We start from the raw sequence: 69,260 nt of genomic DNA, 5'->3' as shown, positions 1-69,260 counted from the left end.
GCTGCGATGAGGGCCAGTTGGGGCTGTTGATGGGAGCGTGTGTGGGGCTAGTGAGACGTCCCCGGCACGTGGAGGCTCTGAGGCCATCTCTTGGCTGGGCCCCCTGCAGCGCAGTCTCGCTGACACACAGCCCGGCCTGGCTAGCGCTTGCTCACGCTGACGCTGGCAGGAAGTGTGGGCACTGCCCTCTGCCAGCCAATGAGCCCCCCATGTGCCCTCCTCGCTGCTCAGTACGTGACGGGGGCCATGGCCCCACACATTGGAGACATCCTGTCAACACCTCTGTAGTAGGAACCCTCGCTGTGCTGAGCCTAGGGTTGGGCTGTTACTGTAGGCCTGTCACTCTAAAGCCTCACCAAGCAATCTGGCTCCCGGGCCAGGACCTTGGTGCCCAGCCTGGAGCTGAATAAACAGCCCCAGTGCTCTCCTTGAACAGGCAGTGCCCGCGGTGAAGAGGAGACCCCGCTCCTGCTGTGGCTGACGGCAACATGAGAGCCCTGATCCAGCCCCGGTGCCAGGCGCACAGCGCCGGGGAGGCACAGGGGGTGAAACCACACAGGTTTGCTATTGTTGGTGTCACTAGGCATCACCCTAGGTAACTCGGGAGGGTGGAAAACCACAAGTGTCAATGAAGCCTTCCTGCACTAGGCCTAAATGAACCAAACTCCTTCCATGTTTAAACTCTAATCGACCTCAAAAGCCAGGTGCAAAATGGAATGTGTAAGCAGCCAGTTATCACTTGCAACCCCGCCCTACCGGTATCAAGCGGTAATAATGAGGCCTGCATGTTTTTGGCTGAAGGGGAGATAATAAATCAAAGGGAAAAAGGACAAGATAACGGTTTAAAAGAGTTACTAACAAGCTGGACTTATAGCCGCAAAGATGACCTAACTGCTTAAATGTAATTGCTATTTGCTTAGTAACTATTACCAGGGAAGGGAGGGGTAGAGGGAGGAATGGGGGGGGGAAGAATGGGGGGAAAGAGGGAAGAAGGGAAAGGCTTGCTGCAAACTGTATAAAAGATAAAGGCTGCTTATGTTGGTGTGCTTGATTTGAGACGTGCCAGTCTCCTAGCACCGCTTTGGGATCCCAAATAAACTTTGATTGCTTCTCCACCCTGGTGTGTTTATTGGCGTGATGCACACCGGGCAACGAACCCCACTGTTGCTGTCCTCGGGCACTCTGTGCCGGCAACACTATCAATGGCCACTTCTCCAACCGCAGGGTCACTGCGGCGGCTCAGGGCTTGGGGTGGCCAGGGTACCTGGAAACAGGGAGTAGCTCAGTGGAAGCTACTTGGCTGGCTGCCATGGCAGCAGTTTGGCAGCAAGAGTGGGATGCGCTGGCTCCGTGTGTGTGACAGGGAGGGCCGGCTAGGGCCAGGGTATGGGGCCAGCTGCTTCTGTCCCGCATGGGTGGTGGTGTCTCACTTAGCTCACAGGCAGAGGCCTTAGGTGGTTCTGGAACTGACAGAGTTAGGGGTCGAACTGACGGAGCCGAGTGTGTGTATGTGTGTGTGTGCACACGCTGTACTCCTCTGCGTGTGTGTGTGCGTGTGCATGCACACATGTGGTATTCGTCTGTGTGTGTGTGTATGTGCGCATGCATGTGCGTGTAGTACTCCTCAGTGTGTGTCTGCATGCATACATCTGCAGTACCGCTGTGTGTGTGCATGCGCTTGCACGGTACTCCTCTGTGTGTGTGTGTCTGTGCGCACGCAAGTGTAGTACTCCTCTGTGTGTGTGTGTGCGCACGCATGCGGTACTCCTGTGTGTATGTGTGTGTGCGCACGTGTGGTATTCCTTTGTGTGTGTATGCATACATGCGTGTGCAGTACTCGTCTGTGTGTGTGTGTGAGTGCAGGTATGTGTGCACCAGTGTGATTGGGTGCATTTGTGGGGGGGTGGGGGTTCCCCTGAGCAGCTACAGGGAGCTGGGGTTCAGGAATTTTACCCTCATTGCCAATACACTATTATGCTTATAAGAAGCACACGGAATCTTTTTAAAGGGGGTAAGGCAACACGCCACATTTATTGAGAGTCCAATTTAAGCATTAAAATCAGCATATGCTTCCATTCACACACACCAAAAGGTTCTGCAGTTGGATCTTATAGTTACCAGTCCTTAGTGTTTCTCGGTCAGTTCCAGTGGCCAGCTGAAACTGCACACGAGGGAGGGGAGCTGGGCCTCTGTCAAACGCGTTTGAAGCTCCACTGTTGATGCAGAACGAACCCAAAATCCCATAGCAATACACCCTTCTTTTATAGTAATAAGTTCCCATACAAGCCTATGGACCTTGCTGTGTCACACTGCAGCTGTTAATCACGAGGTATTCAAGTTTCAGAGGGGTAGCTGTGTTAGTCTGTATCAGCAAAAACAATGAGGAGTCCTTGTGGCACCTTAGAGACTAACAAATTTATTTGGGCATAAGCTTTCGTGGGCTAAAGCCCACTTCATCAGATGCATGGAGTGGAAAATACAGTAGAGAAGTATAAACACACAGCATATGAAAAGATGTGAGTTGCCTTACCAAGTGGGGCGTCAGTGCTAACGAGCCAATTCAATTAAGGTGGAAGTGGGCTATTCTCAACAGTTGACAAGAAGGGGTGGAAATCACTTTTGTAGTGCTAATGAGGCCAATGTAATCAAGGTGGCCCATTTCAAACAGTTGACAAGAAGGTGTGACTATCAGCAGGTGGAAATTAGTTTTTGTAGTGACCCATCCATTCCCAATCTTTATTCAGGCCTAATTTGATGGTGTCAAGTTTGCAAATTAATTCCAGTTCTGCAGTTTCTCGTTGGATTCTGTTTTTGAAGTTTTTTTGTTGAAGAATTGCCACTTTTAAGTCTGTTATTGAGTGTCCAGGGAGATTGAAGTGTTCTCCTACTGGTTTTTGAATGTTATAATTCTTGATGTCAGATTTGTGTCCATTTATTCTTTTGCGTAGAGACTGTCCGGTCTGGCCAATGTACATGGCAGAGGGGCATTTCTGGCACATGATGGCATATATCACATTGGTAGATGTGCAGGTGAACGAGCCCCTGATGGTGTGGCTGATGTGGTTAGGTCCTTTGATGGTGTCCCTTGAATTAGGGTGACCAGACGTCCCAATTTTATCGGGACTGTCCCGATATTTGCTTGTTTGTCCCGCGTCCCGACCGATGTTCGGTTGGGACACTGGACAAACAAACAATTTTGCCCTCCACTCAGGCGCACAGGCGGAGCCCGGAGGGGCTCTCGCCCCCCCCCGACTCTGCCCCTTCCTTCCCCCATTGGATCCCTCCCCAAATCCCCGCCCCCAGCCCCGCCCCCTCACTGCCCCATTGGATCGCAAGCCGGGCCTGGGGAGGAGATGCCCCTGTGCAGCAGCCTGGGCACACGGGCCATGGCCGGCTGGGGCCGGGAGTGCTGCAGTGCAGCGCGGAGGCTGCTCCAGCCCTGCAGCCCACGGGGCAGCGCGGTGGGTCCAGGGGCAGAGCGGAGCGGGCAGGGCCCGGGTGGGCGGCGCGGCCCGGGAACGTGGGCCGCCCGCCGGAGACACGCGGCGGAGAGGGGTTGTGGGGGCGAGACTTGTCCCAGGTGGGGCGGCCGGCGGACAGGGGCGAGGAGCCGGCCGGGGTCCCCCGAACCGATAAACTTCCCCGCCGCTGCCGGGGAGCCCCATGCCTCTCCCACTCAGCTGCGCTCCAGCGGCTCGCCCCACCGGGAAGGAGCCGCTGGAGCACAGCTGAGCGGGAGAGGCGCGGGGCTCCCCGCTGGTGGCGGGACGCGCCACATGTGCCCGGGGCAGGCCGGGGGGTGGGAGGCTCCGCGGGGAAGGCAGCGCGCATGGTCGGGGCGCTGTGTGCGATCCAGCGGCGCGGCTGGGGCCTGCTAATGCCCCCGGCCCCTGCGAAACTGCTTTTTTTTTTTTGCTCCGCCCCCCCGCCCCCTCCCTCCCGCGTCCCGATATTTCATCCCTGTGATCTGGTCACCCTACCCTTGAATAGATATGCGGACAGAGTTGGCACCGGGGTTTGTTGCAGGGTTTGGTTCCTGTGTTAGTGTTTTTGTTGTGTGGTGTGTAGTTGCTGATGAGTATTTGCTTCAGGTTGTGGGGGCTGTCTGTAAGCGAGGACAGGCCTGTCTCCCAAGGTCTGTGAGAATGAGGGATCGTCTTTCAGGATAGGTTGTAGATCCTTGATGATGCGCTGGAGAGGTTTCAGTTGAGGGCTGTAGGTGGCGGCTAGTGGTGTTCTGTTACTTTCTTTGTTGGGCCTGTTCTGTAGTAGGTGACTTCTGGGTACCCCTCTGGCTCTGTCAGTCTGTTTCTTCACTTCACCAGGTGGGCATTGTAGTTTTAAGAACACTTGACAGAGATCCCTTAGGTGTTTGTCTCTGTCTGAGGGATTGGAGTAAATGCGGTTGTATGTTAGAGCTTGGCTGTAGACAATGGATCGTGTGATGTGGTCTGGATGAAAGCTAGAGGCATGTAAGTAAGTATAGCGGTCAGTAGGTTTCCAGTATAGGGTGGTGTTTATGTGAGCATCGCTTATTTGCACTGTAGTGTCTAGGAAGTGGATCTCTTGTGTGGACTGGTCCAGGCTGAGGTTGATGGTGGGGTGGAAATTGTTGAAATACTGGACCCTTCCCATGGGTCCAGGTGATGAAGATGTCATCAATGTAACGCAAGTAGAGTAGGGGCGTTAGGGGACGAGAGCTGAGGAAGCGTTGTTCTAAGTCAGCCATAAAAATGTTGGCATACTGTGGGGCCATGGGGTACCCAAAGCTGACTTAAAGGTATAAATTGTCCCCAAATCTGAAATAGTTGTGGGTGAGAACAAAGTCACAAAGTTCAGCCACCAGGTTTGCCATGACATTATCGGGAATACTGTTCCTGATGGCTTGTAGTCCATCTTTGTGTGGAATGTTGGTGTAGAGAGCTTCTACATCCATAGTGGTGAGGATGGTGTTTTCTGGAAGATCACCAAAGGATTGTAGTTTCCTCAGGAAGTCAGTGGTGTCTCGAAGATAGCTGGGAGTGCTGGTAGCATAGGGCCTGAGGAGAGAGTCTACATAGCCAGACAATCCTGCTGTCAGTGTGCCAGTGCCTGAGATGATGGGGTGTTCAGGATTCCCAGGTTTATTAATCTTGGGCAGCAGATAGAATACCCCTGGTCGGGGCTCTAGGGGTGTGTCTGTGTAGATTTGTTCCTGTGCTTCTTCAGGGAGTTTCTTGAGCAGATGGTGTCGTTTTTTTTGGTAACACTCAGTGGGATCAGAGGATAATGGCCTGTAGAATGTGGTGTCAGAGAGCTGTCTAGCAGCCTCTCGTTCATATTCCGACCTATTCATGATGATTACAGCACCTCCTTTGTCAGCCCTTTTGATTGTGATGTCAGAGTTGTTTCTGAGGCTATGGATGGCGTTGTGTTCTGCACGGCTGAGGTTATGGGGCAAGTGAAGGCAACTCCCATCTTTTCATATGCTGTGTATTTATACCTCCCTACTGTATTTTCCACTCCGTGCATCTGATGAAGTGGGTTTTAGCCCCCTAAAGCTTATGCCCAAATAAATGTGTTAGTCTCTAAGATGCCACAAGAACTCGTGGAGGTATTCAAAGTTGTTCTTAGTCAGCATTATTTTGAGTTGTTACCAGGAGCATCCGCAGCTGTTTTTTACCTCATCCCTCTGGCTCAACTCCTTATCTTATCCCTGGGGTGTATGCCTTTGCTTTAGGGTCATGGATTTGCCATCCAGGTGATTCTGATAAGAAAGTTGATGCCTCTTGACTCCTCCACTCCCCTCTTGACTATCTGGCCCAGCTGTCTCTTATCAGTTACTCACATATCAAATAGTAAATAAGGCAGTGATCACAGCCATAAAACTTTTATTCTTCTAAGAACAATCATTAACACAATCAGCAAAGAATAAACTCAGAACAATTTCTTCTTACTAATTCAAAGCTAGCAAAATGGAGTATAAAGCAAAATAAGCAAAATGGAGTACAATTTACTCGAGACAGTTTCTCCCCATTAGGCTTTTGGCCTATATTGTCCCCCTTTTGACCCTTTAATATCAATATATTAAATGGGTCACATCTTGTGTAATTGCTTTAAGGGAATGTATTGCAAAGCAATTTGGGTTTGTGGTTTTAATTTGAGGTACATTTTTTTCATCCAACAGCACATAAAGCACATTATGACAAACATTATTTCAATTAGTACAAAGAAAACAATTATGGGATGAATCATAATATTTAAAACTGATGTCCATGAAGGGGACCAGCCTCTAAAAAAATTTCATACCAATGGTGCACCATTATTTGTTGAGCTTGTGTGGATACTTTCAGAATTTTAATTCCCTGGTGCAAAATAGCCAGGCTTCATGTTTGTACTTTTATCCAGGTTAATTGACTAATTTGCTTATTCCCTGCTAGCCATTGGTATGAGGTGGTCCAATTAACCCCCAAAGAAAAATTAAAACTCAGGGCATTATTGGCATCTACTAGGTTAACATCCTTATTTTTATGAACCGGAAAATAGTAAGTGGCTGAGGGTTCGCAATATTGTCACATTGCACATACATTGTTGTACAGGTGGCCTTTGAGTATACTTTTTCTGCTACACAATTTTTTCCAATTCAATAATACAAACACAATTTTTTCCATCATAGTATACTTTGGTGGTGCTATTATCCAATTCATTGCAGTAGCATGTTGCTAAATCTTTGTTTTGCATGGAGCAAGGCTCCTCTAAAATTGGCAAGGTGGGGCATACCCACTGTCGGGTAGTTCATTTTTTTACACCCATGGTGATCAGTGAGTTCCTCTTTTTTATTTAAATACATTTCTGCCCATCGTGGGGCTCAAATATGCCTTCCATGTAGGGTTGGGAGTGCTAGGACAGACCATAGGGTGTACAGGTACCTGGCATGGCGAACCCGTATTACCTGTATAGCAACGTGTTAGGGTGTTTGTGTATACATATGATTGCATAGGCTTATACCATTCTGGCATAGTAAGCCCAAAATGTATGACTGATGCAGTCCCAAGTGTGCCACTGTAGATTTAACGTGTCCACCCCTGTCTGTACCAACTCAGTGATTTGGTGTTCTTGCCCTTGTGCTATTATGTGGTGGAAAGCTTCTACTGCACTGGCCTTAGTTTTTAATGCTTCCCATTTCACTGAATTTAATATTTCTGTTCCGGCTCCTATGCCTCCCAGTATAGTACTGACTAGATCTTTTTTTTCCCCATGAAGGGGAGAACATTTTTGTATCAAGGAGCCATACCAAGCATTGAATAAGGGGGTGCTGTATGGTTCATATTCGGGCCGTGTGATGGTTAAATTATTCTTTGTCCAATTAACTGTGATATGTAGCGTTGTTATTATGGGTGCCACGTATGCCTTAATGGGTGGTTGCTTTTTAAGTGACTGTGGGTAGGGTCTTTCCATGATTGGAGGACCATTTAACAGTAGCACTGTTATGTTGCCCACAAAAATCGTTCTGTTCACCCATACTTTAATCGTGCGCACCTCTAATGGTCCTGGCGTTAATGGTGGAAAGGTGCCATGGTAATCTGAGTTGCTCCTCAGCTGGTACCATTTTTTTCTGAAGATCTGAAAGACAAGAAAAACATTTTTCTACCCCCTTTGGGGGGGAGGGGGCAGGGCCGCAGATCATTGCTTAAAATACTTATTGTTTTACAAATTTTCTTGCTGATTGCAGGCAAAACAGAGGAATTATCCCCATACTTTCCTGTGTTTTAGTTCTATGGGTAGGCCATGTTTCAATGGCTTCTACCTTTTAAGGGTTTAGGGTGAATTATTCCACTGTGCAGTTATGAGGTGATGTACCTCAGTTTTCCTTTTTATACAGCAACATAGGTGCCGACTCTGTGGGTGCTCCGGGGCTGGATCACCCACGGGGAAAAATTAGTGGGTGCTCTGCACCCACTGGCAGCCAAGCTCCCTCACCCCCCGCCCCACCTCCTCCTCCTCCCCTGAGTGTGCTGTGTCCCTGCTCCTCCGCCTACCTCCCAGCGCTTCCCGCCCAGCCGCCGCCAAACAGCTGTTTGGCAGCGTTAGCACACTCTGGGAGAGAGGGGGAGGAATGGGAACATGGCGCGCTCAGGGGAGGAGGCAGGGAAGAGGTGGGGGCGGGGCAGGGACTTTGGGGAAGGGGTTAGAATGGGGGTGGGGCAGGGGTGGGAAGAGGCAGGGCAGGGGGAGGGCCTCATGGAAGGGGTGGAGTGGGGGCGGGGCTGGGGGGGGGTCAAGCACCCACAGAAAAGAGGGGAAGTCGGCGCCTATGTACAGCAGACCAGGTTTGTAGTAGTTTTTCCGCTGTGCTAAGCTTTTACGTTTATTTACAGGTAATAGCTGAGAAGTATTATTACTATAATGCCTTTTTTTTTTTTTTTTTTGGTGCTCACAGAGTTTTCATGTACTTTTATTAAAGTGACAGTGACAGTCTGATTACTTAGAGCCACCTTAAGGCTCAGCGTTTCTAATCTTGATTCTTTGTGCACCTTACCCCTGCTGTTGCTCCAGAGGGCACTGTCTTTTTCCTGTTTATTTGTACTGCAGCTCTTGGCTGCCCCTTATTACATCCATGACTTTGGTCTTTATTTACAAACATATTAAACTTTATAAAGCATTGTGGTACTTTAAGGGTTAAATGCTAAATACCAAAGCCAAACAACATTAATTACACTGCTCTACAGCCAAAATGCTTCTGAAATAAATGTAGTCAAACTTTACTAATTCTGGGTCACTGAGAACGAAAATGATGCTTAAAATTGTTGATTGGCTCTAGTTTTCAAGATATGCTATTGGGTCAGTATATACGACCCTTGACTTGGGACTGGCGGAGGATAAGTGAGTTATAAAGGGAAGGGATCTCAATTTAAACCAGAAATGACTAAAATACATCTTTGACTGGATCTATGAATAAATCTATGACTGGGTTTGGACAGTACTTACTTTTTAGGCAAAACAATGAATGATGCAATCTGAAGCTGGTATTGCGTCATACATGATATGAATTACATCATGTTATTCCTAGAAGTCATGGATGATGCAATCATAACGAAGCTTACATCACTCTGCTGAACAAATTGCCCTATATCAGCTCTAGAAATCATACAGTGTCGTGCTCTCTTATTTGTCAGTGTTTGATTTTGCAAAGGACACATTTCTGTTTAGCCAAAGTGAGCAGAGATGCCTCGTACTTGTGTGAACAGTGCAGATAACTTCTGCTATGTTTGTGGTGAAGTGACTTTTGCATCACAAAAGCGCAGTATAACCACTATGGTTAAGAAAGCCTATCACCTTTATTTTGGCTGCAAAATTGGAGATCAGGACAAGAGGTGGGCCCCACACATATGCTGCAACACTTGTGCAACAAATCTTCGCCAGTGGTTGAACAGGAAAAGGAAATCTATGCCTTTTGCAGTGCCAATGATTTGGAGAGAGCCAACAGATCATCCCAGCAATTGTTACTTCTGCATGGTGCCTCCAGTTGGGAAAGGTGTGTCAAAGAAGAAAAAGTGGACTGTGCATTATCCAAACATTCCATCAGCTATACGCCCAGTACCCCACGGAGAAGGACTGCCGGTTCCTGATGCACCAGAATCATTCTCACTTGAGTCAGACGAGGAAGAGGATGAAACTTCTGGTCCTGAACCATCAATGTCACAGGACCCACATTTTCTCCCATCCTCCTCCTCTGAACCACACCTCATAACACAAGGTGAACTGAATGACCTTGTCAGGGATTTGGAACTACCCAAGAGTAAGGCTGAGCTGTTGGGCTCCAGACTACAGCAGTGGAATCTCCTGGCAGGTGATGTTAGGGTTTCCATGTTCCGTGACCGTCAAAAGGATCTTGTCCCATTCTTCTTCATGGAAGGTGATCTTGTAGCCTGCAACAACATCGATGGTGTGATGGCAGCCCTCAACGTCGTTCACGATCCAGATGAGTGGAGACTGTTCATTGATTCATCGAAGACGAGTCTTAAAGCTGTTTTACTGCATAATGGCAATGTTTTGCCATCAATTCCAGTTGGTCATGCAGTCCATATGAAGGAAACCTATGACAACATGAAACAACTTTTGAGGTGCATAAACTATGACCAACATCACTGGCAGCTTTGTGACTATTTGAAGGTTGTTGCTTGGTCTGCAGACTGGATACACAAAGTACTGCTGTTTTCTCTGTGAATGGGATAGTCGTGCAAGAGATTCCCACTACATCAAGAAAGATTGGCCACTCCGACAGTCATTGGAGCCTGGGAGGAAAAGTGTTCAGCATCCACCACTTGTTGAATCAAGGAAGATTTTGTTACCACCCTTACACATCAAGCTGGGTCTGATGAAGAACTTTGTCAAGGCCATTGACAAAACACAAGCAGCTTTCAAGTACCTCCGTGGAAAATTTCCAAGGTTAAGTGAAGCTAAGATAAAGGAAGGTGTCTTTGTTGGTCCTCAGATTCGTGAACTTCTTCGAGATGGTGCATTTGACCATGAACTGCGTGGCAAGGAAAAGACGGCATGGAAAGCCTTCCAGTTAGTGGCAATAAATTTTCTCGGAAACAACAAGGCAGACAACTACAGGTTGTTGGTGGAAAACCTCCTCAAGGCATACAAAAGCCTTGGTTGCAACGTGTCACTAAAGATACATTTTTTGCACTCTCTTCTAGATTTTTTTCCACCGAACTGCGGAGCAGTGAGCGACTAGCACGGCGAGCGATTTCACCAGGACATTGCAACAATGGAGAAACGCTATCAGGGCAAATGGAGCCCATCAATGCTTGCAGACTATTGCTGGACAGTGACAAGAGATGCTCCATTTAATGAATACAAGAGACAAGCCAAGAAGCGCCGAGTAGACACTGAATAGGACTAAACTACGTACAGAATAGTTTTTTGCCTTTTGTTTCATAATAAATTTTATTTATATAACCCTTTTGCTGATTTTTAAAGTGTTACATAAACAGGACAGGTGAAATATTATCATGTAAAGCAACCATAAACACATGAAAAGACCTAGGTTTACAATTTATGATTAAAATTCTACTATTTACACAATATACATAGACATAAAATGTAAAAACTTAAATATCTTAGAAACAGTAGCCAATCAGTTGTTTTAATTGTCATATTTGAATTCAGCACATCAAAATACATAATAAATAGCACATTTTATCTCTGAAGCAGACGACTTCTCAAAAATTGTAGACCAGTGTTACCTGTGTCTGACAAAAAGTGTCTGTCAGTTTTGCAACTTTGAATGAAAGATTCAAATGGATTTTTAGTGGCATTATTTAAAAACCAAAACCAAACCAATTCATCTTAAACCTACAAAACAAGGTTTTACAAACCAGGAGTGTTGGTTTAGGTTCTTAAGATTATTTTTTTTAACATCAATTGCACTGTTTTAATGACTTTACACAGCTGTACAGAGATTACATTCCCTTTTATACACTTGGGTGCAGTTAAATTCGAATAGAAAACCCTTATGTTCCTTAGTAAATTATCACACATCAAACAGTAAAAAGGCAGTGATTACTGCCATAAAACTTTTATTCTTCTAAGAACAATCATTAACACAATCAGCAAAGAATAAACTCAGAACAATTTCTTCTTACTAATTCAAAGCTAGCAAAATGGAGTATGTCGGAGAAAAACTGAGTTCTCACTCTTTTGTTTGGGTACAGCAAGTCAGAAGCTTTATTCACTCTCACAGTGTGCAGAGGGAGAGAGCTAAGCAGGTCTCTCTCCCTGATACCTAATTACAACAAGCATTTATACCTTTCATTACAGAAAATAATGAGGGACAGCTGCATTTTGTTATACATAAGCCATCTTGATATCTTATTTCTTAATTGTTTTGACTCTTGCCAACATACAATATTTCCTATACCTTATCTACACAAGGTCTTCTACACCTTATCTATACAAGGTCACAATAACTTCTCACACAGTACTTTCTCACCCGCCTCACACAATCCTCGCTTCTACAAATCTCGCGTTATCAGGGCTACAGTTAGCCTGACTCTTGCTAACAAACTGTCATGCATTGCAGTTCTTTTCTGACAGTTCTTTTTCTGCTTCCACAAGTATAAAGCAAAATAAGCAAAATGGAGTACAATTTACTCGAGACAATTTCTCCCCATTTGGCTTTTGGCCTACAACAGGAGCCCACTAACCAGCCGATGCTGGCGTCAGACGCATCCACACTTCCCCTGTCCCTGGGGAGGCCCCATTTGCTGACAGAGGGCAAGTCATGGCATAATTATTAGCTCCTGTTTGCCCAGGGCCGGGAGACACTGGCTGCTCCAGTGACGCGAGGGTGGCAGGGCACTGGGCCAGGCTGGGGAGCTGTGCTCCGGGTGACAGTGTGTCGGGCTGGTTCCTGGGGCAGGTGATGGGGTCGGAAGGGGAGGGTCTGCATGCTCCTGGGCAGGGGTCTGGGTGAACCGCCCTAGCAATGCCAGGGCCCTTTGGGAAAAACAGACACTTGCCCTCTCCCTCTTAAGGATGGGCCCTTCTTGGAAGAGCAGCTCAGTCCTGGGCCCTGGCTGCTTTGCACTGCTGGGCTGCCCTGACAAGGTATGTGTGCACCTGTACGTGCACCAACGCACACATACCTATACACACATGCACACACTCACATCCACACGCACGCACACTCCCACCTGCACACACGCACGCATACATTCACACCTGCCAGCACACACACCCGCGTGCACACATTCACACCCACGCATACCCACTCACACCTGCATGCACACACAGCACACTCACGCCTGCATGCACACACTTGCATGTGCAAACTCACACCTGCATGCACACACTCACAGCTATATGCACACATCAGCGCACTCATGCCTGCATACACACACTCGCATGTGCACACTCACACTGCATGTGCATACTCACCCCAGCATGCACACACAGCTGCATACACACACTAGCACAGTCACACCTGCATGTGTACGGGGAGACTTTGGCAATCCAGTAAAGTACCTGAAACCACTATTACTTATTGCTAACAGTAGCCAAGTCAGCAGGGCGTACTGAACCACTATTGCTTGTTGCTAAAAGAAGCCAAGTCAGCAGGCCATAAATTGGTCATGCAGCGGCCTCAGCCTAACCAAGGCAGGAGGGGAGGAAGGGGTTTTGGGTGCCACAGACAGGGCAGCTTGACCCCACATCCTTCCTGCTAAGAATGTTGAAATTGCTGATATATGTATTTTAGAAAAACAGGAAGTCTGTCTATATGTGCCCCTGGGAATGTTTGTCAGGACCCCAAGCATAGGTGCTGACTTCTGCTCCTGCCGCGGGTGCTCGACCCCCCTCTGCCCCTGGCACCGTCCCCACTCCACCCCTTCCATGAGGCCCCGCTCCCTCTGTCACGTTATTGATTTGAACTGGGACCATATAGAGCAGGGGTCGGCAACGTTCGGCACGCGGCTCGCCAGGGTAAGCACCCTAGCGGGCCGGGCCAGTTTATTTACCTGCTGACGCGGCAGGTTCGGCCGATCGCGGCCCCCACTCGCCGCAGTTCGCCGTCCCGGGCCAATGGGGGCGGTGGGAAGCGGCGCGGGCCGAGGGATGTGCTGGGCGCGGCTTCCCGCCGCCCCCATTGGCCCGGGACGGCGAACCGCGGCCAGTGGGGGCCACAATCGGCCGAACCTGCCGCGTCAGCAGGTAAATAAACTGGCCCGGCCCGCTAGGGTGCTTACCCTGGCGAGCTGCGTGCCAAACGTTGCCGACCCCTGATATAGAGCATGGTTGCAACCAAAGTCCTGTAGTGGCACCAAATCTTGTATAAAGGGGGTCAAATGAGGTGTCTAAGACAAGGTTATGGTTTGCTGGTTATGATTATGCTGTCTATATGTGTGTATCAATTTTGTAGTTGAAGTTTTGAATATTGGCTCTATACTGTCTGTATTTCAAACTTACGCTATGCTTCTGAAAAACTTCCCAGACAAGTTGGTGTTAGCTCTGCCTAGCCTGCTTGATGGCCCATTAAGGACCATCAGCTATACAATTGACCCATTGAGAGAAGGCAAATACGCCTTGCAACTCAGCAAAGTATGCAGGAACTGGCCCATGTGACTCCAGACTCCATTTTGCTGTAATTTTCCACAGTAAGAACAAAGAGATGTTCTTACACCTGGAAAAGACTATAAAAGGCTGCTGCAGTTCCTCCATCTGGTCTTCAATCCTGCTTCTTACCTCTGGAGGGACTTTGCTACAAACAGAAGCTCTGAACGAAGGACTGATGACCCATCCCAGCTGGGGATGTACTCCAGAGACTTGATTTTGAACCTGCAGTTTCTATCACTGCTACAAGCCTGAACCAAGAACTCCCAGCCTTCTGTCCTGCACCTCCACACACCCCCAGCCCTCTGCCCTGACCTTGAGTTGCCCCCCAACACCCAGCCTTCTGCCCTGCACCCCCACCCCCCCAGCCCTCTGCCCTGACCTCCCCCCAACACCCAGCCTTCTGCCCTGCACCCCCACACACCCCCAGCTGTCTGCCCTGAACCCCCCCCACACCCAGCCTTTTGCCCTGCACCTCCACACACACCCCAGCCCTCTGCCCTGACCTCGAGTCCCCCCCAACACCCAGCCTTCTGCCCTGCACCTCCACACACACCCCAGCCCTCTGCCCTGACCTCGAGTCGCCCTGCTCAGCCCACTGCAGGCCTAGGTGAACAGAACCCCAGGCTGGCAGTGGGCTGAGCAGGCTGGTGGCGTAAGATCAGCATTTTAATTTAATTTTAAATGAAGCCTCTTAAACATTTTGAAAACCTTGTTTACTTTACATACAACAATAGTTTAGTTATATAATATAGACTTATAGAGAGAGACCTTCTAAAAAACGTTAACATGTATTACCGGCACGCGAAACCTTAAATTAAAGAGAATAAATGAAGACTCGGCACACCGCTTCTGAAAGGTTGCCTACCCCTGATGTATGTAATTGATTCCATTTAACCAATTCTAGCTCTCATCTGTATCTTTTTCCTTTTGTGAATAAACCTTTAGATTTTAGATTCTAAAGTGTGATTTGTGGGTAAGATCTAATTTGTATATTGACCTGGGTCTGGGGCTTGATCCTTTGGGATCAGGAGAACCCTTTTTCTTTTATTGGGGTATTGGTTTTCATAACCATTTGTTCCCATAACGAGTGGCACTGGTAGTGATACTGGAAAACTGGAGTGTCTAAGGGAATTGCTTGTGTGACTTGTGGTTAGCCAGTGGGGTGAGACCAAAGTCCTCTTAGTCTGGCTGGTTGGGTTTGCCTTAGAGGTGGAAAAACCCCAGCCTTGGGCTGTAACTGCCCTGTTTAAGCAATTTGTCCTGAATTGGCACTCTCAGTTGGGTCCTGCCAGAACCGCATCATTACAGTGGCGTAGTGGTGCTAGGATCCACAGAACCACGTCAATTAAGCTTTGGGTCAGAACCCCACGCTATCCAAATTTGAATTTTGGGATTGAGAGTTTATTGGTTAAAGATCAGTGACCATGAGCCAAAAAGCAACAGCAGAAGCAATGAAACTGCAAGCCCTGATGGAGAGCCTGCAATTTGAACATGAGCAAAAACTGGCAGAAATTCGAATGAAAGAGAAGCAAGCCTTGGCCCAGCTAAAGAAAGAAGCTGCTAAGAGAGAAGAAAAAGCACGTAAGGGGCGTCTGGAGCTTCTGGCTGCTGAGGAGAAAGCTCGACAGATGCAACAGGAGACAGCTAAACTCCAGCTCCAAGTCAAAAAAGCAATGGAAGAACAGCAGAAACTGTATCCTCTTGAAAATCCAGTTTATAACTATGTTGATATGTGGTATTACTCTGGGCAGTTTTCTGTGTTTAACCAGTTTTGCTATGGCCATGGAGAGGGGGATTCTAACCTGGGGGGGGGGGGGTAATAGCTGTTTGTCTGTGCAAGAAAGCAGTGTGTCTGTGAATGGAGTTTCTGAATGTCTGTCTAATGTCTCAGAAGTGAATCTGGAATTAGATCAAGCACAGAAAGATCTCATTAGTCAGGAAAATGTTTCTCTGGAGCAGATTAAAGTGGATGGTCAGGTTGAAGCCCTAACTGAGGAAGGAAAGGGTAGATTTTTGGTGGGTAATAGCTGTTTGTCTGTGCAAGAAAGCTGTGCCTCTGGTAAGGAAGAAGGTGTCTCCAGCTCTTCTTTATCTATGAAGCAGACAGAAGGTGCCTTTCAGCCTGTGATGGTTGAAAATAGTGTAGTTGTCTCAGAGTTGGTTCTGGATTCAACTAAAGCCCAGGAAGGGAATGGTCCTAAGTTTGTGTCTGCTGGGGAGAATGGCACTGTAACTAGGTTGCATCCAGTTAGTGTCTTAGCAGAATCCCAGAGACCAGACAATTCTGGTGCTTGTATTTTACCTGTTGCTAATGTGTGGTTGGAAAAGGGTGTAGCAACTCTGTCTGATCAGGGTGATATCCTAGCCAGGGCACAAGGAAGGCCGAAAGATTATTTAATTGTGTTACCTACTGATGGTGTGGAAACTTGTAGCAAGAAGGAAAAAATTCCTAAACTTGTGTGTGGCAAAGGAAAGGAGAATGCTTCTAACCTTTCATTTAGTGAGTCTATGGGTTTGCCTGAAAGGGGATTGTGTAGAAATCCGCCTGATGGGCCAAAGGTGATCCTAAATGTAAGTAAGACCCAGAAAAAGTTTGTTGCTGCTCAGGAAAGTGTTCCTTTAGAGCAAGCCCTAGGTGAAGAGGGTAAGGGCAGAATTTCTGTGAAGGGGGAACTGTTGCTTAGAAAAGCTCCTGGGAAAAGGAACCCTCATGGTAATCTGTGCAAGCAGTTTACTGCAACTGAAGGGTGTGAAAGTGATTTAATCAAGGAAGTTTCAGTTCCTAACCGCCAAAAATTTTCTGTTGTGAATGTGAATTTTCTGACTCCTTTTGAAAGATCCAGTGTGGGTAGCTTTGAAAAGGTTTCAGATGGAGTGAAAGCTATTAAGAAAGTTGAACAGTCCTATAACCAAGTGGCTGTGTTTGGCCAGCTTGTTGGGGAGACAAGGTTGTTGAGAGAGAAATGTCTCCATGCTGATTCTGTAAGTGAACAGACTGTATCTCAGGTTCAAAGGGAAAACTGGGTAGCTGAGTCTGCAGAGCAGAACAGCTGTGTAGTTAATCTCTGGAGATTGCAGGGGATGGTAGGTGCACTCTCATCTCTAGACACTTTGGATATGACTTGTGGTCTCTCAGTGAACTTAACATCTAATCCCTTGAAAGCAGAGGTTTCTAAGGGAAGTCACAGGGTAACCCTAAAAGGCCCAAACCCCAATGGTATTGAGCCAAAGGTGTGGCATGACAAACATGATTGTAGATGGACACTTGCAATAAATTTGTTATTGCTAATGGTAATTTTTGTAACTAATGTGTTGCTATTACCAAAAACTGTAAAAATGTATAATGTGCCTAATCTTTTGGAAAATCCCTTGAACATGTTAAAAGGAATACATGAGAACACACTTTATGTTAAAAGGCCTTGTTATACTGATGTTTCACAGTTAATGCCTGTAAACAGTATTGGAACTTTTCACAAGGAAAAAGACATTCCAGACCTAATGCGCTGTTTGAAAAGGGAAACTGAGGCACACTACCATAGTGCTTTCATGGCTAAATGCCAAAATTCCTATACTATGAACAACATTAATATCTACGTTGATTTAATGTTAGTTGGGTTCCAAACATTTGCCAGAGCTTGTATGGATAAAGGAGCTGTTTTCTTTAGCTCCTGGCAAGATCACATAAGACATACAGAAACCATGCTGCAAAAGCAGATCCAATCCACTATTGTTCTAACTAAGTTTTACCTTGAGTTTGTAAAGAAATTCAATCATGTTATTGAACATGACTTTGATGAACCATTTCTGTTATACACTGGTGCGGCTTCTAACCCAATACTAGCTGTAGTGAGACAGACCCAAGAATGGGGAGCTCTTGAGATGCAGTCAGTGATGTTTGTGTCATCCATTCCTGCATCAATTTTGCGTTGGGGGTGTCACGTTATTGATTTGAACTGGGACCATATAGAACATGGTTGCAACCAAAGTCCTGTAGTGGCACCAAATCTTGTATAAAGGGGGTCAAATGAGGTGTCTAAGACAAGGTTATGGTTTGCTGGTTATGATTATGCTGTCTATATGTGTGTATCAATTTTGTAGTTGAAGTTTTGAATATTGGCTCTATACTGTCTGTATTTCAAACTTATGCTATGCTTCTGGGAAACTGCCCAGACAAGTTGGTGTTAGCTCTGCCTAGCCTGCTTGATGGCCCATTAAGGACCATCAGCTATACAATTGACCCATTGAGAGAAGGCAAATACGCCTTGAGACTCAGCAAAGTATGCAGGAACTGGCCTATGTGACTCCAGACTCCATTTTGCTATAATTTTCCACAGTAAGGACAAAGAGATGTTCTTACACCTGGAAAAGACTATAAAAGGCTGCTGCAGCTCCTCCATCTGGTCTTCAGTCCTGCTTCTTACCTCTGGAGGGACTTTGCTACAAACAGAAGCTCTGAACAAAGGACTGATGACCCATCCCAGCCGGGGATGTACTCCGGAGACTTGATTTTGAACCTGCAGTTTCTATCACTGCTACAAGCCTGAACCAAGAACTTTGCCATTACTGTATGTAATTGATTCCATTTAACCAATTCTAGCTCTCATCTGTATCTTTTTCCTTTTATGAACAAACCTTTAGATTTTAGATTCTAAAGGATTGGCAACAGCGAGATTTGTGGGTAAGATCTAATTTGTATATTGACCTGGGTCTGAGGCTTGGTCCTTTGGGATCAGGAGAACCCTTTTTCTTTTATTGGGGTATTGGTTTTCATAACCATTTGTTCCCATAACGAGTGGCACTGGTAGTGATACTGGAAAACTGGAGTGTCTAAGGGAATTGCTTGTGTGACTTGTGGTTAGCCAGTGGGGTGAGACCAAAGTCCTCTTAGTCTGGCTGGTTGGGTTTGCCTTAGAGGTGGAAAAACCCCAGCCTTGGGCTGTAACTGCCCTGTTTAAGCAATTTGTCCTGAATTGGCACCCTCAGTTGGGTCCCGCCAGAACCGGATCATTACACCCTCCCACCCCTGCCCCGCCCCAACTCCACCCCCTTCCTGCCCCAAATCCTGCCCCAGCCCCACCTCTTCCCCGCCTCCTCCCCTGAGTGCGCCACATTTCCGCTTCTCCCCCTCCCTCCCAGCACGCCACCAAACTGCAGGAAGCGCTGGGAGGGAGGCGGAGGAGCGGAGACCGGGCGTGCTCAGGGAGGGAGTGCGGGGGGAGGTTGGCTGCCAGTGGGTGCAGAGCATCCACTAATTTTTCCCCGTGGGTGCTCCAGCCCCGGAGCACCCACGGAGTTGGCGCCTATGTCCCCAAGTCATGAACACTCTTTTTTTTTTTTTTTTTTTAAACGTATCTGGTTAAATTGATAATCAGAAGGAAACCTCTTGCTTGACCTTTAAAAACTGATTGCTAGGCAAGTTTTCTTTAAGGGATATGTCATTGTATTACTAATGTATGAATAAGGGGGAAAAGTTTGAGGTGGCGGGACTTCTCAGAAGGGGCTCTTCAGGGACGCTCCCTGTGGACGCATCTTGGGGTCCCCACCGGCAGACGGAAGTTTGGCCAGCAGAAGTCTGTCACTGTGCCACTCGAAGGCCACACTCAGCTTCGGTAATTATCAAGGGTTGGGGGTGTTTTATTAACCTGTTGCAAACGTGTGTAAGTGCTTGAGACTAAGTAAAGTTTAGCTTTAAGTGAAAGCACTCTTGTGTTGTCCTGTTTGTGCCAGCCATCTATGCGTCGGACAGCCGTGTCTCCCCACACTCTCACATGCATGCCCACCCACAGCTAGCGGTCATGTACTCCATCTCGCTGACCCAGCCCATCTGAGTGTGCAGTGCTCTTTCTGGGAAAGGCAGCCCCGTGGTTTCATTCCTAGCTGGGAAATCCCAGCAGTGAGTGGCTCTGTGCGGTGATATGTAGCTCAGCCATTTCCTCAGAAACAGCTCCATGGGAGAGCAAGACTAGATCCAGTTCTCAGCCCAGTCAGCAGGAAATGCTGGGTTTGCAATGTAGTTACTGGCTGGCTGGAGCCCGATCCAACAGAGAGGAGAGGAATCACCCTTAGACCAGGAGCTTCATCACCGTGACTGCAAACCCCACAAGCTCTTGAGCTGAGTTAGAGCGAGGGGGGCAGAGTACAGGTTGAGCCAGGATCCTGCTTCCTGTCTAGGCCTGACCCCGCCTTAGGCTTATGGGGGTTTTCTGCATTCAGGGTTCACACTGTGTTCAGCTCAGAGCCCTGCCTCGGCCTGCATGTGACGCGGTCCACAGGATTCCATCCAGGCATCTTGCCCCATTGCTCCCTCAGGGGCCCCTGGCCAGAGGGTCCCAGAGGCCAGGAACTGCCGGGGGGAGGGCAGGGTTACATTTCCCTCCAAAATTAGTTTTCAAACAGTGGCACCGGAACACTTTTACTAGTGGGGGAGCTGAAAGCCAGCCCTCTCACCTCTGTCCGCACCCCACCCCCGCCCCCGGAACAGGGCAGTGTCTACGGGAGGGGGGGACCTGGACAGGGGTAAGGGGGCCAGGGTGGACAGAGGTAAGAGGGCTGGCTTTCAGCCAGGGATCCTGGCCGTGGAGCTGGCAGCCGGGATCCCAGGCACGGGGCTGGGAGTGCAGCCCCGGGTATGGGGCAACAGGCAGGACCCCGCATGTGGGGCTGGGAGCGGAGCCCTGTGCTTGGAACCAGCAGCCTGGACCCCGCGCTGGGGGCCAGAAGCAGAGCCCCAGGCGTGGGGCTGGGAGCCCGTATGCGGGGCCAGGAGCAGAGCCCCTCATAAAACCTGGGGGTGTTGAAGCACCCCCGCACCCCTAGTTCCCGCATGTACGTCTGCAGTACTCCTGTGTGTGTGTGTGTGTGTGTGTGTGTGTGCGCGCACGCATGTGTGGTACTCCTGTGTGTGTGCGTGCAGTACTCCTTTGTGTGTGTGTGTGTGTTTCTGCGTTCGTGCGCTACTCTGGGGGGGGGCACGTGCATGTGTGCAGTTACTTCTGTGTGTGTGTGTGTGTGTGGTACTCCTCTGCGTGTGTGTGTACACGTGTACTCCCTCTGTGTCTGTCTGTATGTGTTCATGTGTACTCCCTCTGTGTGTGTGTGTGTGTGTGTGTGTGTGCTTGCACGTGGGTGTTTGGTACTCCTCTGTGTGCGTGTGTGTGTGCACATGTGCACACATGCGGTACTCGTGTGTGCGCGTGCAGTACTCCTCTGTGTGTGTGTGTGTGTGCACGTACAGTGCTTGTGTGCTCTGTGTGCGCGTGTGTATACACATGGGTACTCCCTGTGTGTGTGTGTGTGTGTGTGTACTGTGTGTGCGTGCATGCGGTGCTCCTCTGTGTGTGTGTGTGTTGTAATGAACTCAGGACAGACAGCTGCAAGGGCGGGGTAGAAAACAGTCCCAGAAGGGTAAAAGACCCTCCTCCCTATCAACTGAGGAGGGGTGACTACAGGTCAATCAGGTACAGCTGAGAAGGGGTTACCAGAGATCAGTTAGGATCAGCTGAGAGAGTTACCTAAGGTCAATTAGGATCAGCTGATTTCAACTAAGAGCTGCCTGAGACCTTTTTAAACCCTTCCCTGTGAGGGGAGGGGGGGAAGCCAAGCTGCCAGTAGGTGAGGAGTAGCAAGATACCAGGGGGAGGCTGAATTCCCTCCCATAAGTGAGAAAAACAAGCCTAAAAAATTGGCTGAGAGAAGGAGTGGACTGTCCGTGTGTGGCTAAGAGGGACTGTTTTACCCCAAGCCCATCTCGCCAAGGCTAAAAACAGCTGAGGCTGGTGAGACTGAGAAGGTGCCTTGCCACAGTGTGTACACTCATGGGTACTCCTTCTGTCTGTGTGTGTACACATACACATATGTACTCCCTGTGTGTGTCTGCATGTGCTCTGTGTGTGTGTGGGTGGGTGGGTATATGCATGTGCACTCTGTGTATGTGTGAGTGTGTACTCCCTCAGTGTGGTGTACACACATATCCCTTGTAGTGTACATGTGTGTGTCTATCTGGATCAGCATGTGTGTGCGACTGAGCTGGCACTTGTGTCCCTGCGCATGCACAGACAGACCTGTCAGTGTGTTTAAACAGAGCTCAGCTTTTCTCTGTAACTAAAGGGGAAAGGCTGCAGCTTTCTTGTCGGGGAACCTGTCCTCCCTTGGCAGTTGGATCCTGCCTGCGGCTCTGCCTGTTCAGGACTGACGCAATGGAACAATACGTGACTTTTGCTTTTTGTTCCCTCCCGAGCAAAGATCTCTCCCATGACGCCACTAAACCCCTCCTGGGACTTGATGGCAGGTGAAGACGTCATGTGTAATCTGGCTGCCTAGCTCAGCTCCTCGTGAGAACCTAGCGGTGATGGTCAAGGCCTGTTTCTGCGCTGGGAGTGGTCCAGAGGCCTGGCCCTCTGCTGGCTGCGGCAGGAGTACGGCGGGGGAGAGCCATGGCCTGGTGCCCAGTGCGTCTGACTGCACCTGATCAGCGCTGCTGCTGTCCCTGGGGATTGCTTGCCTGTGCAGCTGTGGACTCAGCCTGAGGCCCAGCCCTGTGGGGGATAGCAGGGATGGGGGGCTGTTAAGGCCCCCCCAGGCAGGGCCAGCTCTAGTTCAAGGCCACCCCAAGCCAAAAAAAAAAAAAACCTCTGGGAGCGCAACTGCCAAAGCAACAACAAAAAAAGTCGCCCCGCCCCTGAAATTGTGCTGCCCCAAGCACGTGCTTGGTTTGCTGGTGCCTAGAGCCGGCCCTGCCCCCAGGTTGGACCCTCGCATGTCTCCAGCCAGCATGTGCTCCCTGCACCAGCAGCCTCATGTGATGGGCCGGGCCAGGCTAGGCTAGGGGGGAGCCCCGCTTTCAGCACAGAGGCCATGCGTGTCTGAGGGGAGCCAGCCTCCTCCACCTGCATGACACCAGCCCCTCCTCTTAGACCCACGGGATCACTCTACAGCTGGCTCTGTGCCTCCCTTCTGCTTCCCAATCCTGGGCCCGCTGCAGGGGGAAACTAGCCCAGCATAACTTAGAGCATCCTCACCCTAAAGGCTGCTCTCACTTATGCCGTCTGCAGGCAGAGGATCTGGCAGAGCTCTGTGACCTTGTCCTGCTCTGCCACCCGCCGCCCCATCTATCACAGCCCCCCCGGCTGAGCCCTGTGCTCCATGGCACCCGTGTGACAGGGCAGTCCAGAGCTGCCTTGTCAGGGCAGACCAGCAATGCAAAGCAGCTAGGGCCCAGGACTGAGCTGCTCTTCCAAGAAGGGCCCATCCTTCAGAGGGAGAGGGCAAGTGTCTGTTCTTCCCAAAGGGCCCTGGCATTGCTAGGGTGGTTCACCTAGACCCTTGCCCAGGAGCATGCAGACCCTCCCCTTCTGACCCCATCACCTGCCCCAGGAACCAGCTGACACGCTGTCACCTGGAGCACAGCTCCCCGGCCTGGCCCAGTGCCCTGCCACCCTCGCGTCACTGGAGCAGTCAGAGTCTCCCGGCTCTGGGCAAACAAGAGCTAATAATTATGCATGAGTAGAAACTTACCCTCTGCCAGCAAGTGGTGCCTCCCCAGTGACAGGGGAATCGTGGATGCATCTGACACCAGCATCGGCTGGTTAGTGGGCTCCAGTATTGGCAATGAGGGTAAAATTCCTGAACCCCAGCTCCCTGCAACTGCTCAGGGGAACCCCCCCACACACACACACGCAAGTGCACCCATCACACTGGTGTACCCATGCACACATACCTAGACACACGTGCACACTCACAGCCGCATGTGCACACCAGCACACTCACACCTGCACGCGCACACTCATGTGCACATTCACACCAGCACACTCACACTTGCACATGCACACTCACTCACCCACAGCTAGCGGTCATGTACTCCATCTCGCTGACCCAGCCCATCTGAGTGTGCAGTGCTCTTTCTGGGAAAGGCAGCCCCGTGGTTTCATTCCTAGCTGGGAAATCCCAGCAGTGAGTGGCTCTGTGCGGTGATATGTAGCTCAGCCGTTTCCTCAGAAACAGCTCCATGGGAGAGCAAGACTAGATCCAGTTCTCAGCCCAGTCAGCAGGAAATGCTGGGTTTGCAATGTAGTTACTGGCTGGCTGGAGCCCGATCCAACAGAGAGGAGAGGAATCACCCTTAGACCAGGAGCTTCATCACCGTGACTGCAAACCCCACAAGCTCTTGAGCTGAGTTAGAGCGAGGGGGGCAGAGTACAGGTTGAGCCAGGATCCTGCTTCCTGTCTAGGCCTGACCCCGCCTTAGGCTTATGGGGTTTTTCTGCATTCAGGGTTCACACTGCATTCAGCTCAGAGCCCTGCCTTGGCCTGCATGTGACGCGGGCCACAGGATTCCATCCAGGCATCTTGCCCCATTGCTCCCTCAGGGGCCCCTGGCCAGAGGGTCCCAGAGGCCAGGAACTGCCGGGGGGAGGGCAGGGTTACATTTCCCTCCAAAATGAGTTTTCAAACAGTGGCACTGGAACACTTTTACTAGTGGGGGAGCTGAAAGCCAGCCCTCTCACCTCTGTCCGCACCTCATCCCCGCCCCCGGAACAGGGCAGTGTCTACAGGAGGGGGGGACCTGGACAGGGGTAAGGGGGCCGAGGCTGGGGGTGGGCGTGGGGCCCTCAGCCAGGATCCCAGGCATGGGGCCGGCAGCCGGGAACCCGGGCGCAGGGCCAGGAGTGCAGCCCTGGGTATGGGGTGGCAGCCAGGACCCCGCACGTGGGGCTGGGAGCGGAGCCCTGGGCTTGGGACCGGCAGCTGGGACCCCGCACTGGGGACCAGAAGCAGAGCCCCAGGCATGGGGATGGGAGACCGCATGTGGGGCCAGGAGCAGAGCCCCACATAAAACCTAGGGGTGCTGCAGCACCCCCGCACCCGTAGTTCCCGCACCTATGTTTTTAAAGAAACAAAAGATTTTTTTGGGGAGGGGGAGTTTCCGTCAAAATGTTGTTATTTTTCAACAATTGCAATGAACATTTTTGACTCAAACAGAAAATGCATGTTTGGTTTTTCAGTTTTTTGGGGTCTTTTTTCCGTTTTTTTTTTTGGGGGGGGGGGGGATTCGCCAGAGAGGAGAAGAATGACTCAAAACCTGGCAAAGGATTGAAGATTTGGGCCTTGGTTCATTTCATCAAAAATTCCAGGAAAAAACAACAACAAAACCCAACATTTTTCATATTGTTCCTGTGGAGGATTCTCCCACCCACTTTTTCAATCCCTGGCCTGTTGAGTTCCTGGATGGAACTCAACATGGATTCACCAAGGGCAAGTCATGCCTGATGAACCTGATTGCCTTCTATGATGAGATAACTGGCTCTGTGGATATGGGGAAAGCGGTGGATGTGATATATCTTGACTTTAGCAAAGCTTTTGATACGGTCTCCCACAGTATTCTTGCCAGCAAGTTAAAGAAGTATGGATTAGATGAATGGACTATAAAGTGAATAGAAAGCTGGCTAGCTTGTCAGGCTCAACGGGTAGTGATCAACGGCTCGATGTCTAGTTGGCAGCCGGTATCAAGCGGAGTGCCCCAGGGATCGGTCCTGGGGCCAGTTTTGTTCAACATCTTTATTAATGATCTGGATGATGGGATTAATTGCACCCTCAGCAAGTTCGCAGATGACACTAAGCTGCAGGGAGAGGTAGATACGCTGGAGGGTATAGGGTCCAGAGTGACCTGGACAAATTGGAGGATTGGGCCAGAAAAAATCTGATGAGGTTCAACAAGAACAAGTGCAGAGTCCTGCACTTAGGAAGGAAGAATCCCATGCACGGCTACAGGCTGGGGACCAACTGGCTAAGCAGCAGTTCTGCAGAAAAGGATCCGGGGATTACAGTGGACGAGAAGCTGGATATGAGTCAGCAGTGTGCCCTTGTTGCCAAGAAGGCCAACGGCATATTGGGCTGTATTAGTAGGAGCATTGCCAGCAGATCGAGGGAAGTGATTATTCCCCTCTATTCGGCACTGGTGAGGCCACATCTGGAGTATTGCGTCCAGCTTTGGTCCCCCCACTACAGAAGGGATGTGGACAAATTGGAGAGAGTCCAGCGGAGGGCAACGAAAATTATTAGGGGGCTGTGGCACATGACTTACGAGGAGAGGCTGAGAGAACTGGGGTTATTTAGTCTGCAGAAGAGAAGAGTGAGGGGGAATTTGATAGCAGCCTTCAACTACCAGAAGGGGGATTCCAAAGAGGATGGAGCTAGGTTGTTCTCAGTGGTGGCAGATGACAGAACAGGGAGCAATGGTCTCAAGTTGCAGTGGGGGAGGTCTTGGTTGGATATTAGGAAACACTAGTTCACTAGGAGGGTGGTGAAGCACTGGAATGGGTTACCTAGGGAGGTGGTGGAATCTCCTTCCTTAGAGGTTTTTAAGGCCCGGCTTGACAAAGCCCTGGCTGGGATGATTTAGTTGGTGTTGGTCCTGCTTTGAGCAGGAGATTGGACTAGATGACCTCCTGAGGTCTCTTCCAACCCTAATATTCTATGATTCTATGAATGATGGCTCGGCTGCCCTGTATCCCAACGCCTAGAGCAATGGTTAAAGCCTGCGGGATCGTTGCTGGCCCGGAGCTGAGGATGCTGCCCCTGAGCAGAGGAATCTGGAACAGCTGTCCTGGCGAGCTCCCACACAGCATTGCCTGTGCAAAACCCACTGTGGCCTGAGCCCTTAGCCAAGCCTAGTCTGATAGGGCCCAGCCGGGATTTTCGCCGTAGCATTTAGCAAGCTGGCTGTTGGCGGGGGGTCTGTCTGGTGGTGTGTATGCTGCTGCTCGGTGCTCTCCAATCAGCCGCTCAACAGGGAGGGTTTGGGATCTCTGCTCCCTGCCGAACCGCTGATTGGTGGCCAGCCAGCAGTAGTCTCCATGCAGCTGTGGCACTTCAGCCTGGGTGGCTGGGGATTACCTGGGCTCCCTCGGGCCTTGGCCTGAATGAACTTGCTGGGGGAGAACAGGAGAGGGGCATGAATGTGGAGAGGCGGGTTAGGGGAATCGCCCTGCCAACCACAGCTTACAAAAGACAAGCCGAGGTGGGGCATCAGCAGGTGAGAGGGTGCCCATGGGCTGGGCTGCTGCAGCCCAGCCTTTCAGGATTGCTTTTTGCCTTCTTCGTTTGCAGCCTTGCTGTTCTCGGGGAGGGGGGCAGTCTGTCATCCCATTGAGGACAGGCCAAGAGGAGGCACAGGCTGCAAGCAGACCTGGTGGGGAGGCCCAGACTACATCCAGCTGTGATTGCTGGGCAGGCGGGAGCTGCCTGTTAAAGGCGAGTGCACTGAAAATGTGTGGGACCACACAGAATCACCGGCTGTGTGTCATCTGGGTGTATTTGTGCCCCACACCCAACCTGTCTAATCCCTGATGGGCGGGTTGGCTGCATGCTGGGAACTAGTCTGTGCCAGCCAGGAGGACAATTCACTCCTGTTCTTTAGGGGTGAGATTGTCCAGGGGAGGAGCTGTTCCTGCTGACGTACAGTGTTGTGTGACCGGCAAGGCAAGGGTGTATCTAGCCGCATGGCTGTTGTGCCTTTGTTGCGTGTGCATTGCAGAGCCCGGACCCATTCTGGGCAGACACACACTCTGTGCTCTCCCTTAGACGGACTTGACATTGGTTCTTTCTTGGTCTGAGCTAAAGTCTGGTCCCAGTAAAGGGCTGTGGTTGCTGCTGTGTGTGGAATCACACACCATGCGTGCCCCAGCTGCGTTCTCTCTAACCAGTGCTGGGTGAGGGTAATGCCTCTGGCCGTCCCGCCCGGGTGGATCGGGGCGGGCTGGAGAAGGCAGGGGGCGGTGAAGGGGCGGGCTGGAGGAGGGAGGAGGGAGGAGGCAGGAGGCGGCGACGGGACGGATCGGGGCGGGCTGGAGGAGGCGGCGAAGAGGCGGATCGGGGCGGGCTGGAGGGGGCGGATCCGGATGGGCTGGAGGAGGCGGTGAAGAGGATGGAGGAGGCAGGGGGCGGTGAAGGGGCGGATCGGGGCTGGCTGGAGGAGGAAGGAGGCGGCGAAGAGGCGGATCGGGGCTGGCTGGAGGGGGCGGATCCGGATGGGCTGGAGGAGGTGTCTCCAGGAGGCGGCGGGGCGGGCGCTGCTGAGCTCAGCGCGCCGCGGGATGGAGGCTGCCGACGGGGCCCGACCCCGGGTGCTGGTGGTGGGCGCGGGGCTCGCCGGGCTCGGCGCTGCGCAGCGGCTCTCCAGCTCCCGAGCCTTCCCCCACCTGCGCCTGCTGGAGTCCACGGGCCGGGCCGGGGGCCGCGTCTGCTCCCAGCGATTCGGTATCGGCCGGGCCCCGCGGGGAGCTAGGCCCCGACCCAGCCGGGCTGGGGCAGTGTCCGGCGGTGTGCCGGGGTGCGGCGTCCCTGGGGAGCTGTGCCAGACTGGGGGACAGCAGGCTGGGTGCGCCGGGCTCTGGCGCAGTGTCTCTGTGGCGTACAGCTGCCTCTTGCCCTGCGTCCCAGCACCTGTCATTGAGCGGTTGATCATGACTAGTGAGAACAACCACTCTGGACGCTTCTTAACCCTCCCGCGTGAGGGCCCAAGCTGGTCTCTACCTGTTAGAGACCAGGATGAGACCTATTGTGGGATTGGGGAGCTGTGCCAGGCTGGGGGCAGCAGGCTGTGTGTGTGCGCACCAAGTTGGGGGGCAACAGGCTGGGTGGGTCTGAGGCAGCATCTCTGGGGCAGGAGGGTAGGGAGCTGTGCCAGGCTGGGGGGCAGCAGGCTGTGTGAGTCTGTGCCAGTGCTGTGTAATGTTTCCCCTGCCTCCTAGGGAGTGAAGTGGTGGAGATGGGCGCACACTGGATCCATGGACCCTCCAAGGAGAACCCTGTCTTCCAGCTGGCGTCTGACTACGGGCTGCTGGACGAGGAAGCCATGTCCGAGGAGAACCAGCAGATCGAGGTGGGGGGCCACCCCCTACTGCCCGCGGTGTTCTACTCCAACGCGGGGCGAGTCCTGAGCCCAGAGCTGGTGGAGGGGGTGAGGAACCTGTTCTCCACCCTGCTGGACCAGACGCGTGAGTTCCTGCACGTGCCACAGGTCTCTGTGCCCAGTGTGGGCGAGTATCTGCGGAAGGAGATTGCCCAGCAGGTGAAGGAGTGGACGGATGACGACGAAACCAAGTGGCTGAAGCTGGCCGTCCTCAACACGTACTTCAAGCTGGAGTGCTGTGTGAGTGGGACCCACAGCATGGATCACGTGGCGCTGGGGCCCTTTGGGGAGTACACCATGCTCCCCGGCCTGGACTGCACCTTCCCTGGGTGAGTGGGGCAAGCTGGGGCTGGCTGCGCTTTCTCAGCGCTTGCAGGCTTTGAGAGCAACCTGGCGCAGCGTCTGCCCATCCTAAGTAGAGTCCTGCAGAGTGGGAGAGCCCAGCTCCCCCCTTCCAGGCTCTGCAAACAGCCCAGCCTCTGCTTTTAAAAATGTCCCTGCAGAGCAAAGGACTGGCTCTTAGCCCTCTGCCCGCAGCGCAGGGAGCCTGCAGTCCCAGCTCCCCCCCCCCCCCCCCCCCGAACCTGGAGCTGGCAAGGTGAAGGTGGGCTGGGCTTTCTCCCGTGGAAGGCAGTGGGAAAGGCTCTTACAGGTGTTGCATTGGGCCCAGTGTTGCATTGGGCCTGAAGGGGCTGCATCCCTTGTTTAGGAGGAGCTGAGATCTCTTTCCCGAGCCAGAGGGTGACTTAAAACGGGGGATGCAGGCAGGGGAGTGTTTCCATAGTGCTGTGTCCGCGGACAGCTGGGAGCACGGCCCTGGCTGCTCAAGAAGCAGCGACCTTGTCGCGGTGTTGTTTGTGTCGCTGTCCCAGAGGGCAGCGTGGTGTGCGGCTTGCCGAGCCGAGGAACACAGGGGCTCGATGCTGCTCGGCAGGCAGGAGTGGCCTCTCGCTTGTCCAGGGTGGGCTGGTGTTACTCTGCACTGCCAGATGCTTGGCTTGTCCCCTGTGTCTGTGCAAAGCGGTAATAACACTACTGGCTCACTGGGCGGCAGGGTGCAGAGCCCAAGGTGCCAGCCTTGGGGGCAGAAGCCCTTGTGGTGGTGCCATTTTGGGGCACACTGGCCGTAAAAGGAGAGGCCCCCCACACCCCTAGAAAGTTGTGGAAATGCTCATGCGTTGTGTCTCCCGCTGGCGTGCATGTGTCCGTCTGTGTGTCTGTCTCCCCCACTCCCCTTCTTCCCTCTCCAGGTATTTCTCTGGTCTGCCCTGCACAGAGGGAGCCCAGCAGTCATACAGTCGCCCACGTGCTGGGGCACCCCAGTAGTCCAGGGCAGCTCCAGCAGCAAGGAAGGCTGTGAGGGGGTGTCAGGCTCCCCCAGGGAGCAGAGAGGGGGTGAATTAAAGCCCACTCTGCTGCCCCTCTCGCCTAAGCCTGGTCTGGGGCACTGGGGCTGCTCTGGGCCTTTCCCTGTGGGGAGGCAGCTGAACTGGTGTGTGGGTCTGTCTGAGCTTGGGGAGGAGGCCAGTGGCCCCCAGCGAGCCCTGGGCTGATGTGCTGGTGCTGGGTGCTTCCTCTCCTGCAGCGGCTATGGAGGCCTGCCGGACTGCATGCTGACCTCGCTGCCCAAGGAGAGCGTGCTGTTCCACAAGCCAGTGATGGCGGTTCGCTGGGGCGGCTCCTACCGGGAGGAGAGCCAAGAGGGGCGGACGTTCCCGGTCCAGGTGGAGTGTGAGGACGGCGAGAGGTTCCTGGCAGATCACGTCATCATCACGGTGCCTCTAGGTGAACCGCCTCGCGTCCCCCTTGCTCCCGAGCGCCTTGCTCCCATCTGTTCCCGTCGCAGCACCTCTCTGGTGAACCAGACGCTGCCCCGTGGGCTGGCTTGGCCGGGCCATGCCCTGCCTGGGCTCACTGGCCTGTCTTCTGCCCACGGGAAGGGCAGCTCTGCCCTGATGCCCCAGCTGCGGCATTGTCCCTCCTCCCAAACCGAGCCCTGGTGAAACCTCATCGCAGGGTGTTACGCTAGGGAGGAAGGAGCTCTGGTAAAACCCAGCCTCCCCTCCCCCACCAAGTGGCTCTGTGCAAGAGAAACCAAATCGAACTGCATTGTAAAACAAGAACACAAGCTGGCTTTGATTAGTCCGACAGACCCCATTCCCCTCGCTCAGCTGTCCCCTGGGATGTGCTTTGCTAGATCTCCTGGCCCCAGAGAGTCTTCAGGGCAGAGAAGACCCAAACCTCCAGTGTCAAAACCCAGGAGGAGAAAGCCCCTTGGGTGGCATCTCTGTACTTCCTGAAGAAGCTGAGGGGCCCACGCCCAGCTGAGCAGAGAGCACAGGCTGGGCAGTACCAGAGGGTATTCTGGCAGCCACGCCCAGAGGGAGTGGTAGGATAAATGGGGGCAGCCCTTGTGCACACTGAGGGAAAGGCCTTCCAGCTGGTCAGACTTGGGAGGCTTCCCATGGGGAGGGCTGGCCGGGTAGGGCACCCAGATCCCTGCCCTGAAGCTGGGCGAACCCAATCAGTAATCCCCCAGCTGGTTCCCGCAGGGGGCAGATGTGGGAGCTCCCCCACCCCAGAGACCCAGTGTGCAGGACCCCTGAGGGCAGAGACGCGGTTGCATGTCTCACCAAGGGCCCTGAAGACAGCCTCGCTTTTGGAGGCCCCTTGATGGATTGTCCATCTTGGCCCACTGGTTCCTACCATCCAGGCCTGCCCCTTGCCGGATGATCGCAGACACCAGCAGTGGGTCGCAGTGGCCACAGCAAGGGCTCATGCCCTGCGACAATAAGGTGCCCACGGACCCAGCGCCTGGGCACATGTTGTGCCTGCTGCTTCAGCACCAGGGTGGATTTGATTGAAATCAAATTGATTTAAATCACTAGTCAGGAAGACTCGACTTAATCATGGATTTCTACATAAAAGTGCATTCTTGTTGGTTGTTACCAACCTGAAGATCCTGCATGTTCAGACATGTTCCTTTTATCATCTTCAACGCAGCTTCCTCCTGGGAAGGAACACTTCTCGTGATGTTGTTTCATTTGGGCAACCAGGCCTTGCATTTCTTTGATGCACTATTTGCATTTTGCACGCATGCCTGTCTTACCCACAGGTAGAGGAACTTCATTAAAATATTCCCAAACTGGGTCTCTTTTACGGCCTGCTGCCATTATAGGTTTTCCCTTCTAGTGAGAGAATGGTATGGTAGATCTCAAATCAATGAAGGCTACACTCAGAAAGACCTCAGAAAGACCTCAAAACTTCTGGAATATGCTGCTCAAACAGTTTCACTTTTGTTTCTGCTGCCTGTCCCTCCCTTCTCACATTTATCTCCAGACTTCTCCTTGTCCAGATATATTCAGCCCCCAACAATCTTCTATTCATTGAACTTTCTGAAACTTTGCACTTTTAGAGGGAGGTAAGGGATTGACTCTGTGAACACAAATTTGCAGGGGAACAATAGGATTGAAGTGTTATTTCTCACCTCTATATATTATTCATTTATTTATATATTTAAAAACATTTTTGCTCTTAACAAGCATGTTATCTCTGGAGACACAAATCCACAGTTTGAGAACTGCAAAACTAAGCATCTCTGGCGGTATCTTTTAGACTGAGCACTGAGTCCCCTTGGGTAGATAGAAAGATTAACTAATTAATCAATACAGAAGCCCCTGGAACCCCATAAGATTGGATCCCTAATCCATGAACTATTGGAACTCATTTACAAAACTTTTCTTAAACATTACATGAATATAGTCTCATACTATGGAATTAGAATTTATAATCCCTATTCCATGATGAGAAATCTTTGCTCAAGAATGTATCCTAATTAAAACTAACTTTAGATAGGTTTTTTTCCTCAAAAAGCATTTTATCAAAAAAATCCGATTTAAATTTAAAAAATCAGATTTTTTTTTTTTTTTAAATCACTGATTTTTATCCACCCTGTTCAGCACCAACCAAACATGTGACTCTGGGGTGTGCCAGCCACGCCTGCCCTCGCCAGCTCCGTCCTGCTGTAGCAGTGGCGCTGACAGCCCTGCAGGGGCAGCTGGGCAGCGCAGGGATGGAGTTCTCCCAGCCCTGCAGGGGCAGCGGGGCAGCGCAGGGATGGAGTTCTCCCAGCCAACTGCCCATGACCGGAACTGACTCCCAGGAGCAATTGTGTGGGTGTGGAGCTTGGCCAGGTCCCTCTGCCCTGACCTGGTTTCCCTGCAGCAACTGCACGCTCAGGCTGTGGATGAGGCCGAGACCTTGGTGCCGGGTGGCATCCATGCCATGCTCAGTTATACAGAGGCCTGGGTGGTTAATGACGAAGGACCGCAGGCTATCGTAGCCATGCATCCAGAGCAGAGCAGTGGCCCTGGCTGCTTCAAACAATGCTTGTGTCTTTTATAAAGAGCCAAGACTTGGAGGGTGCTGGGATGGCTGGTAAGGCTGCCAGGAGGCGCGTATGGGTCAGTCTGCTCTCTGTAGCAGAGACCAAGGCGAGGGGCTAGCTCCCCTTTTGCAGTCTATCTCAATGTGCCAGTGCCCAGGTGAGGTGGAGCCCATCCAACAAGGGGCTGGGAGGCAGCTCTGTGAAGGGCACCATGAGGGGCAGGATCGCTGGCTATGGCTGCTGCAGCAGTGCCAGGGACAGCAGCAGATTAACTTTCTCTGACCAAGCCCAGGAATCGATCCCGCTGCCACGCTGGGTATAATCTCAGCGGGGACAGATGCCTGTCAGCCAGGATGTGCCAGCTTGCCACATACAAGGGGAACCGAAACCCCAGCGAGCTTGGGAAGGTCAGGGGGTGGAGCGCATGTCGCTCAGCAAGGGAGAGACACAATGAGCTGTCCGCCCTGCTGAGCAGCCCTTGGCAAGGATGCGGAGCAGCTGTGTGAGAGCTATGGGGACCCGCCGAGGAGGAGTGAGGGTGGTAGCTGTATTTGCTGCTCTGGGAGGAGGCTGGGACGTTTGGGTCCTGCCCGCCCTGGCAGGGCCTCCAGGCAGTGCCTCCTGGCTGGTTAAGGGGAAGGCCGTGGTACTCAGAGCTGTTTAAAAATGCTGTTTGTCTCCTGTTTCAGCCCAGCACTGGAGAAGGAAACTCTCCACACCCTAGCTGAGTGTGTGAAAGACTGAGAATGCCCCATCCACATCTCAGCTAGCCAAGGAGTGCTCCCCCAAATGGGACACCCCTGCTATCTCTGCAGCAAAGAACCGCTCCCTTTAAAGCTCTTTCAGCCTCTACCTATCAGGAGCAAAACATGACCCAAGCCCATTGTCTCCCCAGTGGCAGGGCCCTGGATGGATGGCTTCCTGCCACGCCCCCAGCCAAGCAGGGGCAGGGCTAACTGCAGTCAGTCTGGGGATTAAATCTAGCCTGTCCGGCGGGACCCCGCTCTCTCCCCTGAGTCAGATCCCTTCTTCAGCATTCAGGAGGCAGCAAACACTTTTTGTCGTTGTTCGGTTCTTGAAAAGAAGTCATCCAGGAGACTTGCAATGTCCAATCAGAGGTAGAGTTCTTATGAATGTGCAGAAATGCCAAGTGATTTAGATGTTCTTGGCCCATTGTCATTCGCAAATAATTTTTCAGACTGCGCAGGAAACTGAATGATCGCTCAGCGGTGCAGGTTGTAGTCAGAATTGCGTAGCACAATTTCAGGAGAATTGTAACTTTTGACAAAAACGTCACTCAAGCTTTCGTTTTGTTTCAGAAATTGCTTCATTTCGCTCACTGAATTAAGCTGGCAATTTCTCGATCTGCAAATATCACTCAACATTTCTAAATGAAGAGATAGCCTCTCCGTGTTAATGTCACCATGGAAAGCGTCACTTATTGGGACACTGTCCTGTTTTGAGCCATTTACTGCATCAGTTAGATGCTTCTCCAATTTTACTGGGAATGTAAAGCTTTCTGTTGAAAACCTCTGTTCAGTGACAACTTTGCAAGCATCAATGATCCTGACATATGTTTGATGAAAATACTGTTTGGGGTCACTGAAAGTGTGAGGAAGGTGTCATAACTATAAAAGGAAGGGTAACAGCTCTCTGTGTACAGTACTAAAATCCCTCCTGGTCAGAGACTCCAAAATCCTTTTACCTGTAAAGGGTTAAGAAGCTCGGGTAACCTGGCTGACACCTGACCCAGAGGACCAATGAGGGGACAAGATACTTTCAAATCTTGGGGGGGGAAAGGCTTTTGTGTGTGTCCTTTGTTTAAGGGGTTGTTCGCTCTTGGGACTGAGAGGGACCAGACATCAATCCAGGTTCTCCCCATCTTTCTAAACAAGTCTCTCTTATTTCAAAATTGTAAGTAAAAGCCAGGCAAGGCGTCTTAGATTTACTTTGTTTTCTCAACTTGTAAATGTACCTTTTACCAGAGTGCTTATCTTGTTTGCTATACTTTGAACCTAAGACAGAGGGGATTCCTCCGAGCTCTTTAAGTTTGATTACCCTGTAAAGTTATTTTCCATACTGATTTTGCAGAGATGATTTTTACCTTTTGCTTTAATTAAAAGCCTTCTTTTTAAGAACCTGATTGATTTCTCCTTGTTTTAAGATCCAAAGGGGGTTTGGATCTGTATTCACCAGGAGTTGGTGAAAGGAAGGAGGGGGGAAGGGTCAATCTCTCCTTGTTTAAGATCCAAGCAGTTTGGATCTGTATTCACCAGGGAATTGGTGAAAGGTTTCTCAAGGCTTCCCAGGGAGGGAATCCATCGAGAATGGTGGCAGCGGGACCAGAGCTAAGCTGGTAGATAAGCTTAGCAGTTTTCATGCAGGCCCCTACATTTGTACCCTAAAGTTCAAAGTAGGGATACAGCCTTGACAGAAGGCTTCCTTGGTCAAGCCAAATTGGTGGCTTGTGTTTTCTCAGGAATGTAGGATCATCTAAATACGATTTCTTGCCTTATCTACTGTTGTTTCCCAGAAGTGATTGTATGATGAATCGGTGCACATCCCACTCAACACCTCTTGCAACAGGCCAACTTTCTTCATAATGCTTGCCAATGACACGTTTGGGCTTTGAATTTTTGCATTAACATTTTCTACAGAACCCATGGATTTCAGAAGAACTGTTAGTGTAAGGTACATTGAAAAAGATTGAAGTTGCTTCAAGAATCCACTGCATTTTGAGCCAAATTCATCTGAAGAGTGACTAAATTCATCCAGGCAGTTCATCATGGCCTCGTAGTTGCTGAGCAGTGATTTAATTCTGCTGATCCTTAGTGTCCATCTTGTTGGGCACAGTGGTTGTAAAGAAGGCTCCCCTTCACTCTGAAACTCTCTGAATGCTGTCATACGCTTTGATGACTCCCTGAGGGCATTGATGAGATCGTTCACCATTGAAAACATATCACAACATTCTGGAATATTATGCAGGGCATCCTGCGTGGCAAGGTTAAGGGAATGTGCAGCACAGTGCACAAATTCCACTCTCGGCTTTCGATCCTTCACTCTGGCTTGGACCCCAGTAAATTTACAGGACACATGACTGGCTCCGTCGTAACACTGCCCCCAGCAATCAGAAAAGGGCAAATCACACCTGAGAAGTGTATCTTTCACAATTTTGAAAAGAGAAGCAGCATCCATTGTGTCAGTTTGGTAAAACCCAATACACTCCTCATAAATCTAGTCTTTACTAGAAAAGAATCTTAAAGAAAAACTTATTTGTTCATTTCTTGACAGATCAGTAGTCTCATCCATTACAATGGTGTAAAACCTAGAAGCCTTTATCTTTTGCACAATTTGTCTTAGCACCATCATTGCCATCGTTTTGATTATTTCGTTAATAACCTCATGTGATAGCCACTTGTATTTTGTGCAACTAGGCCACTGTCTCAGTTCCTCTGAATTTGTGCTGCAGAGCAACAAGGGCTGCATCAAATTTGAATCACTCTCATTATGTCTACGTAATGCTATGCCTTGTTGAGCTAGGTACTGAACACTGTTACAAATGTTGTGCAGTGCATTCTTAGCTGATTGTGGTTCTTTTCTGTAACTGGCCGACATTAGTGCAGAAACATTGACTTGGATTGCAGAGCAGCATTCTTCATTACCCCTTCCTTGTGACAGGAGGATTTTTTGTGTGATGTAAAACCACGCAATGCGCATCTTGGAATCCAGCTGAAATAAACATTGATTTGGCCTTCGTAGAAAATATTAAGATCTTCTTTTCAGAACAGTTTTTGCAGACTGAGCAAAAAGCGCCACAAGATTACAAGGGCCAATTAGAAGTGGAAAGTCAGAAGCAGCACTCGCCTGCTTCAATACATTATATTTTGTTGTACGCTTATACAACCAATTATATACTTTACTTTAAAGAGTATAAAATAATCAAGTATTGTGCTAAATACCCCAAACTGACCGCCAAATTGAAGCTGCGTGTTTTCCCCCTCAGGCACTCAAACAGTATACGGACGCCTTTCAAATGAAGCCGGATCAGGGCCATATTTGTAAGAGATGCAGCAGTGCAGAGTGGGTGAATTCACGACACAGACTTTCAACCTTCTGCTTAGACGATGATGAGAATAATGCGGGTCTCCATCACAGTCCCGGGTCATTGTCATCATTGCGTATGCAGACTGTTGGAAGACTGCGCATCGCAAAAGCACCTTGATAATTTAGCCTGTTTTCACGACACAGGGTTGCGCTACCTTAAGAAATAAGGTTAAGCATGCCCTTCAAGTTGATGCTCAGTGGACAATTGTGAACAGACATATTGTTCACATCAAAATGTATGTAAAATATAAGCCCAAACATTGGTGGAGCCTGGCCCACATTCCTGAATAGTGGTGGAGCATGGGCACCACAGGCCCATATAACTCGCCGCCTCTGTTTGTAGGGTTCCTTAAAGAGCATCACGAGACCTTTATTGACCCTCCGCTGCCTCCCCGGAAAGCAGACGCCATTAGACAGCTGGGCTTCGGGACGAACAACAAGATCTTCCTGGAGTTTGAGCAGCCGTTCTGGCCACCGGACTGCCAGCTGATCGAGGTTGTCTGGGAGGATGAGTCTCCTCTGGTCGAGGCTGGGACCGACCTGCAGGCCAGCTGGTTCAGAAAACTTATCGTCTTCTTGGTCCTCCAGCCGCCGGAACGGTATGTGGGGGCCTGAGTTGGGGTGTGGTAACTGGCTTCTGGGGGTGCTCTGGGTTAGAACAGATGGTACAGTTCAGCTCACGAGAGTGCCACGCACCAGTCCCACACTTCCCTGTCATTCAGGGGACTGGTTCATGGCAGTGTTGTGGCCTTTTCTCACTGGTGCCATCCAGCAAACTCTACCCACTCAGCCCCTTGAGAACTGTCGGTACCCAGCTAAGTAGGCAGGATACCAGGGAATACAGGGCAATGAATGTTACTGACCAGGCCTTGCAGAATTGATTTGTCTACTCCAGTTTATGTTAAACCCTTGGTTCTTGTCCTTGTAGCAGCACAGAGAATTTTCTGAGTGTGGCCCAAGTGTGACTGGTTCAGTGTTGCCCTCCGGAGTCTGCCGACAGGCAGCTCCAGTACTGCTCAGAGCTCTGCCAAGCAGCCGCAGAGTGCAACTGTGACCCTAAGAGCCCCTAACGCCCACTGACATAGGTTACACTGTCTCCCATCAGACCTTCCAACTCACTCCACCCATCCCTCCATTGTCATGGTATTTATCCAAAGGGTTCTGTCACCCCTGAAAGCATGAAACCAGATCTCTTGCCACCCTGAGTCTGCCCTGCTCCCAGCAGAGTCCTGGCCCACAGCTATTTCCTACTTGTACCAGTGACTCACCGCACCTGGGAGTTTTGGGCCACAGCACCTGCCAGCTGTGCCTCAGTTTCCCTGCCGGCTGAAGCGCTAGCCTGCAGCTTTCCTAGCATTGCCAGATTCCCACCATTCCCAGCAGCCATCTTTGCTTTCAGTGGAGTTGTGGCCCCCAACTATTTACCTAGGTATACCAGAGTTCCCCCATGCCTAGCAGATCCTCTCTCTGGAATGTTTCAGAGTAGCAGCCGTGTTAGTCTGTATCCTCAAAAATAACAGGAGTACTTGTGGCACCTTAGAGACTAACAAATTTGTTAGTCTCTAAGGTGCCACAAGTACTCCTGTTATTCTCTCTGGAATGAAGCTGCTCACCTCTCTTTTCTTAGGTATGGGCACGTCCTCTGTGGCTTTATTGCTGGGAAGGAATCTGAGTACATGGAGACCCTCAGTGACGCTGCAGTTCTTACGGCCTTAACTGATGTCATCCGTAGACTGACAGGTAACCCCCCCCCCCACGGGCCTACATGTGAATTCTTCAGTTAATTGGCCTGAGCTTTCAAAGGGACTAGTGATGTTGGGGCCTCGCTGCCTGGGGCCTCAGCTTGACTTGCCTTAAAGGGACCTGCTTTTCAGCAAGTGCTGGGCACCCCCGCTCTGGAAATCAGGCCTCTCCCTGGTGCCTCCAGCTGAGGCCCCCAAAAGCACTAGCCCCTTTTGAAAATGGAGGCCATGAAACAGGAAGCCGAGGGCTCCACGCCATCAGAGTCCCACCGTAGGAAGTGAGCCACCCACCACGCAGGGGAGAGCTCGCCTGGGGCGATGGCGGCTGTTGAGATTCCAGCTTTGCTGCGTTAGTTGAAGTGTGAGGCCCCGCACTGGTTCGCAGAGCTAACTGCGGAGGCAGGCGCCTGTAGGGTGTGGAACGGTGAGCTGGGCTCTTCAGCCATGTCCTGGTTTGTAAATGATGCGTAAGCAGATGGCATTATCCCCCTCCTCGTCTGCTAGCACAGCCCCTGCATGCTGGGTGGGATCCCAAATTACCCCTTCCTGCATGGCCCCTTATTGTTCACTTTATAGTCCTGAACTGGAGCTAATGTGACTCACCTGGTCTGGTTGCTAGGATGAGTCGCAGACCAGCTCTGCATGTCTGTGCAGAGTCCTAGCGCCTGACACCCTATGAATGCTGCTTGTGCTGTGAGATGCAGGCCCCCTTGCTGGGTGTTCAGCTGCTGTGTTTGTGATTCAGGGAACCCTCACCTCGCCCCGCCAAAGAAGGTGATGCGATCTCAGTGGCACAGCGCTCCCTACACCAGGGGCTCCTACAGTTACGTGGCCGTCGGCAGTTCAGGAGATGATATTGATGCACTGGCTCAACCCCTTCCCGAGGATGCAGCTGACCCCCGGGTAATGGCTTTGCTTTCACACCTGGGTACAGTAGCAAAGGAGTGCAGTGTTCCTTCTGCACGGCCTGTGGGGTGAACAACTGCAATTGCCGTGGGGGGCTGGAGATGGGAATTACAGCAGCTGCCTTTGTTTGATTGTGACGGTCCTGTCTGATGTCTGTCTCTCCCCCCCCCCCCCCCCCCGGTCTCTCGCTGCTCCCTCTGGTCTGACTGGTCAGGGCCCAGCTGGTGCCATTGTCCCCCTCTGCTGGGGGATGAAGCGTTTCTCCCCGGTTGGCTGGCATAGCGTGGGGCATTGCAACAGGCTTCGCCGCCATGGGGAAATCTCCCCCCTCGCACTAGTGCAGCCGGAGTTCTGGCAGGGCTAACGAGGGGATGGATGACACACCAGACACTGGCATTTGTCAACTCTGAGCAGGGGTAGATGTGCTGATGGCAAAAATGCCTAATCCCTGGCTGCAGCACAGCACCAGAATGACAGCTACAGCGTTGGCGCATGTGCCAAGGGAAATGGGGAGGGCAGCTTGGCATTGAAATACCCAGGGAATCCACTGCTTAACAAAGCCCCATTCATCGACAGCTAAACTAGAAGGATGTGGGATCTGGGCCTCTCCCAGCCATAATGAAGCTACAGGTCATGGGTATATTGCAGCAAAGCCCTTATAAACGGTTCAACAAAATGCCCTAGGCACCATGACCCGGGGCAGGTTACCGGGACGTTTGCTGTCCCCAGCGTGGGAAGTGCCATGGGAGGTGTGGTATACGTAATGCGGTGCATGCACAAAGCTGTGGCTGCAGTGGAGTAGTCCCCCTCTCCGGTTCTGTATGCATCACATGTCCTGTTGGAAGCTGGACGATTATCCCTGAAAGGGGCATGCAGTCGCCTTTCCGCATGAGTCCAAGAACAGTGTGATTAACCCTGCAAGTGCTGTGCTGGGCTCACGCCTGCTTCTGCTCTTCCCATTGCAGCCGCAGCAGGTTCTCTTTGCTGGAGAAGCCACGCATCGGACTTTCTACTCCACTACGCATGGGGCCCTTCTGTCGGGTTGGCGGGAGGCCGACCGTCTGCTCAGCCTGTATGACACGTCTGAATCCCACCAGCACAAGCCTCGGCTCTGATACCGCTTGCTCGCTTCTCCCTGCTGCCGGGATGTGGTGGCTTCTGGTTTCCAGCTCGTTCCTCAACCTCGTTGCCAAGGGAAAGGGGTTAGTTTGTCTCTAGCCGGCGCGCCCGCTCTTTGTGGCTTGTCTCTCTGATCTCCCTGCGATCAGACTAAAGGCAAGGTAGCTGTAGGCTTGAAACCAGCACTGGGAGCTGCAGCACCCACACGGACGAGGGGGACTGGGGAATTGAAACGTCACCTAACTATGCAATGGAGTGCTGTCAGTAGTAACAAGTAAATCTCTATTGTTAGGGCTTTGCGGTTGCAGCTTGTCTTCTCTGCCTGCTCCTGAGAGGAACGTGGTAGCCAGGATGCTCCTGAGACAGGTGGTGTAAATGTGTGACCCACATGTCAGGCCACAAACCCCGGTCGCTCCTGAGCCAGGTGGTGTAAACATGTGACCCACGCGCCAGGTCACAAGCCCTGGATGCTCCTGAGACAGTCGGTGTAAACGTGTGACCCAAGCCCCGAACACTCCTGAGATAGGCGGTGTAAATGTGTGACCCCTAAGCCCTGCTGAAAGCAATGGGCAGAGTCCCATTCTCTCCAGTGGGCCTTGACTTCAGCTCTGACATTCCCATCACCAGGGTGGGAAGTCGGACTATGGAAGGGCTGTGTGAAAACTGGCGGCTGAATTTCCCGTTGTCCTCTCCAGGGCAAAAATGGGTGGATCCTTGCCTGGCTGAGGGGTGTCAGTGTCCCAAAGGCCTGGTGGCCCCGTATCCAGTATGGCCCTGCCCCCAAGGTGTGGGGAGGATAGAGCTGAATGCTATGCCCCTCAGCCTGCCCCACAGACACCAACAGCAAGTCCAGGTAATACAGCCCAAGGGAAACCTAGGGGCAGCCACCTCTCCTGGGCCATAGCGTGAGTTCTCCATTGTCTAGGAGTTTGTTTACCCCGTCCCTGTGACTGTGCAGACAGGAGGGAGAGGAGCACTTGGCTCTCGTTGCTGGTGCCCAAAGGCCTGGAAAGTGCTGTTCCTGTTCAGAGCAGCTTGTGGGGGGCGAGCATCCCCTCCCCTTGCCAGCAGGAGACACCAGCACGAATCTTACACGCGTCCTGGAGTGTGAAAGCACAGTCTGGCCTCAGCTTGTCTGCTCCCTGGAAAAGATTAGTGCCAGGTTAAAATTCCTCCAAACTCGGCTGGGCTGTTATCCACTCAACCTGCCCTGATTTAAGCCATGTACAAGTCAGAGGCCATGGAGATGAGCAGCGGGAGCCGGGCCAACAGCAGATGCGGCTGTGGTGTACTCACGCCGTGCTGCAAGGGTGGGAACGGCAGGGCCAGTAAGGATGCCCAGGTTGTGGAGTGGAGATGAGTGAAGGGTGGAGTTAGCAGGGGCAGACATGCAGCGGTGGGTGGAGGCTCTTCTCACCCTGGAGAGCTGGTGTCAAGTAAACTGAAGCCACTGATCAGAAGAGGCATGCAAAGGGCAGTTTCTGCCTATAGCCATTGGGACCCCCACAGCAATGTGACTGTGCAAGAGGGGACTAGGAACACCAGCCCCCAGCACTCTGCTAAGCTGGAGGAGTCAGCCCAGCCCTGGGAGGAGACAGGTGGATTTAGCACCAAAGCGCAAGTTGTTGACAAGAATCGCAATGTAGGGTGCATGAGAGTGGGGCAGAACTGAACTCCAGGAGGGGGTAGGGGCTCATTTTCTAGAGGGCCAGGCTGCTGGCAAGAAGATCCTACAGCACTGAGATAGCAGGGAAAAGAGGAGAGTGTAGGCGTGAGGAGAGGGGAAGTGAATCCATTGAAACAATCTAGGACACAAGGAGGGAGCCAATTCCTTGCCCTTCCAGGAGGGAGGGCTGATCTGGATGCTTGGCAAAGGGAAGGAAGGAGGGTCTGAAATTAGCGTGGGGTGGTGGTAAGGAAAGGAGCAGCTAGTTTTGATGTGGGATACTGTCCTGTCTAAAATGACACCGGGAACAATTCCATTCCACAGCCATCACCTTGCTCTTGAGCCAGAAACCCCAATGCCCTTCTGTCCCCCTCCCAGAGCAGCACCAGCTGCTGTGCAACCTCCCAAGGAGGACAGACTCATCAGAGGATCTGCTACAAGAAGCTGCCCAGGCAGTAAATCACTGCAGAGGAGTGCCTCATCTACCATGCTATTAGGACCAAGGTTCAGCCTGCTGCGAAGAGAGCCTCTGTGGCCAGCAGCCACGCTGCTGTGACATGAGACTGCTGGAACACAGTGGGGATGAGGTGTCAATGGCACCCCTTAGCCTCCTCCCAGTGGCCTTGGCACCACACAGAGTTGCATGTTTCACTCAAGTACTATGAACCCTGGCACTAATTCTTAGAAAACTGTAATGCATTGCCATTCTGTCAGTTGAATAAAGTGCCACCCTCCCCTCCCTCTGCCCAGCAGGGAGATAGAGACTTCTTACACCAGAGGTTCTCAAACTGGGGGTGCAGAATGTATTCTGGGGACCATGAGAAGCTTTAGGGAAAAAATTCACTTTACACATTTAGAGCTGGGCAGTCGCAGAGCAGTGGCTGCTGGGCAGCACTCAGAGGTGGGGGGTGTAAACTACTACAGCCACAAAGACGGGAGGTGCGATCAAATAAGTTTGAGAACCATTTACACTGCTATTTTCAGACCTATTGCACAAGTTCAGATTTGACATGCACTTAAAGCCTCATAGACCAAGTCTGGTTAGATCTGAACACATGGAGCCCAGTGCTGCTCCTAGCTAAGCCAGTGCAAACCCAAAGAAACCCTACTGCAATGAAGTGGTGAGCCACGTTCTGACCCTGTGGCAATTCCCCATCATGTGAGAGTCTATGTATTTTTGCTGGCTGGAGGAATCTTACCGCATACCACTGTGCGTAGGTGTGCTTTTCTGCGTTCCCTGTGTACATGGCATTGGCAACATTGAAGGAGGTCTGCACGCTGGTTATTTCATTCTTTTCACACTTCTAGCAACAGGACAAATGTTGCCTAAAGGCAATTATTTTACTCAGCACTTTAGGAAGTGAGCAGCAAAAATGATGGTAGAGGTAGCCCCAACTTCCTCAACTAAGGCTATACAATGGTTTCTGTTTTCACACTGTTTACAGTCACTCACAGTGCTGCAAACCTCACAGTTTGGGCTCCTGCTATTCACCCTTGCTTTCTGGCAGAGGGCAGTATTTTAAAAAAGATTTTAGCTGCCTTTAAGTATTAGAGTGGTGGGAGAGGGAATGCACTCACCATTATTATAAAAACCTGGTCTTATGTGTTGAACAACTCTGTAGCTCAATTGGGTGGGGTGGGGGTTGGAAGGTGAATTTTGGGAAGGCAATATCTTTTGCAGGGGAGAAGCATAAATCCAGCAAAAAGTGGATTTGATTCTGAAAACAGCAAGCTGCGCAGTCAGCACACTGTGTGTACAGGCTCTGTTAGTGTATAAAGCACAAGAAGGCAGGACACGTGTGCATGGGGGAGAGGGGATATGGACCCTTGGGAAGGAAAGTTTCTGTGGGTGAGGGGAGAGAGTAAAGCCCTGTGGTTATGACAGGGGTCGCTGTCCACATGATTTGGGGATATCAGCATGAAAGCTGGTAGAACTGGGAGCCTAGTAGCCAGAGAGAAGAGCAGGAACTCAGCAGCTTTGACCCTGGCTCTTTATTCAAAGCATCAGATGCAGCAGTACGCAGGATGTCATCTTCAAGGAGGGCAGTAATACAGGTGCTCCTGGAGGCGACATGGAGTCCATCTGCATCACTGGATGCCTGGCGCAGCGGGGTCTGAGACTTGCCTTCCAGATGCTGTGGAGCTGGACAGCTCTAGTACCAGTTGGTGCAAGCGATCTGGTATCGCACATCATCCAGCAGTAGCATGGGTGTTTCCTCGGCTGGCATGGGGGGTATTGTTTCAGATGGAGTGGGGGGAGCTACCCTGGCAGGGGGGCTTTTGCCTGGCACAGGTGCTGATGCCATGGCAGGGGGCGCCACGGGAGGAGCTGCCCTGGGAGGGGGGCTTGTGCCTGGCCCAGGGGTCGCTGCCCTGGCGGGGGGAGCTGCGGGGGGTGCTGCCCCAGCTGGGGGGGACGTGCCTGACAGGCCAGGGGATGAGTCCGTACTCCTTGTGCCACACCCTGGCTGCCCCTCACACCGCGGCTCTGCCATCGCTGCCTGGGGGGAGAGAGAGAGAGGTGTGTGTCATAGGAGCAGCGGTCAGTACCCTGCCTTGCCCCCCCCCCCCGGTACCAGCCCGCCCGCAGTACTGCCCCCCGGCTCAATCCGCCCCGGTACTAACCAGCCCGCCGTGTTCCTCCCCCCACTTCCCAGCTCACAGAACTGCAGCTCCCGCGCCGCCATCTCACCTTAGGCCGCCTCCGGCGGCACATGCGCAGCCACCACCGCTCCGCCCCCAACATCCTACGTCACAAAGCCCCGCCCCCGATGGAGTCACACCACAGCGCGGGCCCCCAGGGCCCGGAGTTCGGGCAGGGGCGGCTCATAGATGCGCCTACGACTGCCTTGTTGCCAGGCGATGAGGGACACACACACCCCGTAGAATGGTTGTTGGGACGCTGCTCTGGTTGTGACGTTTTGGCTTCTCCCGTTATTCTCGGCCCGGCCCGGCCGAGTGGTCTGGGGGCGGGGCCTGTGAGCGGCCGGAACCGGAAGCTGGCCGGGCGGGGGGTGTTGCGGAGGGCGCGCTCCGGGTCGCTCCCCTGGCGGCCGGTGGGTTCCAGCGGCGGGATGCGGCTGGCGGCGGGCGCGCTGCGGGCCTGGCGGGAGCGCTTCGATTTCGGCGGCCGGAACGTGGCCTCCTGGTTCCCCGGGCACATGGCCAAAGGTGGGGGGCTGGGCTGCGGCGCTTTGCCCGAGGGTGACTCCGGGCCGGCTCAGGGATTTGCAGGAGGACTAATTGAATCTGCCGGGTTATGTGCCGTGGGGCTGGAGATTCGCTTGTTCTCCCAACGCCCGGGGGACGAGCAGTGTCTGTGCCCGCTACGGAGCCGGCCGCGTTCCCCCGCCGCAGCGTACGCGGGAGCCCGCCCCGCCCCGAACAGCTGCCTGCCCCCGCCACGTGCAGGCGCCCCAAGCGGGGGAGACCCGCTGTGATCGATCTGTGTGTGGTCTCTCTCCGGATACTGGGTTTGCCTTGTCGGGGGGTACCAGGTTTGCTGCCTTTCAAAGATGGTAGCCCTGTCAGTCCCGACTCCCGCAATATTTGGGGCACGCTGGAAGTCCGGATTCCTGCAGGCGTCTTATTATTGGGATGACCAGACAGCAAGTGTGAAAAATCGGGACAGGGGGTGGGGGGTAATAGGAGCCTATATGAGAAAAAGACCCAAATATCAGGACTGTCCCCATAAAATCAGGACATCTGGTCACCCTACTTATGATGGCCAGGCAGGCTCAGGCCCGGCCTGTGGAGCATCTCTGCCCAGGGCCTGGTCTGAGCTGCGGGCAGGGCTGAGCCAGTCCCTTCCCCTGTGGCCAGGCTTGGTGGGCACAGCTGACCTGGCTCCACTTTGGCAGGCCTGCGGCGGATGAAGGAGTCGCTGCGCAAGGTGGACTGCCTCATCGAGGTGCACGATGCCCGAATATCCTTCGGTGGCCGGAGCAGGTGGCCTGGGTGGAGGCTGTGCTGGTAGCACCACGGCCAGAGCCCAAGCAGCACAGTGGAGCCCTGCCCCCTTGCTCAGCACCATGTGTAGCCCCTGGGCTGCTGCGTCCTTCCAAAGCCAGTACGTAGAGCCCGCGGGGCTGTGCGTAGCCCTCTGTTCCCCACTGCTTCCCTCCCTGGCTGGGGCCTTGCCGTGGTGCGGTGTGCTGACGGGGCTGCGGGAACTTGCCTTGTGGGAGGTGAGAGTTTGTCTCCGATGAAGCAGAGTTCTGTGGGCTGGACCCTTCCCTGTCACTGCGGGTATCTCAGTTCTTTGGCTTCCTTAACGGTAGCACATCCCATTCTCAGGCCGGAACCCGGCCTTCCAGGAGGCCCTGGGAATCAGACCTCACCTGCTTGTACTGAACAAAATGGACCTGGCTGATCTGACTCACAAAGCAGTAAGAACCCAGTTTAAAATCTTTCTCCTCCCACTCTTCACAACCATCTTCCTGTTTAATTCAATGATGCAGCTTCTCCTTGTAATCTAGAGTAAACGTTGGGGCTGAGGCCAGGTCTACATTATAAATTTAGTGGTATAACTATGTGGCTCAGGGGCATGAAAAATCCACACCCCTGAGCAACACAGTCATATCAGTTTCACCCCCTGTGTACACAGCGCTATGGCGACAGGAGGGCTTCTCCCATTCATATAGCTAGTGCGCCTCAGCAGTGGATTAGTTACACCGATGGGAGAAGCTCTCCCGTTTGGGCCAAATGTGTTAACATAACCTAGGCACTGTCCCAACGTTAAACAGTGTTAAACAAGGTTCAGAGTTTGGTATACAGAGGCCTCAGCCTGCTTAGTGCCATGGCAAACACACCGTGAAACAGTCTTTTATTAAAGATCCAGAAGAAAAGAAAAATAGTTGAAGTGTTTGAAACGGGGAGGTATTTAAGTAAGGCTTTCAGTTCATAAACATCCCTTGTTCCCTCTTCCTTTAGTCCTCCATCTCCCAGCGCTAGGCTGCGGATGCAGGATGTGGCCAGCAGTCCATCGAGATGGCACTAAGGCGATCCAAAAACCCCGACTGTCAAACAGGCCACGTCTTTACAGAGTCCAAGCCAGCTGCAGCTCTTTTTGGAAACCGTCCAGCCAACCAGTGGGTGCAGTGGGGGAGATAGGCTCCCCCTGGACAGCTCCTTCACTCAGCTGACAGTAATCCCCACTGGTGTCTGCTGATACCTGGCTGTTCAGTGACCTGTGCGAAGCACCCTTGCTGATGGCTTGATCTGCCACTAGCTCCGTGTTTGAACCATCCCTTCGCACACTTTCTTCTTGTTGGGCTCTAGCAGTGAGGCTCAGTCCAGAGAGCTGTCCTCTGGGCCAGGATGGAGGCACCACGGGGCTGGGGTCTTTGTGTGGCAGAGGCAGCAGAGTTGCTGCTGCTGTTGTCATTGTTGTCATATACTACTTGGCTGAACGATCCTGGATTCAGCCTGCAGTCTCCATTGTAGGTAGCATAGCCATGTAACACTCCCTGATCCTCACCGCACCCCTGTGAGCTATGGCAGGTTGGCTGAGTTTTGTTATCCCCATTCTACAGATAGGGAAAGGGAGGCACAGAGCAGGGGGGCTAGACTCCGGGCCTCCCACAAGAGCCTGTCTGCCTTTCTGAGCTGGCCAGCATTCATGCTTTCCAGACAGGTAGTGGGGAGCTGAACAGATATTTGTGTTTTAGCATTGTGCCTTCCCTGTGAAGGGTAACTCAGCTGATGGCTACAGCACACTTCACCCCAGTTAGCTCCAGCCTGAGCAACCTTACCGTGGTTTGCCCTGTGTGACTGGGGCAAGGGGGCACCGTGGGCCGCTGCATTCTCTGACATGGAAATCTCTCATTTCTTGCTAGAAAATTCTGGAGCGCCTGGAGCAGGAAGGGCTCAAAAACATCCTCTTCACAAACTGCGTAAAAGATGAAAATGTCAAGAAGGTAACAGCCCCTGTCTCTTCTAACACCAATTCCTTATGGTGTGTGTCCGCTCCGCAATGTGACTGCTTGGAGCTGAGGGCAAGCCGTGCTGCACTCAGCTGTTCAGCGCCCTGGGTGCCTCGGTGAGATCAGGTCCCATTAGTGACTGCAGTACATTTTTACTGCAGGATTCCACTTTAGCTAATGCTGCCTCGGAATTGTTGACTTCAGATCTAAGAGCCCAGCTTGAACCTCTAAGCCCAGGGGAGTTTGTGGCGCTGGCAGTTAGAAAGAGCATCTCTTCACTCATACATTGAGTGCACCTTCCCCCAGGCTTGCTGAGAGACCACATGGGCAGCACTGCCTGCTGACATCCGTACAATGTGCCTTTCTGAGCAGTGCCCTAGTGGCAGGCAAGGCCGTTGCGGTACACTGAGAAGTAGGATCTGAGCACTTGTGCCGGGGACATCAGGGTTAAGCTTTGATTATTTTAAACGTTATTAAATGCTCATGCAGCCACAAATGTGGCCAAGCGCTTCTCTCAGACCTGCAGGGGAGTCCTCAGCTCCCATATTCTGCCCTGCAGTGGGAGATCTGTGCATGCAAAATGAGCTCGGTATCAGTTGACATCCACCCTGCGGAGAGCAGAGGAGAATCTTACCTTTTATGTGGACCGAAACCATCAGTGTGAACATTCCCAGTCTCCCCTGCTTTGCCTGCATTAAAGCTGTGCATTAGTTGTACTCTGAACACAGCTGGAAGTGAAAGCCGGCTAGGAAGGACTCACCCCACCGTGTCTCTGTCCATCCTGTTAGCACCTTCATTTGGAAGCAGTTGCCAGTTAAAACTGTGTTAAAGTACAGGCTAGCTGCAGAGAAGTCCCTGGCTTTCCCACTAGCTGGTGCATTGCAGCAGGAGGCGTGCCTGTCCCGCCAATGTGTTCTGCCTGGCTGCTCGTAGCAGCACTGTGCTGGCCAAGGAGTCTAACGGCAGGGTCCTACCCACTCGGGACAAAGCCACCAGTGCTTTGCTTAGCATCTGTCTTTGTATTGCCTTGCAGGTCATCCCTCTCATCACGGATCTGGTCAGCAGAAGCCAGCGCTACCAGAGAGCTGAGGTCAGCTAACGGGCCAGAGTGAGAATGGGGAAAGTGTGTGAGTGAGACCCACACACTGCTGTCCGGTTCCCCACATGGGCAAAGGGCTTGTCCAGCTGGACGCACTGATCGGCGTGTAGATGGTGCCCAAAGAGGTCCTGGTTCTCAGAGTGCTGAGAACCCTCCGTCCCCATTGGAGCCAGCAGGAGATACAGCGCTCTGGTGGCTGTAGGGCCCCCAGCATGCTCTCAGCTCCTGGGGCTGGATCTTGCTCCTAGTTACACTAGCAGCAGTGCAGAGACGCTGACTCCAGTGGAGTAAATCTGGTTTTCCACGGTTTGAGTGGGAGAAGAGTCTGGCTTCTCTGTTCAGATGGAAACATTCCACTGGTGGCCTGGGCTTCCAGCTGGTCTACCTGACTGTGCTGAAGCCAAGGGTGTAATGAACTGTGCCGGCCTCCATTCCCTGGCAAGGCTGGCTTATGACTCCTTGTTTCCATGCAGATCCAAATTAATCTACCTGGACACATCCACGCTCCTGTTGTTAGCTCTGCCCTGCCTGGTGTGTGTGTGTGTGGGGGGGGGGGCACGGGGAGCCTGGCACGGTGCTGGCTGGCGGATCTGGGAGCTGGGTGGGACGGGGAGCTTGGCACGGTGCCGGCTGGCGGATCTGGGAGCTGGCTGGGTGGGACGGGGAGCTTGACACGGTGCCGGCTGGTGGATCTGGGGGCTGGCTGGGTGGGACGGGGAGCTTGGCACGGTGCCGGCTGGTGGATCTGGGGGCTGGCTGGGTGTCACGGGGAGCTTGGCACGGTGCCGGCTGGTGGATCTGGGCGCTGGCTGGGTGGGACGTGGAGCCTGGTGCGGTGCTGCCTGGCACTGCTGCCAAGGGAGGGAGCGGTTCATCCATCTCTCTTCCTGTTGTTCCAGAACGTGGAGTACTGCATCATGGTGATCGGAGTGCCCAACGTGGGGAAATCCTCCCTTATCAACTCCATGCGGAGGCTGCACCTCAAAAAGGGTACTTCCTTGTGTGCCTTCCCATTGTGCCCGGCGGCTCGGGGGGAGAGCACCCCCTGCCTGTGGGTCACAAATCCCTGGAGGGCTGGGGGCTTTGAGGTGGCCTTGGGGCAGGTTCATCAGACCTCCTAGTGGTTCAACCCTCTCCTGCAGAGAACTGGCTCCCCCAGCTGCTGAATTGGCCCTGCAGGCTGCATCTTTTCCCTGGCTGTTCAGTCACCCAAGCTGAGCAGGGCTGGGCTTAGCCAGTGTTTAGCTAGGAGGTCCCGGAGGCAACAGGGGAGTTGGGCCCTTGTTCCCCTCTCTGCAGCTGCTCTGCCGTTGCTGTGATGTTCGATGAGGGATGCAGAGGGGCTGGCAGAACTTGCTTAGGAGCAGCGAGAGAGAAACCGGGGGGTTCTCTGGGGAACAGGCGCTGGCTGAACGGGGCCTCAGCTCTGGGACGTCAGTCCCATGAGGCACACCGATCAGAGGGATGGCTGGGAGATCTCTTGGATATGCACAGGGCCCACCCCTGTGCCATGAGGCCAGTGGCAAAGCTCCGTCAGTGCCCTGGGAGCAGGCCAGGCCAGAGTGAGCCTTCCTTCTCCAGCTGACTGGGCCTCTCCTTTTCCTGAAGGGAAAGCGTCCCGTGTGGGTAGCGAGCCAGGGATCACCAAGGCCGTGCTTACCAGAATCCAGGTACTGTCCTTGGGAGCTGTGCCCCTGAGCACGGCCTGCTGGGGCGCTGTGCTGGCCATGTACAGAGCGTGTAGCTAATGTGTGCACAGCACGAGGGGCTGCGTGAGGCCAGTAGCCATTCAGTTGAAATGGTGAGAAGGTGGCCGGGTTAAGAGACCCCTGGGACAACACAGCGTTGGTAGCTTCCAAAATAACCCTGGGGTTGTGCGCTCCAGGCAGGGCCTCCCCGTGGCTCCATAGTGATAGAATATGGGGCTGGGAGCTGGGCCCCCAGGCCTGGCTTGAGGGGACTGCTTCGCCAGGTCCCCAGGACTGCAATGAAGTGCATGCCAGGATCTGTAGTCTCTGCACTGCTGGTAAAGGTCACCTTTAAAGGAAGTGGCCCTGGGTTCGGGCCTTCTCTTGGCTGGCTCTAGAAGACCTGCTGGCTTCAGGAAAGAGGCGATGTTTATGCAGGCTGTTGGATGATTGGGGCCTGTTACATTGGGGTGCCCTCCAGAAGCCCCAGGGGGTTTGGGGAAGAGCTCTCTAAGGATTCAGCACCCCCACCCATTTGGGTAAGGGCTGGGAGCTCTGAACCCACCTCCATTCATCCCCCAGCAGAGCCAGAGCGCCAGGAGCCCACACCTGGTGTGGAAACCTCCTTGGCCTCCTTTGCCTGCCAGGAAAGATCCTGGATGACACCAGCCCAGTATGGTTCTTTGTGGGTGACCCATGTAGGAGGAGGCTGGGCTCTGCCCCGCTTTGTGCTTTGCTTTGGCCCTTGGGCTGCTGGCAGGTTGCTCGAGGGACCCTCTGGGGCGGAGCTGGGGTGCCCAGTTGTACTGGGCCGTTTCCAGTGCCAGCGTTCATGCTCCACAGAGTCTCTGCCCTGGGCTGGTGGATCACAGAGTTGTCGCACGCCATTCCCAAGTCGGCTGGTGGGGGGAATCGGCTTTGAAGTGCCAGCGGTCCCCTCCGTTTGTGCTGGCGCTGCTCAGGGTACTGCTTTGGGCTCTGCTCTCTGACCCACAGCTTCGTAACAAGCCTGCCTCTGCCTGTCTAGGTCTCCGAGAGGCCCCTTATGTATCTGCTGGACACGCCTGGAGTGCTGGCTCCGAGAATAGAGAGCGTGGAGGCGGGCATGAAGCTGGCCCTGTGTGGTGAGAAGGGCTTTGGAGCTGGAGCTGCAGCTGCTTCTGGCCAGGGGCTGTCCTCACTTGGCTCTGCTGGGGCTGAGATAGGAAGCCCCGGAGCTCATGATCATGGGCACAGTGTGGGGGAGGGGGACACGCTCCACAAAGGCAGCAGGGCTTTGTGGAGGCAGTGCGGGCCCTGCCTTGAGACATGTTGTTATTGAGTGCTTGGGGCAGAGCCACTGCCTGTCCCCCTACTCTGAGGAGCCCAGCTTGGGACAGGCTGCTGCTCCCAGCTGCCTGGAGGGGGGAGCATCACTCAGCGCATGTGCTCCAGCTAGGGTGACCAGACAGCAAGTGTGAAAAATCGGGACGGGGGTGGGGGTAATAGGAGCCCATATAAAAAAAAAGCCCCAAATATCGGGACTGTCCCTATAAAATCGGGACATCTGGTCACCCTAGCTCCAGCCCAGCTGTCTGCCCTGCCCCTCTCCCCTGCCTGGCCATACTGGCTGTGAGCTGCAGCTGGTGAACATCCAGGAGATCAGCTGCTGGGGCTCTCGCCCTGGGGTGGGGGTGGCACTGCAGGCTCTAGAGTTCAGTAGGAACAGCCCATTTCCCCACCCCGGGGAGCTCCTTAGTAGGCCAGTGGCCACCTCCATACTGTGTCTGGCACTGTGGGCTGGAGTTTGGCTGTGCCCAGGGTGGCTCCTGGGGAGCAGCGCCTTGAAGGTGCCCTGTGCACACGTTCTCATGCTGGCCAAGCCGGCCCCAGAGCAGGCGGCTGGAGCCCTGTGGGAGAGGGGTCGAGGCACAGCTCCCAGGCCAGTGCGGACGGGGCTGTCTCTTGCCCTCTGCCCTGCGTGGCTGGCACTCAGGCTTTGTTCTGTGTCTCATAGGGGCCATCCGGGACCACCTGGTGGGCGAGGGCGTCATGGCCGACTACCTGCTGTACACCCTGAACAAGCAGCAGCAGTTCAGGTGAGCACTTCCTGAGCACCTGGCTGCTGTGGGGTCGGGGGGTGGGGCTGGGTGGGCTCATGCATTGAGACCCCAGGGGCTTCCCTGGTCTTGGGGGCTGGCTCCTGCCCATGTCTCCCCAGTGCCACCCCTCAGCTCTTGCTTGGAGTCTGCTCTTGTGCACGCTGTTGGCAGGGAAGCTCCTGCAGCGGGGGCGCTCCTTGCCAGAGCGGAGGGTCTGTCTGCTCCTAATGTGAGCCTGATTGGCGGTGCCCCTGCACTGAGCTGCCACAAGGGGCTGTAGGAGGTGGAGTGGTGCCCAGCGCGTGTCGTATGCAGAGTGTCACGCTGCATGACTTTGAGGGCCAACCTCAGGGCAGACTATCAAAAGCAGGGCGACACCCCAGGCTGGTTGCATGGTCTATAATTAGATTGCACCAGCCCAGTAACAAGTGGGCTCCTAAAGAACTAGAACAGTCTCACCATGGAATCACAGACAGTCCCCTTGGGCTCTCCGGTCTGTCTTGCCACCCAGGCAAGCTGGACTTAGTGAGGGCTGGTTGCTCTGCACCAAAGATCACAAAAGATTTGGGTTGCTGCTAGTCCCGTCCATTTGTACCTCAGATCTCACACCAAAGACAACACTTGTAGCCAAGCCTATGGTAAACTAACTAATGATGTATTCACTAGGAAAAGAAATGAGAGCACTCTTAAGGTTAAAGCAGGCAACCGTATAGACACACATGATGTGTGTCTATGGTCTTTAAAGGTGATGGAGCTGTAGCAATCTGTCAGCACTGACAGATTTTTAGGGCTAACCCAGGTTGACCCTGGGGGGTCTCTGCTTCTGTTTTGTGGCTCCAGCCCTGGGAGAGTCAAAGGAGATGTTAGCTATTTTTATTTCCTTCCTAGCCTCTTCATGGGTGTGAAGGGACAATTAACACAGTCTTTGTATTGTGATGTCCCACAATGGCTCATTTAGTTTTGATAGCCCTGCCTGATGGGCAGGAGACATGCCTCTTGCCAGGTTCACCATTCCAGATCAAACACTGTTTACAGTTACAAAGCAAAAACTTGTTTATCTTAGAGCTTGTGATAAAGATATTACAAGTGTGATTGATGCAAGCAGCAACTTACAGACATTTCATAAAGTTCTAAGGTCAGTACCCACCTTAGCCGTACTGACGCACAGGAGAAACAGACTGGTTTCCAGCAATGAATTTGTCTGTGATTGGCTGAGGCCTAAAGCCTTGGCAAGAGCTGGCACCTGTTGAACAAAATGCAGCTCTTGTCCCAGAATCGGCTGCTGTGCTTTGCTGGTGCCTTCAGTGCTTTCTTCTGGCCACTGGGAGGCGCAGCGCTCATGGCTTAAAAGGGACAGCCAGCCTCCTGTACAGAGGGTCTGCAGGGGTTTCTGGGTGGCTTTGCTAGTGAAAAGAACGAAGAGTACTTGTGGCACCTTAGAGACTAACAAATTTATTTGGGCATAAGCTTTCGTGGGCACGAAAGTTTATGCCCAAATAAATTTGTTAGACACTAGTTCTTTTTGCTGATACAGACTAACACGGCTACCCCTCTGAAACCTGTCTCTTTGCTAGTGAAGGCTCCCACCTGGAAAGGGCAGGTATCAGCCCTGCTGCCCCATGCCAGAGCAGCGAGGTGTTTGCTGCCAGAGGCCCCCGTAGCCAGCCGGCGCTGGCAGCCGTCCTTGTAGAGTGGCAGCGGGGACACCACACCGGTAGGGATGTGCAGAAATCCCTGCTGTCCCCAGGAGGTGGCAGTAGAGCTGCTTGGGTCACTGATGGGGCTGAAAGGAGCCCGGAAGGACCTGGAACCTGTCTTCTGTGTGGCTGGCTGGTCAACGTGACATGGAGGGTGCTGGCCCTGCCCCAGAGCAGGCACTGCATGCTGTGCAGCCACACCATCCCTCTGCACGCTCCAGAGCACCCTGAGCACTGAAGTGCTCTGCCCAGGGAAAGTTGCCCTGTACCCTGGCCTGGCTGGTGCTTCTGCCCCTGCCCTGTGGTGCTAACCCACTCTCGCTGCCCTGGCACAGCTACGTGGAGCGCTATGGGCTGGGCGAGCCCAGCGACGACATTGAGAGCGTGCTCAAGCGGGTGGCACTGAAACTGGGCAAGACGCACAAAGTGAAGGTGCTCACAGGGACAGGTGAGTGCCCCTGCAGGCCTGGGACCCCATGGGGGGACGGGTGAGAGCTAGCTGGGGGCATCAACAGTTGAGTGCTCTCCCATGCCAGGCGGAGAGCCTGTGGGGAGGTGGGTAAGTGCTGTGCCCATGCCACCTGGAGATTCCAAGGCTTGAGGGGAGGACGAGGGAGCCCCCTAGCTGGGTGGGTGGGGGACAGAAGGGGAATGGCCCACCCACTGCAGGTTCTGGGGGAGCTCCCCGGCCTAAAGGCACTCAGGGTAGGAGCGCCCCAGCTGCTGCCAACTGCAGACCCTCTGTTCAGCGTGATTTCCTGAAGAGGCATGGCCAGGGTGTGGGGCTGGCACCAGGAAGGGCAGTGGGGGCTGGCAGGAGTTGCCCATTGGAGCAATGGAGGCTGGTGACTGTGGGTGTGGGGAGGGAGGATCTCTGAGCCGTGGTGTGTTGTGGGGGAGCCTCTTGTGTCGGTTTGCATGGAACCAGGGCCGTGCAGCGCCCAGGGACCAGCCAGGGCTAGCTCCTCTCCCCCCACTCCCGGCCTTCATTTGGGGCTGTGTCTGTACAGTCGTGGACTCTGGAGCCCATCCAGAGGTGCTGGGCTGGGCCATGAGCTCCCCGCTCACCTACAGCTTTTGCCTTCTCTTGCAGGGGACGTGAACGTGATCGCGCCCGACTACCCTGCAGCCGCCTATGAGCTCCTGCGCACCTTCCGCAAGGGGGAGCTGGGCCAGGTGCTGCTGGACTGAGCCCTGCCCAACCCCCACACCTGGCTCGAGCTCAGCTGCCCTCCTCTTGCCCAGGCTGATCATGGCTTGGAGGCGGCTCACGGGCAAAGCGGGATGTGGTGGTGCCCAGGCTGTTTCCCTCCTCCTGCCCCATGCACATGCAGCTCCGGGGTCAGTATGGCCGTGGCCAGGAGAGCAGCCCTCATGTGGGTCTGTGTTTGGCTTCCCAGCCAGGGCCCCTGTCATCACTTGGGTGGGCTCTGTCTGCCCATCATCCCCAAGGGTGACGTGCTGTTAACAGACCCTAGCCCAGGGACTCCACATCCTCTGTTTGGGGGAAGGGGGGAGAGGCGGGTCTTGGGGCAGTTCAGGGCCCTGCCTTTCCCCTGCGTAGGTTCATGCTCCTTTCGGCTGTTGCCCCTGTGGGCAGAGGCAGCCTCCGTGTCTCCTGGAAGAGCAGAGCATGCCCTGCCAGGGACCCCTTCTACACGAGGCGCTCTTTTGCTGTCCCACAGCATGGACCAAAGGGCTCCAGCTGTGTGCGGGCAAACCCTCATCTGCTCTGTCACTGCCACAGTGCTGGCAGCCCACTGGTCTTTAGTGGCCAGCAAGCCCCAGGTGCTGGGCCTGGATCCTGAGGGCAGGTACAGTGTGTGGTGGCAGCTTCGTTTAAAATAAAATCTGGGGCACGTGTAGTGAAATCCAAGCCCTGTGCTGCTGGGATTTAATGGCCATTAAATTCAGTTCCACCCTTTCACCACGTTGGTATTTATTAACACAGCACTGCGTCGCTGGTGTTCTCGGGGGCTGGCACTGGGGGCAAGCATGTGAGCTGGATGTTCGTGCTGCAGTGATTTGTGGGGGGATCTAAGTGTTGTGATGTAAATTGTCTTTAGGTTTCAGATACAACCCAAGGGGCAGCAGCAGCTCCCCTCTCTCAGAGCGAGATGCTCAGGCTCTGCACACACAGGCAGCGTCGCCATGTCAGTCACTCAGGGCAGCTCTCCTCCTCTTCCCCCCCCCCACCCCCCGAGCAATGGGCTCAGGCAGCATCACTGTGTCTCACATTCAGGTCACACTTTCATGGTCCTCTTTGCAGGCCCCCGTGGGAGTGCTGGAAGCTGAGACTGTGAACATGATTCTGATGTAAGGGCTGGATCCCACAGTGGCAGGGTTCGTGCTTCCCTGCAGACATAGGACAGCTGTTAGCTCTGGCAGAGAGCAAGTTCCCTGCTGAACCCCTGAGGGTCTTGCTGTAGTGGGCAGTGGTCTGAGTGTAGTGACATTTGCCCCTGCACTTGGGTGGGTAGAGCAAGGACTGAGGGGACTGCAGCACTGCTCACACTGCCCCACAGGAGCTGGCTGCTTTTCCTGCCCAGCTGCCGCTAGGCCCCTTGGGGAGTGAAGTAGCTGGGCCCAGCTGAGCCTCCTCCATATGGGGCTGAGTCTGCTGGGGCAGGGTACCACACAGGAGTCCTCACTGACCAGACCCTCCTTGATCACAGCGTCCGTCAACCTCCCCGAGGTAGGGATCTCTAGTAGGAGAGAGCTCCTAAATCCGCCAGCCAAAGGCTACGCTAGTTCCAAGGGCTGGAAGCAGTGACTGGGCTGGAAATAAGGTACACACTTTTAACAGTGAGGCCACTTAACACACGGCATAGCTGACCAGGCACTTGGGGGATTCTCTGTCACATGGAGTCTTAACTCAAGATTGGATAGGGGCTGGTGGCAGCAATCACGGGGTGGGCTCTCTGCCTGTGCTCTGCAGGAGATCAGACTGAATGATCCTATGTGTCATTAACCTCTCTGATCTCCCAGTGAGAATGCAGGGCTGAACTGCTGCCTGTTCCCAGAGCTCTGGGGGAGCCGCGGGGGAAGGTGCTGCAGGCCATACATGACCAATGAGCAGGAATGGGAGAACCCATGGCCAGGGTGTGTCCCATGGGCACTGAGCAATTGGCTAGAGACAGCCATCCAAGCTTCTCTTGGTGCTGGCTAGGGCAGCTGTGCCTGGGTGGGGGGATAGTGTGTGCTCCGTCGGACATGGACTGTGCTCTGTGCTTCCCCCTGTACTCAGCTCACCCTCTGCTTCAGCGAGGCAGCCTGGCTGAGCAGCCTCCCCATCCCCCCGGGCACACAGCGATTGCACCCAGAGTGTAGGCACAAGCCTAGCAGCCCCCACAACCCCCCAAGCGTTATCCCTGCAAAGCCATGGCAGCAGTGGAGGGTGATGGGATGAGAAGCCTGCGGCACTTCAGGGGAAGGTCCCATGCCAAGTGCAAGGGGGGCAGCCCTTGTGCCCCAGGGCTGGAAGAGGGGTGTCTGCAAGATGCCCCTGTCCTCCCTCTGATGCCAGGAGCAGGTGCCACTCTGGCATGTCCCTCCCCAGCTCTCAGTGAGTCGGACTCTCCTCCTAGATTTTATTTCCACGTCACCGTGAACACACGTATAAAACCATTACAAACAAGGAACATTAAAAACGGGAGTGCAAGAACGTGCGGCCCCCTGCTTGCTGGGCGGGCTGGCATCAGGGCTGGGGCAGGGCTCTGCATGGAGAGGAGGGGGTGTCATAACTACACTGTTCACATGAACATACAGCGAGCTGGCCGCTCGCAGGGGCTGTCTAGACGGTGCCTGAAGCCCAGCCTGCCACGCAGGGCCTGGGGGGATTCCCACCAGTCCTAGGGCACTGAGGAATAGCTTAGTGCCAATCTACCTCCTGCACCCTGCCTCTGGCTGCTGGTGGGTTAAGTGGGGGTGGTGGGGGAGTTTGGTCCAAAATGTAGAGGGCATTTTTTTTAAAAAGCCCAGAACCCCTGTGCCCCAAGTGCAGTGATTCCATGAACAGCCCGCTCCCAGGGCCCCTCAGGGGCCAGAGCTTGTGCATCTGTGCCAATGCCAGCCAGCACACCCAACGGCGTGTGGGGAGGCCAAGCTGTTTGATGGACAGCTTAGGGTGAGCCTGGTGGGTGGGAAGCATGGAGCCCCCTCCCTTGGCCTGTGCAGAGCAGGGGGATCTGCCCCCCTCCAGGCTGGAGCCTCCCAGATGTTGGGGAGAGCACTCTTCCCCCCACCCCCTGTGGAAAAGCTGCAAGGACTGAGACTGTATTAACTCTCCTGGCTGTGCTGGGAAAGGCCCCCAGGCTGCTAGCTGGAGCCAGAGCAGGGCCTGTAACTCTGGGGCTGGCTTCCAACCAATCTGGATCCCCACATGGATCTGCCTGTTTCCTGCCCTCTTTACCCCCAAGTGGAACTGGGGGCAGTTTCCTCCCCTCCCATGGGCACTTCCCCAATCAGCTCCTCGGTCACTTGAGCCCAGTTTCTCCCTCAGCCAGTGCCCAGAACTCCCTGGCAAACACGCTGGCTGGTACCAGAGGAGTTTCCAGCTGCAGCGGCTTCCCAAACCTACTAGTGGCTCAGCAGGCAGCACAGCTGCTGGCCAAGGCTCAATAAGCCTCATCCCTAACCTGCCACCATGGGACACGTGACTGTATTGGCGGTACCTGCAGCATGTTGCATGGGGCTCTGCCATTTACAGCACTGAACAGGCTGGGAACCATCGTTGCTGTGGCAGCCATCCGGGTTGAGCTCTGGCCTGTTGGAGACCTAGCACATACCTCTGCTGGTGCCACTGGCTTTCCTATGGGAACTGGCCACTCGAGGGGGAAGGAATGTACACGTGACCATTTGCTAGACAGCGTGGGAATATGGGACACAGGACTCCTGGGTCCTCTCCCTGCCCTTGGAGGGGAGTGTCGTCTCATGGTGAGGGATAGGGTAGCCAAAGCACGTATATTTGGCACATTCACTCTGCCAGACAGCATGGCTGAGTTTGGGTTGGTCATGCCAGAGGCTGGGGTGTTAGTCCCAATTTGCTTGAAGTGACCCTGTGCAATCGGTTACCATAGTAAGAGGGGGTAGGGTTAATACTTGACTGCCTCCTGGGGTTGGAGTGCAAGGTGGGGGCGGGGGGAGAATAGGATCTGGGGAGTGCACGGCAATATGACCGCAGGCAGGAGAAAGGAGCACTGAGCTCATGGGTTCCTGCCTCTCAGCTCAGTGCACCTTCCCCAAGGCTACAGGGTGGGGGGCACTGGCAGCCTGGCAGCGCACCGTGAGGCCTGCTGAGCGGGTGGCTGCAAAGGAAGCAGGTGTCTACCCTGTGTCCCAGAGGGCCGGGTGAAGACCAGCATTCCTGTGCATTGCCCACATGTTTGGCTTGAAATCTTTGCATTTTCTTCAGCTGGGGCTGGGTCCAGCACTAACCCAGCCTGAATGGGGGGGCATTCCCCTGAACCCCCTCCCCTGCTCCAGAGGATACAGGGTCTTCACTTCCCCAGAGCCCCAAGGGCAGCCTCCTCTGCAGGGGATGAGGTGGTGCACCGGCTTTGTCCCAACCCTTCCCAGCTCTCCTGCACCATGGCCTCCCCCCACGAATCAGGACACTAAACCACGGCCCCTCTGGCTAACCGGGACAAGACAAATCAACCATTGTGACCCAACCCTCTAATCCCCTTTTGTAAATTAACAAATGAAGGCTGAGCGCAAAGACCACTCCCCTCCCTCTGCCTGATCGCTCTGCCACCCGCCTTCTGGACTTCCTACACTGTGTTGTTCTCAAGCTAGAGGGGCCTGCAAAATCAGGGCATTCAGAGTGGGAACTCATTCTGGGGCCAATTTCTGACCGATCAGCAGTTGGAACGCCAACGGATCGATTTTCCTGGAACACCTCTGATGTGCCAGTGCTGTGCTGTGATTAGGTACAGAGGTTTTGGGGCTGAGGCACCGTGGTTTTCATGCAAAACCAAGAGACTGACCTTCTGCTGTATGTGCAAACCTGAGCCCACCCTTCCCCATGGTGGCACTGCGCCGTAATGGGCACCCGCTCCACAGCCCTATCCAAAGCAGCTGGAGTATTTGCTGGGAGGTGGCTTGGCTGGGCCAGGAACACAGTACAGCTCTGCATGGCTGCGCAGCTCAGTCAGGGCGTAAGTCAGGGCAACCTGCAGCTGAGCGGCTCCCAAGGCAGGGCTACGGCTGGTAGTGCTGTTCAGGCCTTCTCCCCGAGCAGCCTGGCTCGACGGACCTCATTTGGGCAGTGAGTTCGTGGAAGCCAGTCCGTCCTGGTGGGCGCTGCTGAGATCAGTGGGGCTCAGACCCCTTCAGCCAGTGTCCGGCAGTCTGCGGGGGGGCAGGGGTGTTCTGGGAGTGCTGAGGAAGCGGCGGCTGGGCAAGGAGGGCCCTTGGGCGTGAAGGAGCCAGGGGACTCATCTCTGGTTTGGGAGCAGCTGGCTCTAATCGTTGCCTCCATCTGTGGAATCAATCGGCACCATCCTCACCAGCCTGAGTCAGTGCCAGCGGTTGGGGTTCAAGCCAGGAGGAGGTTGACTCCCGCTTCACACCCAGCTCCGACCCCCCACATGCTTGGACAGGCTGGCCCAGAGTCCCAGATCCCCACACCCCTTCCTCCCCCTCCCCCAGGAGATCCTGCTCCACATTGGCACTGACATCAGAGTGGAGCTGCTTCCCTCACCATGCAGCTTCACCCCAGCCGGCCTTCACCACAGCCCCCGCAGGACACACAGGGCCGCTCCGGCCTCCCTTCCATGTTACCCCGGCTCGGCAGGAGAGTGGGGCCCCAAGGCAGGGAGCTGGCACGCAAGGCCCTACCCCAGCCTGTGGACCCAGGCTCCGCCCCTCATGCTCTGCCTTATCCTGCGGGCCCTGGCCCCACCCCACCCTGTGGGCCCAGACTCTGCCCCTTGTGGCACAGGCTGGCAGGGCCGGTGCTTTGGGAAATGTCCATGTCAATCAGCATGAGTGGGGACGTCACAAGCTGCAGTGATGGCAGCGCCCGGCAACCTCACGCCACCCACAGCAGCTGCTCCAGGTCCCCCTGCTGGGGGCCTCGGGCTGCACCACCTGCCCTCACCACAGCCAACAGCAAAGCCCCAGTGGGATCAGGCCCCGGGGCACTGCCCCAGCTGCCTCGCTGGCTGCTGCTCCGGCTCCAGCCCGTTGGGCAGTGCAGGCTGCTCCAGCCCCGCGGCAGGCAGGAGAGCCGCTTAGCCTGCAGGGGGCTGGGGCAGACGTAGCTGGATGGGGCTGGTGCTGCCTGGGCCCAGCAGGTGGCGCTCTGCAGGCTCCGACACACGGAGGGTGGGTCGGGCACCATGGGCCCTTACAGGGGAAGGAGCTGGAAGAAGCCAGTCACCAGGCAGAAGGAGATGGCAAGGTGCGCCGTGTCCTGGGCCCGGGCAGCCGAGGTCCACGAGCGGTAGCTGTACACGCTGCTGCCCGTCCTGTTGCCTTCCTGGAACTCAGAGCCGTCATCTGGACCAAGCTCTCCGGAGATCCTCATCCTCCTGTGGGCCGCTCCCGCCGCCACGCCTGCCGCCGCGCCCGCCGCTGCTGCTGCCGCCACCCGCAGCCCCACTCCCGAGGAGCCGTAGCGAGGGGCAGCCTTGGCCCGGCTGCGGGCCATGCCCCGGCCACGGGCCGCCCCCCGCGCTCCGCCCCGCCCACCCTTGCAGGTGACGCTGTCGCAGAAGAAGGCAGCCAGCAGGAGGAGCGTCCAGCAGGTGGCGGTGCGTCTCTTCATCCCGGTGCTACCCCCCGCACCTGGAACGAGAGGGACCAAGAGGCACGTCAGTGCCAGGCTCAGGGCACGGGTGTCGGCGCAAGCGGTGCCGTCCCCCAGGGCTAGGAGGGCCAGGCGCGGTGCCAGCGTTCAGGCTGGGCTGCAGGGGACTCACGCCCCTGCCTCAGCCCCTGACTGGAGTTGGGTGCTAATGGCAGAGCCCCGCCTCCGCTGGCGTGGCTGGGCCAAATCTGAGCGGAGCTGTGCCCCTGTGCGCCAGGTTTCAATGCCAATCAAATTTGGAGTGGCCAGGCGGGTAACCCAGGGCCCTGCCTTAGCAACAATCTGGCTGTGCCCGGCCTGCTGCTCTGAGTGTTACCCTCCCAGCAGGGATTGGCTGCTGGGCTCTGCCTGGGGCTGGCTGACGTGGGGGGCATCCACGGGGACTGAATCCTGGGCAAGCACAGGAACGGCTGCCCCTGAAAGCCAGCCCGATCAGCCCTGAACTGAACTCTGATTCTGAAATCCCAACCCCTCCCCCGCTGCTCCTCCTGGCCATGATCTACTGCCTCCCACCACCAAGGGGGTGCAGGGGTGTGTGGGCAGGCTCAGGGGAATGTGGGGGGTACAGGGCAACAAAAATGATTGATTAGGGGTCTGGAGCACATGACTTATGAGGAGAGGCTGAGGGAACTGGGATTGTTTAGTCTCCAGAGAGAAGAATGAGGGGGGATTTGATAGCTGCTTTCAACTACCTGAGGGGGGGTTCCAAAGAGGATGGAGCTCGGCTGTTCTCAGTGGTGGCAGATGACAGAACAAGAAGCAATGGTCTCAAGTTGCAGTGGGGGAGGTTTAGGTTGGATATTAGGAAACACTATTTCACTAGGAGGGTGGTGAAGCACTGGAATGTGTTACCTAGGGAGGTGGTGGAATCTCTTTCCTTAGAGGTTTTTAAGGCCTGGCTTGACAAAGCCCTGGCTGGGATGATTTAGTTGGGAATTGGTCCTGCTTTGAGCATGGGGTTGGACTAGACGACCTCCTGAGGTCCCTTCCAACCCTGATATTCTATGATTCTATGATTCTAGGGGCTGGAGTGAGGTTGGGGGGCTCTGGGGAATGTGGGGGTGCAGGGGCTGGAAGGGAGTTGGGGAGCTCAGGGAATGTGGGGTGCAGGGGGCTGGAGTGGGGTTGGGGGGCTCAGGGAATGTGGGGGTTCAGGGGGTTGGAGTGGGGTTGGGGGGCTCTGGGGAATGTGGAGGGGTTGGACAGTCAGGGAATGTGTGTGGGGGGGCTGGAGTGTAGTTGGGGAGCTCAGGGAATGTGGGGGTTCAGGGGGCTGGAATGTGAGGGCTCTGGGGAATGTGGGTTTTTGGGGGAGTTGGGAGGCTCTGGGAATGTGGAGGGGTTGGAGGGTCAGGGAATGTGGGGGGAAATGGGGGGCTGGAATGGAGTTGGGGGGCTAGGGGAACATGTGGGGCTGAGGGCTGCAGGGGTTTGGAGGGCAAGAGATAACAGTAACCATCACACACTATTTCACTCTGCCCGGCCAGTCCATCTCCCTGTGCCATAGAGCCCATTTCCCATGTTCCCCTCCAGGAACAGCGCTCACAGGGGCTGGGCTGGGGGCGCAGCAGGTAGGGTCTTGCCCTTGCCCTTTGGCTTTGCGGGAGCTTAGGTTTGCCATGTGCGGCTGGGCTACGCGCCCCGCTGGCGTTGCAGGACATGGCGAGGCCCTGACTGGGATCCAGTGCGGAAGAGGCCAGGTCCTGGCTGGGAAGCCAGCAGTGGGCACATGGTGCCCGATCCACAGGCTGGCAGCAGGGAACCCTGACGGCAGCGATTTGTCAGACCCTCCGCGGCCGAAGGAGCCGATCCAGAGAGATGGGCGCCACCTTGTGCCCCGAGCGCCTATGGCCCAGTCCTGCCAGGCATAGGGCTCCCTCTGTAGAAGCTAATGGGTACACTCCTGGTAGTAAGTGTATGGGGCCCCACTCTGTGTCCTGGCCACCATGCTCCCACCTGGCCCTTCACATGGGCACTCAGAGCTGCTGGCCCTGCCAGCGGGTTGGCCCCAGGACTCCAGGCACAAATCAGCGGTTGTACAAGGCCAGGAACGAAAGGAGGACGCCATCTGCTCTGGTCACCCCAAACTCCTGGGAGCCACACTGCTGAGGAATACGAGGCAGCAGGGCTTGGGCGCCATGGGGGCCCCTGGGTACAGCTGGGCTGGGAGCTGCGGGGCACGGAATGGATGCCCAGGCCTGTAGCCCTGCACACGTGAGCCAAGCTGCACCCAGGCCCTTCACAGAGCCCCCCAGCAGAGGCAGCATGCAACTGGCTGCAGATCACTGGCAATGGAGTGGGGAGCAGTGGGGGAGCTGTGCCAAGGGGAAGCCCCTTGAGGACGAGGGGAAAGGGCTGCCTGCCAGGAAGGGGGTGTCGGGCGCAGAAGGGAAGGCTGGTGCCTGGCTCCCGGAGGGGGTGAGGGATGGAATAGCAGCATCCCCCACTGCCAGGCTGGGAGTCAGCAATGCCCCGCAGCTGCTGTTCCCCCCTCCCCTGTATCTGTGCCACGCAGCAGAGCTGTGCCCACGCTGATCCCAGCCACGCCCTCTGCTGAGCGCCAGGCTGCACACGGCACAGGCATTAGCACGCTCGTTTCTAAGCGACGAGAAGTAGATTCAGCTCCAGCAGAGCAGCAAACCCCTCCCCCATAGCCAAGGCCTCAGCTTCCCTTGGTACTGGCCCCCCGGGCCAGGCAGGTGAGAGGCCAGGATGCCCACCCAGGCTTCCCGAGGGCTGCAAAACTCCCAGCCCATCAGCCAGAGACCCCAGCGACTCTGTGCAGCTGCTCCGAGGGGGAAATCTGCTCTCCGGCCCTGAGCACCTTGATTCCTGCCTTGTCCCTGCTGGTTCCAGGCGGCCAGCCTGCACAGCCTGCGTGGGGCCAGGACTCTGCCAGACGGTCCCGTTCCCTCCGCACGCGCCAGGCTAGCCTTGGCACTAGGCGCCACCTTCCCTGCTGGTCCCCCCAGGCCAGAAAGCTGTGGGCATCCCTGTACGCTCTGCGGCCGGGGCAGAGTCTTCTGCTGGGGCTACGGCTGGGGCGGGGCTGTGCCCGCAGTGCCCAGGGCTGTTGCTGCGTCCACCTGCAGCATGCCCCATGCTGGAACCAGCAGCACCTGGCTGGGGCGGGTTGTTCCTCTTGGTTTGGTTTTGCCCTGATGAGAAGTGTCAGTCCCAGTAAATGGTTACAGCAGCTTCCTAGCCTGAGCCATGCAGGACTGGCGTGTCCATGCCTGCCCCCACCTCCTGGGCACGCAGGAGCCCCCTACATCAAGGGGATCTCATCATCAGCAAGTGCAGTAATGGCTCAGGTTGACCCCCTCTCCCCAGGACAGGCCAGTGTCTTGCTGGTGACCCGGCCACAGCTCACCCAGCTGCCTCCAAACGTGCCAAGCTGCCACTGTTAATAGCCCTCACCACAGGCAGGGAGCCAGCAGGCAGGGTTGTGAGGCACGGGGGCGGGCAGGGAGTTGAGTGAGGAGCTGGGAGCAAGGGCAGGTTTGTGGGGAGAGGACTGGGGGGCCAGGAGCAGGGTTTGGGGCAGGGAAGGGACTGGGGGGCAGGGTAGTGGGGCGGGCAGGAGACAGGGGCAGGGTTGTGAGGCGGGGAGGGGATGGATGCAGGGAGGGGCTGTGGGGCAGGGTGAGGAGGAAGGTTGCGGTAACTTGCGAGGGGCGGACGGACCCGGACACCTCGCCGCCCGCTGGCCGCAGGGGGTTGGGTCACCCTGGAGCCACCCGAGCGTAGTCAGGCTGCGTTCGCTGCCCGCTCCCCCGGCACAGGCAGCACGGGGCATGGCCCCACCGCACTCGCAGCCACCAGCATCCCGGCAGGGCCAGGCCCGCTCCCCCACCGCATGGCCAAGAGGGACACGGACCCCGCAATCCTCTGCACCCCCCCCCGCCATCCTCTGCACACACACACCCCACACCATCCTCTACACACCCACATACCATCCTCTGCGCGCACACACGCACACACACACATCACCGTTCTCTGCACACACACACAGAACGCGCCATCCTCTGCACACACACACACACACCCTGCCATCCTCTCTCTCTCTCACACACACACCCTCTGCACACACACATACACAGAACCCTCCATCCTCTGCACACACACATAGAACCCGCCATCCTCTGCACACACACACCACACACCCTGCCATCCTCTGCACGCACACACACACAGAATCCGCCATCCTCTGCACACAAACATATAAACACACACACACACATACACACCTGCCGTCCTCTGCCCGCGAGCGCACACACACAAAGACAGACAGCTATTCTCCCACGCTGCCTACCTGGCAGGGAGGGGCCAGCCCCGCGGCCAAGGCTCCAGCTCCACCTCGGCTCAGCGCTGCCGATGGACGCTGCGGGCACTAGGGACCCCCGTCCTGGGCTCGGCTCCTGGGTCCCAGTTGCAGAGGCGGCGGCGCTGGCAGCCCCAGCCTCTCCTGCTCCGCCCAGGACTCCTCCCCACCCAGCACTACGACCAGAGCTGGGGGGAGGAAGAGCCGGGTGGTTGGCTAGGGGCGGGGGTTGTGGTGTTCAACGGTGCTCTGTGTGTGGGGGTGGGGGTGGGCGGGAGTGTGTGTATGGTGTGGCCCGGGTTCTCTGCGTGGGGGTTGTGGTGTGGCACGTGTGCTCTGTGTGTGTGTGGGGGGGGGGGTTGCGATGTGGCTCGGGAGTCGGGTGCTCCGTGTGTGGAGTCGTGGTGTGGCATGGGTGCTCTGTGTGTTGGGTTGCGGTGTGGCCTGAGTGCTCTGTGTCGGGGTTGTGGTGTGCATAGGTGCTCTGTGTTTGGGGGAGTTGTGGTGTGGCACGGGTGCTTAGTGTATATGTGGGAGTTTTGGTGTGGGTGCTCTGTGCGGGGGGGCTGCTGTGTGGCACAGGTGCTCTGTGTGATGGGCTGCGGTGTCGCCCGGGTGCTCTGTGTGTTGGGTTGCAGTGTGGCATGGGTGCTCTGTGGTGGTGGTGGGGGGGGATTGTGGTGTGGCACGGGTGCTCTGTGGGGTTGCAGTGTGGCACAGGTGCTCTGTTTAGTGGGGTTGTGAAGTGGGTGCTCTGTGTGTCGGGGGGTTGCAGTGTGGCACAGGTGCTCTGGGTACGGGGATGCTGTGTATCATGAGTGCTCTATGTGGGAGGGGTTGCGGTGTAGCACAGGTGTTGTGTGTTTGGGGCAGTTGCAGTGTGGCATGGGTGTTCTGTGGGGGGGGGGGGGGTTGCAGTGTGGTACGGGTTCTCTGTGTGAGGGTTGTGGTGTGGCACTGGTGCTCTGTGTTTGGAGGGTCGGGGTGTGGCACAGGTGCTCTGTGGGGTGGGTTGTAATGTGGCATGGGTGCTCTGTGTGGGGAGCTGCAGTATGGCACGGGAGCTTTGTGTGCAGGGTTGCGGTGTGGCAAGGGTGCTCTGTGTGGGGGGAATGCAGTGTGGAATGGGTGCTCTGTGTGAGGGTTGTGGTGTGGCATGGGTGCTCTGTGTGGGGGAGATGCGGTGTGGCAAGAGTGGTGTGTTGGGAGTTGCGGTGTGGCACGGGTGCTCTGTGGGGTGGGGGAGGTTGCAGTGTGGCACAAGTGCTCTATGTGTGGGGGTTGTGGTGTGGCATAAGTGCTCTATGTGGGGGGTTGCAGTGTGGCACGGGTGCTCTGTGCAGAGGGGATTGTGGTGTGGCACGGGTGCTCTGTGTGTGGAACTGCGGTGCGGCACGGGTGCTCTGTGTGTCATGGGGTGGCAGTGTGGCACAGGTGATCTGTGTGGGGCGGTTGCTCTTTGGGGGAGGTTGTGGTGTGGCACAGGTGCTCTATGTGGGGGGTGCGGTGTGACACAGGTGCTTTGTGTTGGGGAGATGCGGTGTGGCACGGGTGCTGTGTGTGTGTGTTGGTGCGGTGGGCTCTTATTTTAGTGACACCCCTATCGTTCCCACAGGATCCTTTTGCCAAGTCCCCACCCACCCCTCCCCCTCTCAGTGCCGCAGACGATGATGAAGATTGGCATCTATATCTGGGGCACGGC

At 54.4% G+C, this 69,260-nt stretch overlaps 3 protein-coding genes across 3 annotated transcripts; 2 read left to right on the top strand and 1 right to left on the bottom strand.

Moving 5' to 3' along the window:
- Positions 1-28,190: 28,190 nt before the first annotated feature.
- PAOX (polyamine oxidase) lies at positions 28,191-41,560 on the top strand. Its single transcript, XM_065407777.1, has 7 exons — positions 28,191-28,353; positions 28,848-29,337; positions 30,594-30,793; positions 37,843-38,098; positions 39,127-39,239; positions 39,987-40,144; positions 41,113-41,560. Exons 1-7 carry the CDS (start codon positions 28,191-28,193, stop codon positions 41,260-41,262), a joined length of 1,530 nt encoding a protein of 509 aa, XP_065263849.1. The 3' UTR covers positions 41,263-41,560.
- Positions 41,561-46,006: 4,446 nt separating this feature from the next.
- Positions 46,007-57,341, top strand: MTG1 (mitochondrial ribosome associated GTPase 1). The gene is made up of 11 exons (XM_065408096.1): positions 46,007-46,103; positions 46,793-46,857; positions 47,216-47,320; positions 48,770-48,850; positions 49,890-49,946; positions 50,855-50,945; positions 51,564-51,625; positions 52,671-52,767; positions 53,640-53,721; positions 55,757-55,869; positions 56,515-57,341. Exons 1-11 carry the CDS (start codon positions 46,007-46,009, stop codon positions 56,610-56,612), a joined length of 948 nt encoding a protein of 315 aa, XP_065264168.1. The 3' UTR covers positions 56,613-57,341.
- A 5,431-nt stretch (positions 57,342-62,772) lies between these two features.
- SPRN (shadow of prion protein) lies at positions 62,773-63,192 on the bottom strand. Its single transcript, XM_065407641.1, has one exon. The coding sequence runs from the start codon at positions 63,190-63,192 to the stop codon at positions 62,773-62,775; it is 420 nt and encodes a 139-aa protein (XP_065263713.1).
- Positions 63,193-69,260: the final 6,068 nt, after the last annotated feature.

This window comes from Emys orbicularis, chromosome 7 (assembly GCF_028017835.1).
Source record: "Emys orbicularis isolate rEmyOrb1 chromosome 7, rEmyOrb1.hap1, whole genome shotgun sequence".
Lineage (NCBI taxonomy): Eukaryota > Metazoa > Chordata > Testudines > Emydidae > Emys > Emys orbicularis.
This window is presented reverse-complemented; position numbering and strand designations above follow the sequence as displayed.

Bases quoted from the DNA above. Each gene is read 5' to 3' on its own strand.
- SPRN (XM_065407641.1), bottom strand. From the start codon at position 63,192: ATGAAGAGACGCACCGCCACCTGCTGGACGCTCCTCCTGCTGGCTGCC.
- MTG1 (XM_065408096.1), top strand. From the start codon at position 46,007: ATGCGGCTGGCGGCGGGCGCGCTGCGGGCCTGGCGGGAGCGCTTCGAT. The intron at 52,768-53,639 runs GTGAGAAGGGCT...TGTGTCTCATAG, and splicing joins CATGAAGCTGGCCCTGTGTG to GGGCCATCCGGGACCACCTG. The intron at 53,722-55,756 runs GTGAGCACTTCC...GCCCTGGCACAG, and splicing joins AACAAGCAGCAGCAGTTCAG to CTACGTGGAGCGCTATGGGC.
- PAOX (XM_065407777.1), top strand. From the start codon at position 28,191: ATGGAGGCTGCCGACGGGGCCCGACCCCGGGTGCTGGTGGTGGGCGCG. The intron at 29,338-30,593 runs GTGAGTGGGGCA...CCTCTCCTGCAG, and splicing joins CTGGACTGCACCTTCCCTGG to CGGCTATGGAGGCCTGCCGG. The intron at 30,794-37,842 runs GTGAACCGCCTC...CTCTGTTTGTAG, and splicing joins CATCATCACGGTGCCTCTAG to GGTTCCTTAAAGAGCATCAC.